This window comes from Pleurodeles waltl, chromosome 9 (genome assembly GCF_031143425.1).
Source record: "Pleurodeles waltl isolate 20211129_DDA chromosome 9, aPleWal1.hap1.20221129, whole genome shotgun sequence".
NCBI lineage: Eukaryota > Metazoa > Chordata > Amphibia > Caudata > Salamandridae > Pleurodeles > Pleurodeles waltl.
Window position 1 is genome coordinate 900,816,793 of NC_090448.1, and position 72,089 is coordinate 900,888,881.

Here is a 72,089-nt window from a genome sequence, read left to right on the forward strand (position 1 = left end):
CCTCTTTATTCGAGATGTGCATGGAGTTCATTTAACCATGCTCCGAATTTCCACTTTCTAAAAGAAAATTTCGAGTTAATTATTGCACCCTGCTTCATGAATCCGAGCCTCCGACAAAAGCCACAATGAAATATCAGCAAAACCTAGAAACAGAGTAAATAATTTACCTTAAACTCATCATTTTGTCCAACCCCAACGTCAGGCTGCACCAAGCAGTATGCGCCTATCTAAATAAAAGCTGCCCCTAAACTGTACTGTCACGGCCAGTTGCTTAATCATTTCCCAGTTTATTTATCAGGACAAATGTGATATAAAAATGTCTTTCAATCGGAAATGGAACCTCATTAGGCAGGAGTTTGGGATTTGAGCGCTTTGGAGCAGCGCTGTTGGTTGCATTAACCGAGAGACTATAAATGTTCTGTCTTGCAGGAGGAAGTGCGGGTTCCCTCTTGTGGTTTGCTGTCCCTGATCCTCGCAGCCTCCGCTTTCCTTAGACACTGTGAGAAAGCTAATTCATCTCTTCGTAGCAGCCTCTGAAGAATATTTGATTTCAGATGGCTCCTCCGCAGGAATGGGCTTGCCAATAATTTGGTCTACCCTTGTATAGTCTATAATTCATGTTTTATATCTTTGTTACTAGCTCGCTTTCATTGCCACCAATCAGTGATTTATGCGCCCGCGTCCAGATTTAATGAAAAAGCATTTGGAAGTGGGCAGCCATTTTTAATTCAGATGTAAAATAACGTCATCACTTTCCTACAGCCTACATGAGTGAAAGAAATACATACGAAATATAGTTTTCTTACCTTCCACGGTATAGGAATTTTGTTAAACCACACAGTGCATTCATTTAAGATGAGTTGGAAGAAACGACAAACTAAAGTATCATTGGACAGATACTGTGGAAGATTATTTGGCCTGTTTCATAAGTTTGAGAAAATATAATAAAGTTGATCTAACTTTAGGCTTATTGGGCTGCTGTACTATATTCTTGGCCGTTAAAGCAAGGGGGAATTCACGGCCAGACAGGCCTTTTAATGGAGCCCTTGGAGTCCATTCCCTAGATTTTGTCAAGTGTGCATCACTTTTGTAGTGCAGATCTGGTGCAAAATCATTTCTCGCATTTACTAAGCCATGCAACACCACTTTACATGGCTTTGTGTGGTTTAGTAAATACAAAGTAACACGACACAAGACACTGTAGCACACATGGAAAAAGGAATATGTCTCTAAAGATTGTTTTGTTCAGGAAGGTGTCCTTTCCTGCACAAATCAATCCAGCCCATAATGCAGGCACCCTTGCACTCAGGTGAAAAGATGCCTGTGTTGGCGCTAGATTGCTGAAAGTATGTCAGCACAGGGAGAGAGCAGAAATGCTCTGTATCATTGCAATTAAGGAGCATTCCTGCTTTCTCCATTTCACACCACACAGTTCAGCAAGTTCCCTTGGTAGGCCACTCTGCGTGAAATAATAGCAACTGTGCAGACAGTTGCAAAAGTCCTGGGACACTCCTCCTTCCTCTGTCACTTTCCCCAGCTCCCTGAGGTTAACTGCAGCAGATGCAAGGAGGTTTGAAGAGCGAGGAAGAAAAAAATAGAAAGTGATCAGAGAGGGAGAAAAGAAAGAGGAGACAAGAGAGACTGAATGGGTAGAAAGAAAGGGCTTACTGGAGGAAACTTGAGTATTTTACCACGGCTGCTTTTGGTTCCACAGTCCATCAGTGGGGAGACAAGATCCTTCTTAAGATGAAACAGCAATGCAGCCAAGGAAAATAAATGGGGCACAAAGGAACCTTGCTACACAATCACCACTGATGGACAGCTTCTGAAGTATGCAACATCTAGCTGGCAGCTCTACATTGTTTCATGCTGAATATGGCTGATCTGTGGACTGTATTGGAGGGAAGGCTTTTTTTGTCTATTTTGACTTGCTCCTTGCTGAATCCTCTTATAAGTAACACAAGGTTGTGTTTGCATAGAATGCCAAGAGGTAGAGTAATTTATGCTCCTAGATGTTACTCTTAAGATTGGTGCTACTTTGCATTTGGTCGTGATGATGACCCTGTCACAAAATAATGTTTATTGGGGTCGAAACACTGACAAATATGCTAGAGGACCGACTTTAATCACGATCCTTCAAATTATATTCTGATTCCGAGTTTGGTTCATTCATGTCAGCCACTAGCTTTGTATATATGCATTGTATATAGGACTTGAACACTTTAATTCACATAGTCACTGTCGCTGTGTTATTTCTTGGAGCACCTTTTGATACACTGTGTCTAAATTTGTATATTACGTTCATAATAAAATTGATTTACCTCTCTTTAACAAGCAATCGCTTAATTGCATTCTCATGATTGCCAAGGAAGGAGAAGCTTACACTTCCCCCAAAGGGACCATTGTTTTGTTGTACTATGACAGAATCACCCTGTGGCCTGACTTCAAAAGTATCGATTTGGACATGTAAACTATGTGCAATTTATGCTTGTGGATGTGTTAAGTTTTCCTCTTTTGATTTATTCACTGAGATTCCCTTACAAGGTAGTGCATAGCAGCCCTCATGTACATGCATGCCACTAGGGTAAGTATGAAGGCTGCTGAAATGCGTCTATTTTCCTGTCTCTGTGGACCCAAGTCATGATGATTTTGCTGTGACTTACTCTATTACTACTCCATAAATTACATGAGGAAGTCAGGAGTAAACCAGGAGTACAGCTGGCCTATTCCTGAAAATCACGAGCAAGTGAAAACTACAAGTTTAAGTTACACTTATACGCCACTTTTTGTGAATCAGGCCACAGTGTATACAATGTGCGCATCACACATAGATAGGTAGGGTTTGAAAAAAAATGGAATTTACTTTTCTTCATCAAACCTTTTTCTATTAAAAACATGTTCGATAATAAATGGCACTTGTTGGAACTGGCCCTTTTTTTTAGGTTCATCCCCAAACTTTTTGTCTCCTTCCTCCTATTTTTTCTGACCTATTTTAGTTGGCTTTAGAACTTTGGGCATTTTACCACTGCTGACCAGTCCTAACGTGCAAGTGCTCTCTACCTAAATTGTGATTATGATTGGTTACTAGTAAGTCCCTAGTAAAGATCACTAGAGGTGCCCAGGGCCTGTAAATCAAATGATGATAGTGGGCCTGCAGCACTGACTGTGCCACCTATATGAGTAGCCCTGTAAACATGTCTCAGACCTGCCACTACAGTGTCTTTGTGGGCAGTTTGGAACTGCCAGTTTGAACTGGCAAGTGACCAGACCTTCCCTTTTATTACATCTAAGTCATCCGTAAGGTAGGCCCTAGGTAGCCCCATGGGCAGGGTGCAGTGTATTTAAAAGGTAGAATATGTACTGGTTTGTTTTACATGTCCTGATAGTGAAATACTGCCAAATTCCTTTTTCACTATTGCAAGGCATATCTCCCATAGGTTAACATGGGGATTGCCTTTAAATATCTTTTAGGTGTCATTTCACAATGGGAGCAGATAAAGATTTGGAATTTGGGGTCTCTGAAATCACAATTTAAAAATACATCTTTTGGTAAAGTTGTTTTTTAGATTGTCTGTTTGAAAATGCTACTTTTAGAAAGTGGGCATTTTCTTTCTTAACCATTTTGCGCCTCTGCTTGGCTGCTGAATCCACGTCTGGGTCAGACTAACAGTTGGGCTGTTTGTGAATTCACTCTAGACAGTAACACAAAGGAATTGAGGTGTGTCTTGCATATCCTAATGGGTCTTCCTCGGCTAGAGTGGGAAGGAGGAGCTGATACCTGCAATTGAAAGGGCTGTGCCAGACCTCACACAATACAGCCTCCATCCCCCTAGAGTGTGGCTGGGGCAGGTCAAGGGAGAGACAGAGGCATGGGCACTACAAAGACTTTCTTTTGAAGTTTGTCTACTTTAAAGGCAGAAATGAGTATAAGTATTGGACTACTGACCCCAGAATTTTAGAACACTTCTGGATCAAGAGGAACCTCTACCAAGAAGAAGAGCTGAAGCGCTGTGAGGAGGAGTACTGTCTCTTTGCTGTGTGTGCTTTGCTGGGTTGGCCTGCAGTTTGCTGCTTCTGCCTTGGAAGGAGAATCTGGTGAAACCTGAGTGAGAATCCACGCACCAGAGTCGAGCGGCAGAAAAATTGACACAGCACCCACACCACAGCTGTAAAACTGCCCAAGCACCCGCATTGTGGCTGTAGAATTGCCGCAACACCTGCCTCGCGGCTGCAGAAATCAGCATGTTGCCAACTCAGTGCAGCTTCATCATTGCTGTGCTTCCGGAATTTCCACACATCGTCCCTCGGTGCCAAAACTTCAACATCACTCCACAGCCCAGAGGCCTCTCGTCTGGAAATCAATGCATCCCTACTCTGTGAGGAAAGAATCAATCCATCGCTTACCCTGCGGGGAAAGAATTGATGCACAGCCTCTTGTGAGTAAGGAATCGACGCATCGATTCCTGTTTTGACACACCCTCGCCCAGCAACTTTATTTTTGTTGCATACCATGTACTTTGTGCTAAATCAACACAACCATTGACTTTTATTGATTAAGACTCTTTTAACTTTAAAAAGTCATGTCTTTTCTTGTGTATGTGGGATTTAGATAAATATTGGCTATTTTTCTAAGCTGTGTGGAGCCCTTTTGTGATATTTTCACTGTGTTACTGTATTTGTTTGTGCAAATACTTTACACATTGCCTCTAAGATAAGCCTGACTGCTTTTGCCAAGCTACCAAGGGTGTGAGCAGGGGTTATCTTAGGTGTGTGACTCCCTTACCCTGACTAGAGTGAGGGTCCCTACAGGGTGTATGTAAATTGACTGCCAACTAGAGACCCCGTTTCTAACACCGCTTTTTCTCATCCTTAAACAAATGAACAGCTATATGTTGCTCATGCCAGATGCATTTGCATGTAAGTTTGAACATAAATAAATGCTGGAAGTGTATGGATGTGATTACCCACACAGTTAATACTTTGTGAGCGAAGCCATAGTTTGCATTGCCTATCTGTGGACTCCTCTGGCATTTCCATACCCATGTTTGCTTTTTCACAACCATTGAAAATGAAGTATGCCTAGAGGACAGTGTTTTTTTTGCAGACCAAAGTTTGTTTTGGTAGTCAGGTTTTATCCAGAGCAAAAGGAAGAAAGGCAGAAAATGGAGAAAGAAGGAGGAAGTGAAAAATAGGAAACAGTGACAAGAATGGAGAAAGAAGCAAGAGAGAGATAAATGGACAATAAGTGTAGAGTGATGAAAGAAAGAGGCATGTGAAAATATATGCATACCATGCACATGCAGAATTAGTTAATGTACATGCCTTGCATCATCGTTATGATCTGCAAATAGGCTGTACATTTGTAAATTGTAGTTTTTTCACGCTCTATGCCAGACTTGCTTAAAAAAATCTTTGTTAATTTGACCCAATTAATACATGTTTCAATAGGCTTAGTTCTTCAGATTTGAACCTGGAATGTGTTGTCTCTCACAGCATTTGACATGGATCACAAAACTGAGATGCCTCAGGATCACCAATAACAATAAAAGACTGCACTAAAATGTACTCATTACACTCAGCTTCCTTTGGAAACTTTCATTGTGAATCGCTGGGTTAAAATCCGGTTACTCGCTGTGAAGTCACACCAGTGAATAACAAAAGTGGTTCCCTTTTGTTCTGCTGCCAGTACTTAATTTGAGATGGTGGTTTCCGGTGTGGGGCACCTGCACTTATTTTTGAGGGCTGGCATTTATTTTTCGCCTCAACCATTTACTGGGAGCAAAAGACACATATGGGAAAGAGGGAGGAAGAGAAAAAAACGAAAAAGCGTCACAAAGAGAGAAAGCAGAACGCTGCAAGAGTGAGCTGAAAGGGCAGGGAGTGGTTGTAAATGGATTAAAGAGACCCAAGATGGAGTTGGGATTACACTGTCCAAGTATTCCATGCTCGCACATTTAAATGCAGCAGCCACGTGTTTCAGAGGAGAGCTTTGGGAACCGGCACATTTTGATTTACAAATTAAGCACTGTCTGCTGCCTTTTCAGGATCGCACGAGAACAGAACAGAGAAGTGCAATGGTGGTTAGTGGTCTCAACTGTCCTCTGATATCCCTCCCCAGGGTATCCATGCACCAGAGGGAGATGGGAGGATGCAAGCATCGTTGTGCTGCACCAACTGCCATCTCCCCTGTCGGATCTCTGCAGATCCTTATTAACAAGACAAAACAACTCATACTGACCATTGACTTTCCAAGATCTGGAAATAGCAGAGCCCAATCCTTTTGGCCGGGAGAGTGTGAGATGGCACATAGGGTGATAGACATTGGTGACAGAAGGCCAGCTCTTCAAATTTGTATTTTGGAGGGGCAGGTGAGTGGCAGGAGGCAGGTATTTATCTTTCAGTGTGGCTGGGGATAGGAATATATGTTGAGGATGGTGGGTGTGAGTTACCAGAGGCCAGATATTTCTATTTAGATGTGGATTTAGGAGGGGGAGAGTTATTCTCAGGAGTGGTGGAGTGGGTAGCAGGATGACAAGTATTTTTTAAAATTTCTGTGAGGGGTGTTGAAGGGTATATGTCAAGGATGGTGTTTGTGTGTGTAGGTGTAGGACGCAGGCCTTTTAGTTGTTTGGAGGACAGAGCATGTTCTATTTGGCTCACCCATTACTTCTCTGCCACTGCATGTATGTTCAAAGGTGGGACAGATGATTTGGAGGGCTGCCTATAACAACATTATAGATGAATAAGCTGTATTTAAGAGTGGCATTTTTCACATTGGAGTTCATCATAGAAAGTTCGAGCTTCACTCTTGTTGTCTATTTGATGTCACTCAGAACCCCTCTGTGGAAAACATCTCTGTTATTCACTGTTACCAATCTATAATTATTTATATTCACATATGTCTAAGCAGTTATCACACAACAAAAATTGTGTCAGCAGCAAGTATATTATTAGTAGAAATGCAAGTAAATCTTGACACAGGGACTTCATTGTTTAGGTTTTGCCTCGTGAAATCGGTTTAATACCTGCTTTATGTACTACCAACACCTTATTGAACATTAATATGCAATCCAAATGTACTGCCATCTTGTATTCCAGTGTTGTTTATTGCATAGTTAGTCTGACTTCTTGAGTAAGAGTAGCCACATTTTTAAGTTGGCATAAACAAGCTTGAAACTGAAAAGTATTCACTATTTCTACAGTATCCATTCTCTGGGTCAAGCTGACTTACCCGATTGCCACCGAAGGTCTGCCACATCCTTCAGGTAAGTGAAGGTCTTCACCAAAGCACAACAGAAGAAATCTGCCTTATCAAGTGCTGCTCATCACAAACAAAGCTGTGAAGTGTTGCTGATTGTGGAAGTGGATCCACTCTTCCCTTTGATAGCATGCAGCAATGCCTCCAGATGTCTGCTTACTGGTGCCCATCTCAGGACCTGCATGTGCCCCCAGACTGGGGTCATCCGCTGAAGCTACTCTTGCCTCTGCACCTTCTTCTCTAACTGAACTGGACATCTGAGGCAGCCAGCTATACTTGCTCTTGAATGGAGTCAGCTCTTCCGTCCTACTCCACTGCAGCCATGGAGAGCAGCTGGCTTCCCAACATCACATCACACTGTGGAGCTTGCTAGCTCTCTTTGTTATTGCCCGAGTGCTCTGTGGGGTACCTCAAATAAACTGAATGAAGCAAAGGTGTAAAGCCAAACTGTACTGTGTCTGCCTAAAGAGGAGCCACCGGTCTTTGTACAACTATTAAATCATAAGACTTTGAACAAGAATACCATTTGGGCTCAACACAGATGAGGAACTTCATGTACATTTATAATCTACACAGGAGATAAACTGAGTAATATTAACCAGATGGAAAAAAAAAATGATGAAAGGAGAAAGACTGAGGAACATCAGCTGGTTAAAAAAAATCATGATCCAATACTTAAGTCAAACAGTGAGCGGAAATACCAAGATATGATACAGAAGTGAAAAGATCGTACAGGCCACTAGGTGCCATGAAAGAAAGAATAAATGTATGAACTTAATAAAAGACACTAATAGAACATTGTCGGGATGAAGATTAATATGTTGCAGAAAATTAGCACTTTACTATTTATAATTTCTTTTTTATAAAAAGCATTGCACATATGGGTTACACTTACAGTCTTCATGTCCAACAATGCCTCATTATGGGCCAGTGGGCTAATGAGTACTTAAGGTGAAAGTGAGAAAGGACCCGCCTGCCGTTATCAAGACTCCTTAGAGTCGAAATGCGTTGGTGTGGAAATGTTCTGTGTGTTTAATAAATAATTAGTGAGAAATTGCTCCCTGGAGTGTGATTTCTTCATTTTTGGAGAGTGAGATATTGCACAGAGCTTGGTTGAGCTCTGGAACCCAGCCCCAGTGAAAGCACACTAAAATTGAGCTGACTGCTGAGGAGATACAATAAATCATTATCAGCGCCGCCTGAGGTACACAAGAAGAGAGAAGCAAGGCAGGCTGGAATGCTTGAAAAACATGTGAAAGGCAATTGAGTAATCTGTATGAAGCAGAGGATTTCGAGCCTACCAGCGACAACAGAGAAATGCTGTAGCGAAGCACTTACACAGAAGAAGGTTGAGCACCAGAGCATCAGAGTCAGAGGACGCTGAGATAAGATGAGTCTCCCCCAGGTAAGATGCCAACACACTAAGCTATAAATTGTATTGATGCTTCAGTCACAGCTTTCAATGTGATACACTGTTTCATGGGTACCGCTGCAGGCCAGGGAGAGTACAAAGCTACATAAAAAAGAAATACAATAGACCACACAGATGTGCTTGTTACAGAGCAACAGGATATAAGTGCTATAAAAATCACAACATGGAAGCGAGAACAGCGAGAAGGACCAAAAAGGCAGAAACATTATTTAATCCACCCATTGCACACCATGGCACACACAGATGCAATAATCATGCCTTTACAACCCTGCAGGACCCCTACCCAACGCCACCGGACAAGAGGTTCCAAACATGTCCACTCCACCCACAGAAGAGGCCCACAGTGATGATAGCAGCTCTGTCCAACTGGATCTAGATGACCAGCCCGGCCCATCTGGGACCTCGGGACAGTCGGTTCCCCTCACACAGTCACAGGCCACCACAGAGCCTCCCACCTCAGTAAACACCAACACAGCACCCAGCGGGCCGATACCTCTGTCCCCAGGACACTTCAAGCAGCAGTGTATCCACCACTACAGAGAACCCAGGCTAACCCACCACTCCAAGAACAGCAGGAACCTGGGGGCAGTGGTAGTGGGCACACGGTTCAGGAGACAGAGGCCCAGGAAAACCGGGGAACTGGGAGGGCTGCTGTGTGACAATGGGAGGAAAGGCCCAGGGAACCCACTCTCCACGAGGCCCTCTCCAACATCATGGGAGCCTACCACCATTCCCAGGAGACGATGGCAGCGGTACTGGCCAAGTTTCAGGAGACCCAGCAGCTGCAGGAGGAACAGTATTTGGGGTTCAGGGAGGAACTCAAATCCATCAATACCACCCTACGCACCATTGTAGGGGTGCTGAAGGACCTCGTGAACACCAGGAGGGACACTGTGGCACAACAAGGGATCCCTGACACTAGCATGGACGATAACTGCCCACCACCTCCGCTGGCGCTATTGGACAGGAGGCACCACCACAGGACCACGACACCAGCACCCCACCCCCTGCAGATGGAGAACCACCCCGCAAGCGGTCCCTGAGATCCAGGACAAAGACAGAGAACAATGCCAAGACCCCCGCAAAGAAATGAGACCACCCTGATTGTCATCCTTCTGTCCCACTTTGTCACCCTGTTCATCCTTAAAAGGCCCTAGCTCCACTTCCTATGCCCCTTTGGACAATGCACCTGTGAGACTAATAGACTGGACTCTGCCATGGACATTCCTCCACCATCACCCCTGACCATTTTACAACCCCCTCCACTATTTAGCACTTAAATAAACACCCTTAAATCACAAAACAATCTGGAGTCAGTCTGTGCTTTCACAATTGTGTATTTGCAATAAATGAGGGAAATAGCAATGTCCGTTGTACTGTCAACATACCTATGTCACACAGCTCTAGTCTATGAGGTAACATAGCAGAGGTCACACAGTGAGACCCACATCTGTGAAATGGAAAGGCAAAGTGACAAATCAGGGTCCATACACTGGGTGAAAGTGATAGACAGATGAGAGGTAGAACAATTTTATCAGTTGTAGGAGGCAGTGATGTCTTCTTACCTGTGTCTCAATGGAAGTATTGATGGATCACTGTGTTTCAGTTGTCTATGTCCTCTTCTTCTGCCTCCTCTTCTTCTCTGTCCACAGGCTCCACAGCTGCCACAACACCTCCTTCAGGACCATCCTCCTGCAGAAAAGGCACCTGTCGTCGCAAAGCCAAGTTGTGCAGCATACAGCAGGCCACAATGATCTGGCACACCTTCTTTGGTGAGTAGTATAGGGACCCACCTGTCATATAGAGGCACCTGAACTTGGCCTTCAGGAGGCCGAAGGTCCTCTCTATAACCCTCCTAGTTTGCACATGTGTCTCATTGTAGCATTCCTCTGCCCTTGTCCTGGGATTCCTCACTGGGGTCAGTAGCCATGACAGGTTGGGGTAGCCAGAGTCACCTGCAAATGTCGAGGGGCAACTGTTCGACATACACTAACCCTTCGGGACAACCCCAGACAACTATCCACACTGTATAGGGTCCATGTCCTCACCTAATAGCCCCACACAGTGCCTCTGGAGTTGCCCCATCACATAAGGGATGCTGCTATTCCTCCGAATGCAACCGTCATGCACTGAGCCAGGAAATTTGGCGTTCACAAGGGAGATGTACTGCTCAGCCAAACACACCTTCTGCACATTCCCCGAATGGTAACTCGTCTTGTTTCTGTACACCGGTTCACTCCTGTGGGAGGGAACCAAGGCCACATGTGTCCCATCAATGGCACCTATGATGTTGGGGATATGTCCCAGGGCATAGAAGTCACCTTTCACTGTAGGCAAATCCTCCACCTGATGGAAAACGATGTAGCTGCGCATGTGTTTCAGCAGGGCAGACAACACTGTGGACAACACGTTAGAGAACATTGGCTGGGACATGCCTGATGCAATGGTCACTGTTGTTTGAAAGGAACCACTCGCAAGGAAATGGAGTACTGACAGGACCTGCACTAGAGGGGGGATTCCTGTGGGATGGCGGATAGCTGACATCAGGTCTGGCTCCAACTGGGCACACAGTTCCTGGATTGTGGCACGATCAAGTCTGTAGGTGACTATTACATGTCGCTCTTCCATTGTCGACAGGTCCACCAGTGGTCTGTACACCAGAGGATGCCGCCATCTCCTCACCTGCCCCAGTGGACGTGCTCTATGGATGAGAACAGCGATCAGAGGGTCAGCCTACACTAAGGTACGAAATAAACAACTTTATTGCACACATTTGTCAATCTGCTGTGTGCCTGTCTTAGTGTGTATGCAATGCCTAGATATGTGTGACGCATTTAAAATTAATGCCATGCGGCCCCCTGAAATGGTGGCTGCCTGACCTGTAATGTGGGACAAGGGGATATGAGGTAACTGCGCTGGTGTTGTACACCGTCGCGGTAGGCGGTTGAAGACCGCTGGGCAATCCTGCATTGGTTAACATTGGACCCTATGGGTCCCAGGAGTCAATGACGATGTACGCCGGCGGTGACGGTACGCACCACCGTGGACGTGACCCCCATTTTCTCTCTGTTCCCTCACTTGATACCTGATCTTCGACAAGAGAGGACCTACAATGCAAGTGCTGCTTTGACCTCAGTCTGGAAGCTCAAGTGTCTGGGGAAAGGGTCCCTGCCTTCACTGCGGAGGAGTTGGAGAAACTAGTCCTTCCCCAGTACACGCTACTCTACGGTCCTCCAGACAAACGGGTGAGTACACTGTGAGTATGCTGTATGGGCAATGCCTGTTTGGAGTGGTGTGGATGGGAGATGGGGGGAATGAGGCGTGCATGAAACGACGGAGAGTGGATGTCCGTCATGGCAAGGGTGAGAACGTGGGCCAATGACTGTGACGGTCCGGACGGTTATAGTTTTTCCTTTTCCCCTGTATTATTCCTGTAGGTCAGCGCCCACCAGAAGAAGGTTATTTGGCGTGCCATTGCCAAGGACGTCGGGGCCCTGGGGGCCCACCACAGACGGAGCACCCAATGCCGGAAAAGATGGGAGGACATTCACCGCTGGAGCAAGAAGACGGCGGAGGCCCAGCTGGGGATGGCCTCCCGTCGCACCATGACCCCCCTGATGTTCCGGATCATGACGGTGGCGTATCCGGAGTTGGATGGGTGCTTGAGGGCATCACAGAAGCCACAAGGGGTTGTGTACACGCACATCCATCTGATTCAGCGCGCATTAGAGGTGTCTGTGTAGGGGAGGTGAGCTGTGGGTTCCCCTAGGCTAGGGCAAGCCTTGCAGGCAAAGACCCTTTGTGAGGCAGGCTCAGTGGCACCCCATCCCTACCAGTGGTAAGAGGCATCTACACCTAGTCAGGCTCCTGTGACTTGCATGTGTGCAGCAATCAGGCATAGGCCTTGTACCCGATGTCCCTGTGATCAATTAGGGAACTCAAAGTGCATGGCGTACTGCAGAGGGCTGCTGTGCCTGTAGTGTCGACCAACGCTAGAGGTATTGCATGCACTGAACATGTCTTTCTACTTTCTTTCCCCCCCTCTTTGTGCTCTCCCTGTTCTTGTGTGCATTAGCATCATCAGGCGAAGGAGCTGTGCCACCGGAGCAGGAGGGAGCTGCATCCCACATGGCCCTGGAGGGCGAGACTACGGACTCAGAATTCACCAGTGGGACGGAGGGGGAGTGGAGCTCCACGGCAGGGACAGGAGCTGAGACCAGCAACACCGACTCCTCCTCTGAATGGAGCTCCCTTGCGGTGGCGGGCCCCTCTGTGCCCACCGCATCTACAGATACAGCCGCCACCCCCCCTACCAGCACCACCCTCCCAGCAGCCCCTCAGCATGTGCCCCGTGGCCGCTCACCCAGGAGGGTGGGCATCTCCTTCGCCCCAGGCACCTCAGCCCCTGCCCCAGTCAGCCCTGCTGCCCTCAGTGAGGAGGCCATTGACCTCCTCAGATCCCTCACTGTTGGGCAGTCTACCATTCTGAATGCCATCCAGGGTGTAGAGAGGCAGTTGCAACAGACAAATGCATACCTGGAGGGCATTCATTCTGGACAGGCAGCCCAACAGAGAGCATTTCAGACTCTGGCCTCAGCACTGAAAGCATCCATTGTCCCTGTGTCCAACCTGCCCCCTCCAACTTCCTCCACCCAGACCCAATCCACGTGTCCCTCAGCCTATCCCAAGCACACCATCAGACCAGCATGCACACACATCAACACACAAGGGTAGCTCTGGCAAACATAAAAACCACACATCCCACAAGCACTCACACAAGCATCACACACATGCACACATACCAACATCCACTGCCTCAACTGTGTCCCCCTCCTCCACGTCTCCCTTCTCCCTCCCTGTCACGTCTCCACTCACACCTGCATGCCCTACATCCTCAGCCACTATGTCCATCACCAGCTCACCCATCACCACACACCGCTCACGTGCACTCATCACCCCCATTACCATTCACACATCCCCTGTGTCCTCTCCCAGTGTGTCTGTGAGCCCTCCTCCCAAAGTACACAAGCACAGTCCCACACCCACCCAACAGCCATCCACCTCACGACAGCCTCCAGCCCATGCACCTTCACCCAAAGTCAGCAAACGAACACCTCCTACAACCACTACCTCTTCCTCCACTCCCAAACCCCCTCCATCTACCCGTCCCAGTGTGTCTAAAAAAAACTTTTCCTGTCAAACCTTGACCGCTTCCCTTCACCTCCCCCACCCCTTCCGTCCCCTAGGGCCCGCCTTTCCAGGTCCCAACCCAGCACCTCAGCCACCACATCACCGGGAACAGTGGTGCCAGCAGTAACCGGCTTCTGGAATGCACCAAGCAGCAGGGCAGTCATTGTCCCAAGGAGCAAGGCCAAGGCCATTCCCCCACCTCCAAAACAAAAGAAGTTGCCCACAGCCCGGAGGGAGAAGGCCAAAACACCTGCCACCAAGGGCTCAGCCAGGACAACAGTTGGGAGTGGCAAGACAGCTGGCCACCATCCAAGGTGGGTAAGGGCCAGAGAAAGAAAGGGAAGTCGCCGCCAACCTGCATGGCAGACAAGACCGCCACTGGCACCGCCACATGCACCACCGCTCAGGACACCGCCGCCAGCAGCACGCTCAGTGAGCCCCCAACCAGCACCACTGCTCAGGACACCGCCGGCAGCAGCAAGCTCAGTGAGCCCCCCACCAGCACCGCTGCTCAGGACACCGCCACCAGCAGCAAGCTCAGTGAACCCCCCACCAGCACCGCCGCTCAGGACACCACCGCCAGCTGCACGCTCAGTGAGCCTCCCACCAGCACCCCAGCACCGCCGGTCAGGACACCGCAACCAGCAGCAAGCTCAGTGAGCCCCCCACCAGCACCGCTGTCCAATGAGCGCCGCAAGCACCACCACTACTGAGCCCGCAACCAGCACCGCCAGCGGCCACGCCACATCCTGTGCCAGTGGCACCACTGCAGACATGGCTGCCATCCCCAGTGATCAGTCGTACGAGGCTGGTGGTCAGTTCCAGGGGCCTGGACAGCTTCCATGTTACCCCACCGTCAGTGGAGTGTCAGATCCACTACCTCTGTCCTTGGAAGGATGAAGCACTCTGGGCACAAAGCCCCCTCCAGAACCAGTGGAGTATCACATCCACTAACTCAGTCCTTGTCAGGATGAAGCACTTTGGGCACAAAGCCCCCTCCAGAACCAGTGGAGAAAGGCATCCACTACCTCTGTCCTTGGCAGGATGAAGCTCTCTGGGCACAAAGCCCCCTCCAGAACCAGTGGAGTATCACATCCACTGCCTCAGTCCTTGGCAGGACGAAGCACTCTGGGCACAAAGCCCCCTCCAGAACCAGTGGAGAAAGGCATCCACTACCTCCGTCCTTGGCAGCATGAAGCACTCTGGGCACAAAGCCCCCTCCAGAACCAGTGGAGTATCACATCCACTACCTCAGTCCTTGGCAGGATGAAGCACTCTGGGCACAAAGCCCCCTCCAGAACCAGTGGAGTATCACATCCACTACCTCTGTCCATGGCAGGATGAATCACTCTGGGCAAAAAGCCCCCTCCAGAACCAGTGGAGTACCACATCCACTACCTCAGTCCTTGGCAGGATGAAGCACTCTGGGCACAAAGCCCCCTCCAGAACCAGTGTAGAAAGGCATCCACTACCTCTGCCCTTGGCAGGATGAAGCACTCTGGACACAAAGCCCCCTCCAGAACCAGTGGAGTATCACATCCACTACCTCAGTCCTTGGCAGGATGAAGCACTCTGGGCACAAAGCCCCCTCCAGAACCAGTGGAGAAAGGCATCCACTACCTCTGCCCTTGGCAGGATGAAGCACCCTGGGCACAAAGCCCCCTCCAGAACCAGTGGAGTATCACATCCACTACCTCAGTCCTTGGCAGGATGAAGCACTCTGGGCACAAAGCCCCCTCCAGAACCAGTGGATAAAGCAGTGGGCAACCCACCCACTGGAGAGACTTGAGAGACTGTGGCTTTGTACTCCCCAGGATGCAGCAATGGGCAAACTACCCGCTGGAGAGACTTGAGAGACTGTGGCTTTGCACTCCCCATAATAAAGCAGTGGGCAAACCACCCACTGGAGAGACTTGAGAGACTGTGGCTTTGCACTCCCCAAGATAAAGCAGTGGGCAACCCACCCACTGGAGAGACTTGAGAGATTGTGGCTTTGCACTCCCCAGGATGCAGCAGTGGGCAAACTACCCGCTGGAGAGACTTGAGAGACTGTGGCTTTGCACTCCCCAGGATAAAGCAGTGGGGAAACCACCCACTGGAGAGACTTGAGAGACTGTGGCTTTGCACTCCTCAGGATAAAGCAGTGGGCAAACCACCCACCGGAGAGACTTGAGAGACTGTGGCTTTGCACTCCCCAGGATGCAGCAGTGGGCAAACCACCCACTGGATAGACTTGAGAGACTGTGGCTTTGCACTCCCCAGGATGCACAGTGGGCAAACCACCCACTGGAGAGTCTTGAGAGGCTGTGCCTTTGCACTCCCCAGGATAAAGAAGTGGGCAACCCACCCACTGGAGAGACTTGAGAGACTGTGGCTTTGCACTCCCCAGGATACCTCAGTGGGCATGGAGTCCCCTCATGGAGCTGGTGTCGTGCACTCGTCTGATGAGGTGCCCCCCCCTTCCCTTCCCCCTGAGGTGCCTGTTTTATTTCGATCTGATGCCCCTGCATTGTTCTCTCCGTTTGGATCGGGTATTGAGTGTGGGCCTTGCCCATGCATTTTGGGCCCAGTGGTCCACGGACTATGTAAGTGCAGTACATGGACTTGAATTCTTGGTGTACATATTTGTTAATAGTGTATATATATTTTTGAGTAATGGATTTTTCCTGATTACAATCGTTCAACTCATTTCCTTTTGTCCTTGCGTTCTTCCAGGGGGGGTTTGGGGGAACTGTAATGTTTCAACATGTATTTGTGTGTGTGTTGTGTGTGAGGGTGGGGGTGTTGCGTGTGTGTGTCACTCTCTTTTCCCTCCCCCCTCCCCTCTGTCGTAGGTGCAGTACTCACCGTGGTCTTAGCCGCCGTAGGTCGTGCTCCTGGTAGAGGAGCAGGGAGACAATCGCAGGGAGAATTTGGAGTTCTGGCTCCATGGCGTCCTGGTTCCTCGTGGGTTGTGTAGAGGTGAGTGTTTTCCCTTCCAAGTCCTGTTTACGGTGTGTTTTTGTTTGAGTTGAATCCGCCCCGGAAAAGGTGGCGGATTGGCCTCTCATAATGGTGTTGGCGGTACATTGTCTTCCGCCTGTCTGTCGGCTGTGACCGCCATGCTGTTTGTTTGTACCGCCGTGGCGGTCAGAGTGTTAAAGTGGCTGTCTATGTTGGCGGTTTCCGCCGCGGTCATAATTCCCTTTTTTTTACCGCCGGCCTGTTGGCGGTCTTACCGCCGCTTTAACACCGACCGCCAGGTTTGTAATGAGGGCCTATGTCTTGTTCAAGAAATATGACATTAATAATAATAAAATATGCAAAGATGGACGTTGAAAATTTACATAAACAAATAGCAGAAATAGAGAAAAAAATAAATGCCATGAAACGGGGATGAAACTAAAAGATTGCGAAACACTATGAAGAAAAAGATCGATAAATATGAGACAGAAATTGAGGCATGAAAACAAAGAAAGTTCCACAGAGATGAACTTGATTAAACAAATGGAAGGATTCTAACTTTTGCAAAAAGATTCATTGACATAAAAAGACAATATTATAAAGGTCAAAAGAAAATTGCAATATCCCCAAATGACACAATGAGTAAATCAGACAATGAAACCAGTGAAGGGGAGAATGTAACACTAGGTACAATAAAACCAACTTTTTTAGAAGAAATGCAGATCACGTATATAGACCAGAAAACACCATGGGGAAATGGGCGGAGGCAAGACTAAAGAAGAGAGTGATGAAGAAGCAGAAAACAGGAAGATGAAAGACAAGAAGTAGGAAGAAAAAGATATCAACTAAGGCACCACAAGTAAAATCTGGTGACAATAAAAAAGCAGAATCTACGATTATAAGTCTAGTAGTCAATCGATCATGATGTAATCTAAGTAAGGAAGAAGAGGAAATACTAAACAAAGGATTGAGGTTCTGCCCAGAAAAACACTTTGATCTTGTACGAACAAAAATTGACATATACAAATTTGTACGCAAAGTGAAACTAAGCAAATACTTTGCAAGCAAGAAAATGAAAGAACAAAGGGAAATTCAAAGACACAGAACTAGCACATAAAAACATAAAATAGCTCAAAAATGTGATCTTAAAACAATGTACGATCTAATGCACAATCTGGAAGATGAATGCATGAGTGAAACACAGATTCTAAAAGATCTAGATATAAAAACAGACATGCATAAGAGTAGTAATATAAAACCCAAATCCAGATTCTGCCCAATACTCGCCCCAGAAAATAAAATAAATACATTTTATGACTTAGTAATGCAAGATCTGGAAAAGTTTGAAAAAACTAAAACTTTCAAGAAGAAGAAAAATATAACAGTTGAAGAAAGAAAAGTCCTAAGCAGATTAATGCAAAACAATCAAGTGGAAATAAAACCAACCAGCTGCAAAGGGGGAAACGGAGTCATCTTAAATAAAAAAGGACTATATGGAGGAAGCAGATCGACAATTAAATGATATAACGAACTATGAGAAGTGCAAGAGAATCCTATAAATGAGTTATTTATGGAACTGAATGAAAAATGTAATATATAGGTCATGAAAGATTTACTTCATGATGATGAAGTTAAAATTCTGAAAAATGAAACACCTACAATTCCAACAATATACTTTCTTCCAAAGATACACAAAAGTCTCAAGGAACCACCATGGAGACCCATAACATCTAGTTGTGAGTCATTATATGAGAATCTATCCATATATGTGTATAACTCTTTGGCCCCCCTGGTCCCCACCTTGAGTTCATTCTTAAAAGATACAGGGGACTTTTTGAAAATATTAGCAGACACGAATTGGCAAGATGAATACATGATGATAACTGTAGATGCTGTCTCATTATATATATACTTAAAGCATAAAGAGTACTACAGGTGATAAAATATGTTTTGTTTAAAAAAAATAACAAAGAACTGGAGCATTCAGAGATGCCATTACAAATGACTGAGGTGTGCTCGTTGAATAATGTGTTTATATTTATCCATCAGGTGTCTATACAATAACGTGGGACAGCCATGGGAATTTCCTTCTCTCCAATCTACGCAAATCTTACCATGGGATGGTGGGAAAGAGAGATAGCTTGGAGAAAGAGGAATTATGTAAATATGGAGAAAGTAGTCCTGTGCCTAAAATTTATTGATGCTTTATTGCTAATATGGACACGTGCTGAGAACGAATTCTAAGCAATATTTTGAGATTTTGAATCAAAATGAACAAGGATTGAATTTTACATACAATATGAGCAAGACTGAAATTGATTTTCTGGATGTAAAAGTGTATGTGAAAGAAGGTAAACTGGAGACTACCTGTTTCCAGAAAGCAACTGCAACACATAGTATATTGCATGGAAAAAGTTTCCATTCTAAATATCTAATAAAGAATATACCATTTGGTGAATTTCTTAGATTATGGAGAAATTGTTCAAATGATGAACAAATGCTACATCAATACAGCATAATAAAACAGAGGTTCCCACAAAGAGGATACAGACACAGGGAAATAAATCAAGGAATGCAAAGCTAAACAGTTTAAAAGAGAATCACTCTTAATACAAAATAGAAAGGAAAAGAAAGGGGTAAATTCACAAATAACAGTAATATGGAACACAGCACGGATAATTTTGCAATTCATAAAATCCTCACCAAATATTGGAACCTATTACATTAGGAACAAGACATCATGGCGAAAGTTGGTCTAAACCCCTCCAAAACATATAAAAATGTCCCCTCATTGAAAGATATGCTTGTGAAAAGTCACTTCTCCATGCCTTCAACACAGATGTGGTTGAACAAGAGTGAAGGTTTCTTAAAGTGTAAGAAATGTAAAGCTTGCAAAATTGGAATAAATAAAACCCACTTTGAAGAATACACAGGCAGACAAACAAAGATAAACCAGCAAATCACATGTGAAACTAAATATGTAGTACATGTCATAGAATGCACATGTGGAAAAAAGTATGCAGGAAGTACAATATGCAATCTAAAGAAACAGATACAGGAGCATGTAAGGGGCAGTACAAAAAATAATGCAAGCTATCCTGTAGCAAAACATTACATACACATTCAGATGAAAATTGGACAAGCATGGGATACTATGGCATAGCACATGTGAATAAAAATGAGAGAGCAGGAAACAGAGAACAAAACAATCCAGAGGTTAGAATCATAATACATCATAAGGCTTCGAACAAGAGTACCATTTGGGCTCAACACAGACAAGGAACTTCATAGGCATTTATAATCCATTCAGGTGAAAAACTGAGTAATATTACCCAGATGGAAATAAAAAATGATGAATGGAGAAAGACTGAGGAACATCAACTGGTTAAAAAAATCATGATCCATCCCACTGGGAATACTGGTAGCACTACATAAGAAGAGACAAGAAAATAACTGTTATAGAAGGCCACTGAGAGCTGAGATAAATATTACCTAGGTATCATTGAAAACAACTTAAACTCAAATACTTTAAATAAAACAGTGAGCTGAAATAGCAAGATATGATCCGGAAGTGAAACGATCTTACAGGCCACTAAGTGTGATGAAAGAAAGAATAAATGTATGAAGTTAATAAAAGACACTAATGGAACAATGTGGGATAAAGAATAATATGTTGCCGAAAATTAGCACTTTACTATTTGTAATTTCCTACTTATAAAAAGCATTGCATATTTAGGTTACACTTAGACTTCATATCACACAGTGCCTCATTATGGGCTAGTGGGCTTCTGAGTACTTAAGGTGAAAGCAAGATAGGACTTGCATGCTGTGAACTCCTTAGAGTGAAAATGCATTGGTGTGAAAACGTTCTGTGTGGTTAATGAAAAAATGGGGAGAAATTGCTCCCTGGAGTGTGACTTCTTAATTTGTGGAGACTGATATATATATATATATATATATATATATATATATATATGGTAGTTATAGTTAGGCTCATGTTTCCATAGGAAAAGCATTTTATGACTTGTCTTTATCTTTGGCATCATTTGACTAATCCTCACAAAATTTTCCCCCTAAAAAGTGTGCCAGTGATTCTTGTTGTACATGGGAAATTTTAGGGTGATCTGTCAAGAAGGGGCTGATAAAAAAGGGGGGGGTCAAAAAAAGTGAGTTTCCCATGTTAATTCCCATAAAAGTTTTGAACACGACTACAGCCCAAGCCACTGGACAGAATTACACCAAATTTGTCAGAAAGCTATATTTTATTCCGCAGATTGTGATTTATGTTATTTGGTTTGAATTTGTTCAATATTTTCTGAGATATTAAAGGAAAAAGAAATTTGTATATCTAGGACCACAGATCTTTCGCAATGAATTTGCAATTCTTGCGATGAATTCATGAATACGCACACCAATACGAATGCCACGATTGGCTAGTCACTACCTGAGCAGAGAGTTGCGGCCTCCATTTTATGTCATTGGAACAGTCCCCGGAGCTCAAACCAAATGGCAGAAAGTGGCATAAGGGGGTAGGGTTGGATGTGTCTTGACCCCATGAGAGAAAAATAGGAATGTTTGAGGAACCACTTATAATTAAAATATGTCAAAGAACAGTTTTTTTCCCAATCACGATATTCATGAATTTGCAGTGACTGTCAACGCAGCCCCCATGTAACATTGTGACGATTTCGCAAATAACACCAAATAAAAAAATTAAAAAAATTCACAGACTAATTCAGACACTAATTTATGCACTCATAGATGCACTTAGAGACTCATGCACCCACTCACACACCCATTCAGAGACTCATGCCCTTTCTCACAGACCCACTCAGAGACTTACGCATGCAGGGTTGGGTAGTTATTGGGGGCGGCCACAGGCCCTGGGGCAAAACCAAACCGCACACAGCCGAACACCATGCACAGCATGGGGTTTGGTGGTTATAGGGGGTTGGCCTCAGGGCTGTGGCCAACCCCAACTGTTGTGGAGTTTGGTGGTTATAGGGGACTGGCCAGGCCCTCCATTAAGATCCAATTTTTTTTTTTTTTATCCGTGCCGAGGCATCACAATGATGAAAGATATACCATTAGTCAACTTTAGATGATGACTCGTTTCACTTTGATGCTTTGGGGCATTCCCAGAATGGCTGCTCTGGGAAGTGAACAGTGTTCCCTTTCCATCCTAACTCTCCCTTGCAGATTCCTGCTTGGTCCCCCCAGACCTCGGTCCCCAAGAGGGATACACCCATTGAACACCAGTGAAAAGGTTTTGTAAGGTGACCCCCTGGGCTTGGGCTTGGGCCAGTGCTCACCAGAATTAAAAACATCATTCTTGAGGAAAAGAATTAAAACAATAAAGAAGGGGAAAGGCCTGTCCAGGTATTTGACTGTTCTCCCACTCTAGAATTGGCCCAGCAATGTTTCTTCCCTGCCCCCCCGCCCCCCCTCCCCCCTCCGGGGATGTACCACCAATCTCACAATTTTAGGACTGCATTTGAGACGTGAAAGCATCTCAGACATGGATATTGTGGACTACAAGCAGTGTAAGCAACATCAAGACAGAACCAGAGGAGAAAAAACCCAGTCAGTTTCCGACAGAAGAGAGTGCCTGAGAGTCTGAAGGGTTTCAGATGGAGCAACATGTTTGGTGGCAAATAATAGGTATGGCCGACCCACCTGATTCCCCGCTTTTGCCCCACTAGAATAAACGAGGTCATGGAATCCTCAGATGGGTGTTAAAGCCCGGGTAAGGGGTCAGTTGCGTATGGGGCATGAGGACTGGGGCCAACTGAGGTTGTGAGCATTGAAGTGGTGGGGAAAGTAACGGGGAGGGCGAACACAAAGTTTTCCCTGGTCTTGTTTAAAATGCCCAGTTGCCTAGGAAGTTCCCCTGCCTATGACTTTCCCGACCTATATACTTACGATCGGTAAATACAAAGAGAGAACTCAGCTTAGAAACATCATTGGGGTAAAGGGAATTCCGAAGACTCTTCATAAGGAGGGTGCAAGTTTTTTTTTTTCTACAAAACAAAAGAAGGGAAACAAATCAAAAGAAAGAAAATAGGAACACGCTTTAAAATCTTACTTACCTGAGATTTTTATTTTATTTGAAGGGCTGCCTCGGAACCAGTTGTGTCGAGTGCGGTCCTGGGCAAGTCCAAATCCTGCAAGGAAGAGGAAGAGGAGTTTAGTCTAAATAAGGTCCAAAAGAATGACAAGATCATAGGCATACTTAAAGACGGATCTAACTTTATGTACGTATTGCTGTGACGATGAATAGACGAGGGGAAAACAGTCAAGTCTTAATGAACCAGACCTTCTGTACACGGACAACACTATTTAAGTGTCACAAATGAAATGCAAGTAATCGGCCTTTAATTAAAAACCACACGCCATCATGTTTCAAACTAGGCATTAGTGCCGATATCTGCACCTCTCCATTCATAATACCCCAAACATTTAGAGTATCATCAAGCACAGGGGAGCAGCTATCAATAGTGCACCAGATGCGGTGGCACTGGGCCCAAGTGTGTGGGGGAGGCACTACACCCCACTGATTATGTTTTTTTGCTAATAGAACTAGAGAAGAAGACCACTTTGAATGTTTGAATTAGGGCACCCTTTCTCCGCCACTGATCATACAATTTCTCATGATAACTGATTTTTTTTCTGAAGGTGATGGAAGGTATCTACGTACTAGCCAGTGATTATTCTCTTCAGAATAGATCATTTTAGCCATTTATAAAAGGTCATTGGTGTGTCTTTCATTGTAGCTTCACACATCGGATGATTTCTGATTGTGGTGTTTCAAGGACTGTATTGCATACCCAGACATAATCACTTTCTCACTGGTGGCACTGCAAGCTTCCATGCATTTTCACCACTAAAACATGCACTTACTCTAAATCTCTGCCTGTACTGTCATTATAGTCCCTAAAAGGTCAAGTCTTCATGTGCTGCATTTGGGTTTTTATACCATATATATCTTGAGGTGTCCAGAAAGCTGTATCCTTTTCACGTTTATTTAAAATATTTGGTGACCTCTTCTTGGAGAGAAGCCTGGATCCTGACGCATACCTGGGATCCTGTAGTATAGAAACCATGCTGAACCACGAAAACCCCATAATGCAGTGAAACACGTGACTGTTTTATTTCTATTTTGCAGGGAGAGTGGTTTATGGCTGCTAGTGGATACAATGTCCACTGTTTCTTGAAATAATACCCCTAACCCTCGCCCCCTTGTTGCCCTGCCACCCAGGATTAGCCACTTCTTTTCCTGATTAAATTCACTTGAAGGGGAAAATAAAGTTGACTAAAGATTATTTAAAAAAATAGTCAAGATGGTGTTTAATCAAATTTAAGTTGAAGAAAAAGCAAATGGTCGAAATATTTTTCAATGGCCCATTATCAAACAGCAGGTCAAAAGGCAAAAAAGGTCAAACTTCTTACAAATCACAAACAATAGGAAAGAAAAAATAATAATAATGAGGTATTAAGACAAAAACCTGAGAAGGTGGTTTGGCCATCACCAAAGCCCATGCAGAATGCAGAAAGAGAGAAGAAGGAGTAGAGATAGGAAACAGGAAAGAAATGAAAAGGGGGTTAAGGAGGGGAACAACCGATTTGCAATAAAGAGAATAGGAGAAAAGAGGCCGAGGAACTTTCAGGGCTTTGGGAAAGTGAGAAACAGTTAATACTGTGCGGTACCTTGGCAGATAACGGTGGAGGATGGGAGAAAGATAAAACAGATGAGAGAGTCGAAGATAGAACTGTACGAAAAAATTCGACAATAAGGAGAGGAGTAGGAGGGCGAGTCGTACATGGAGGAATGGATGCTGCATTTAAAGGCATAAAATCCTAGAGAAAAAAAACTGAGTAGAACCAAATCTCGAATACCCAACACACACACATTTCTTCGCCCATGAAAGCAAATATTGAATATATGCAGCAAATATTGGGAGAACAAAAGGTCAAAGCCAAAATTATTTGTTAATGTTGGAGTGTAATGAAACTAGCCTGACAGTGCAAAAATAACGTTAGGTTGCATTTGTCATGAGTTTGTAATTTCGAATTACAGAAAAGAGTAGTTATTTATGGTCATGTTTGTCAGCATGAAATCTAAACAGGCCTTAGAACAGAGACCTCTGTGACAGATTCCGGAAGGACATCTAAAACATGTAGTCAAGAGGAAAGATGTCGGAAATTGACTTATAAGCACATCATCTCATTTGAGAATGGCTTGGAGATTGTAGCTGGTAGGATAGTTCAAAAAGGCAGAGGAATAAGGCAATAAATAAAGACTTTCAGAAAATGATAGGACAATTGGTCACTTGAATGCCTTGCTAACAGATCAGAGAGAGACCTCTACTGGTCAAGCAAATGCTTCACAACAACGTGAATAAGGGTCCTGAAGTGCCATAAGAAACGCTTCACTCCATCACAGCCGAATGTAGTAGAGAATATCGAACCCAAAGTATCAACAGGACAGGAAATCGTTCACACAATATCGAGGGACAAAATATCGAAAGGTAAGTACACAGAGGGAGGTAAGGATTTACTACACTTAAGTCCACATCTAGTACCTTGAATTTATATACATCTCTAAGGTACGCATATGTGGAGTTGGGTATATACAATATTTAGAAACTTACCTTTTGACATTTTGTCCCTCGCTATTGTGGTAACAATGCTCTGCTCGATATTTGGGATTCAATATTCCCAGACAACACCACCACGGCCTGATAGATGTGAGAAAATATACACAACCCTATCAAAGTATGTGGTTACCTTCTTTTCCTTCGTATTCCATATTATCACTGTCAAGGCTTTTTCAGACCACTTATGTAGATTTTATCTACATAAGTGGCCAGGAAAGCCTTCACAGTGAAGTGTTCAAAGATAAGTAAGGAATACATGGTGGCTGTTCATAAAAGTAGTAAGGAATCTGCGTGACAGGAGGAATACTAAATGGTAGAAGTATTCCAGCCCTATAAGCAACATTGTATGCAAAGTGTCTTCATCCCTTCTCATTATGAGAGCTACTTCTGATCACTGAATACCATCCTGAGCTACGGCCTAGTACATGGTTCAATAGCTATACGGAATGCTAACAGGTCGATCATAAGCTCGCACGTGATTAATTCCCTGTCAGCTGGTTTGAGAATATGGAGCTGTCCACGAGCTAAGGAAACATTCTAAAACAATGCATCCGTTTCCGTTAAGCCCTGAAAGCTGATAGGGTACCTTCCTCTGAAAAAATATTTTTCTTTCTTTCCTTCTCTTGTTTCTTGATTTATTTTTCGCACCTCTTCTCACCTACTTTCATTCTCCTCCTTTCACCCTGCCTCTTTCATTCACTAATTGTTTCTTCTTCTACTTCCTTCTTTCTAGATGTCTTTCTTTCTCTTTTTATTCGTATGCATTTCGTGTTTCTCTCTTGCTGTGATTGTATCTCTACGTTTTATTTCTTTTCTAATTTCTTTCTCTACTTCGCTCCTTTTTGTCCTTTTATCTATCCTCTTTCTTTCTTCTCTATTGTTCTTTCCCTTTCTTTCTTTTTCTCTCCTTCCCTTCTTTCGCTGATTCTTTCTTCTCCTTTTTTAATCTTATTTCTGTCAGTCTCTCCTTTTTGTTTTCTCTCCTTCCTCTCTTTCTTTCACTACTTATTTATTTAACTGATTCTTTCTCTTCTTTCTCTTGTTTCCTTATTCATCTCCATTCTTTTAGTTTTGACTTCATCCTCAACGTCTCTTTTTCTGTATGTCATCCTTTCTATCTCTCATGTTTTCTTTCTTTCCATTTCTTTTTTCTTTCTCTCCTTTCTTCCACTACCTCCTTGCTTTTCTCTTCTCTTCTGTTTTTATGTTTTCCTTACTGTCTTTCTTTCCTTTTCTCTCCTTCCATTCTCCCCTCCTTCTTTCTCTGTTCTTCTGCATTGCCTTCTTTGATTTTTCTTAACACTTTATTAAGCTTGAAAAAACGAGTCTTAATTCTCCTTGTCGTTTCCTCTCTCTAAGTGTAATGCATTCTGCAACACACTTAGAAAGAGGAAATCCATCTGAGGATTGTTTTTGTGCAGGTAGGTGGTTCTTCCGGCACAAAAACAATTCTGCATACAGCCAGGGTGCAAGGGTGCCTGCATTGGCACTAGGCAGTCAAAAGGGCACCAGCACAAGGGAAGTACAGGAATGTGCTGTATCATGTTAAATACTCTGCATTCCTGCAGTTTCCCTTTCACACAGTGAAACAACGTTTTTGCTGCACTGCGTGAAAGTTTGAAAAATCTGTCCCAAGGTGTTTTAATGGACCATGCATCTAATATTTGCTGATTTTGTGCCAATTACCTTTTCAATTGTTTCCTAAGGTCAGCTACCTTTCTGTCTCCAGTTAGTGCCCCTGCTTCCAGACTTCATCTATTCTGCAAGTCCCAGCTATGCACACCCATATATTTGCTACAAGTCTCACACACGCTTTACAACTAGCATTAACTGAAATTATTTTAACAATGTATGTTTTATTATGCTTTTTGATTTTATGTTTTTAGGACTTGCTGATGTCTGTTTTAAAGATGTATTGTTACGAGTACTTTTGCATATACTTAGAGTGGGCTTTCAGTGTGCAACTTGCTCATGGTGCAATTGGTCTCTTGTCTATTTCAGATCCCTGCTCCTGATTCAATAGCTTCCCTCTTCATCCTGCGTCTAGAGCATTGGGTCTTACAATCTTTTGGTTGAATTAAGCTATATTCTTCAACTGCTCATATCAAGGAACTATTTTTCCTTTGTATGTTTTTAAATTATTTACCACTCAACAGGTGCACATGTTCTGCCACCTTCTCTTTGCCCTCTTGTGTCCATATCTTGTTGCATGCTCCTGCACCTTCCCCTTGCCTCTCTGTCATCGGTGATTGTGCTCTCTATTCACCTGCCCTCCTTTCCTCATTTGTGCAAAGTTACTTCAACTCGTCCTTCTTTTCCCCATGCTCTCACTTATATGGCCTTGTTCCCACCCGTTCCTATTCCTGTATCACTCCCATTGTTCCTGCTTCTCTGTGTTACAACTTTTGTGTTCCATCAGTTCACCCTCTCCCCCCTTTTACTCGTCTCTCCCATTGGCCGTGCTCCTGCACATCACCTGCACCCCTCTTTCTCATCCCCCATCTCTCCTGGAACAAGCTGGTCTACTGCTGCATGTACCCCAAGATCAGAAGTCCAGACTGTATTCCTGCATCACGATTGAGAACATCAGTGCTGTGTTGTGTGAGTTTGCAGCAGAAGCCCATGAGTATGTTCATGGAGGTGGTAGCGTGTTTTCCTCACCCTTCGCAGGGTTCGAAAAGCTCTTCCTTTCCTTCTTCCTTCAGGTCGATGGATCTTTTCACTCACCGAAGAGTGTTGGAACCATGTACAAAAAATTAAAACCAAACAACAATTTAAAAAACAATGTGATCACCGAAGAATACTCCAACCATTCAACATTCAAGAACAATAAATCTCAATAAAGCAATAACTTGTGAGACAGAGACATGTTTCAGGTAATACAGTGAATTAATTAGTGAAGACAATTTGCAAAGATTCAGAATTCAGGATTTGGGACATAGGTTCTACCTACAACTAACCAAATCAGGACAAGCATGTGTGGGAGCAGGCTACACAAGCAAGCAAAAGTAAAAAAAAAAAAAAAAGAGACACAAATAATTTGGAAAACATCTATCTCAGGCTAGGCTAAGCTAAACTAACTAAGAAAAAATAAAAGACAGGTGTCAGCACGCTAACTCTACTCAAGAAAAGCAGGTCAGGGAAAAATAACATTTGCATTACAATATACCTTTCCTAGGTTCAGCATTCAATTCAGATTTGTCAGCAAAGCATGTAGATCATTAGCAAAGTCTATTAGAAGCACCATTGGAGGAAATGTGCAGAACATGACTGCACTTGAAAATCAAGAATTTCCAAGGGGCCAACTCAACAGAACAAGATTATAAAGGGGGCTGCCACTAAAACTTGCAAGTCCTTCTCAAAACAGTTCTAGTGGTTCATTCGATGAGTCCACATTAAGCAAAATGGGCACTGTCCAATAGGACTTATAACACAAGTCACGTTTGAAACATCGGGAAACTCTCCCAGGGTTGGTGTGAAGTCATCTCTCCTTTCTGTGTGACTCCAGTAGTTTAATAAATTGTACTTCACTTGCTGCAATCAATGTTCCTTCCCATGGCACATGACTGTTTTCTCCTTTCTCATGGGAACAGTTCTTTTAAACAACAGTACTACTCTCCTTTCAGCCATCATGTTCCAGTGTTGAAACGTTCAAGGACACAGCAGTGTAAAACTTACACATCATTTCTGCCGCAAATGTGAAGCCTTCAGGCCTAGTTATGCTAACACAAGAAATACAATGCATTAATATCATCATTAATAAAACACACATAATATGTAAACATATGAATTCAACATTAATAATATATCATCAAAATATGCAAAAGCATTTCAATAGTAATTGCAAACTTTGTTAAGGCATCACATTGAGTAGGACAGGGATGTGCATTTATTTTTCTGCACACGTAACTTTAAACTAATTAATTTTAAATTATTATAAATCATATTCATTTCTACTAATAAAAATGCATCCTAATGATTAAAATATATTTCAACATTGTTAAATCATGTTGGTACATTGTCAGTTCTGGTAGGCACAACATCTGTCATGGTAGGCAAAAGGTCTGTCATAAATATAAACGTGAACACTTTTAAAAGTCAGTGTAGTGCTCTCTCTCTAGGTTAGGCTTTTAAACATGAATTTAAATGTTACCAAATGCTGACTCCTGGTGCACTAAAAGCATTACTAAAATGTACACTCCAACAGAGGTTTTGACCGAGCAGATTCAGCACCATACAGTCCCTGCTGCATTTCCTCATCAGGGACCCTTTCTGATTCTCATGTTTGGCCAATTTCTGCATATTTACAGTGTCATCTTTCTTGCCTCTTGTAACATGAAGGATCTCACAGCGCATGATATTGTCTTTCTGACTAAAAGGAGGAATTGAGTGGTGTCATTAACAGTAGGGGAATATCTATCAAGATTCTGTGTCGCCCATGTGCTACACAAGGGGGCAGAAAGGCGATGTAAAACCTAAGTGGGATTTATCAAGCCAAGCAAGGCCACCTCGTGTGGCCCTGCATGGCTTGATAAATCTAGAGTAAAAGAAGGCAGTGCTAATCATTACACTGTGGCTGGGAGGTGTTCTATGGGTGGAGCGTGGGTTTTCCCTCGCATTCATGCATGGATTTTGGCGCATTTCCGGATATACCATTAGTGGTAGACCCGGGTATGTGTCCAAATGCTATGCCTACCTAGGGGAGAAATATCTTTATTTCACCTTGTTTTTCCGCTTTCGACATGTGCTGCATTCTGCACAAAAACCATCCTGCCTACAATGCAGCACCCTTACAACATGATGCAAAGGTACCTGCATTGGAGCTAGGCAGCCAAAAGTGTGCAAGCACTAGGAAAGGACATAAATGCACCATATAATGTTAAATGTGGTGCATTCGTGCACTTTCCTTTTCACGGAGCACAGCAAGTTGGTGTTTTGCACTGTGTGAAAGATTGATAAATATGCCCCACTGTGTCGGTACAAATATGCAGCAAGCAAAAGAGAATGGTGAGAAATAAGGGTGGGGTGAAAATACATACAAAATGTGTTAATATTGCCAGTGTTAGATGGTTTTAATTCAAGGGCTTACTTGTAGTTTAAGTGTATGTGTTCTTAGCCCCCGAAGGTACAAGATGCACTGTACTGAGAGTCTGACGTTTTTTGTAACATAAGTCCATTTAGGAAAAATAGGGAATCTTCGAGGGTTCCTCACCATGATGCACGAAGATGAGGGCATGACATTCTCTCTGTGATGTTTTATAGGCGGTTTTGAATTTATATGTAAATGCCAATGAAATAAAGGTTTCACTATGTGTACTCATTTCAAATGGCATGTGACTGCACACCTTCCTTATCAGCCATACATTTCTTTCTGAAGCTCTTTAGCCACCTTACAGGTGTCCTTTATGCACTCTTTAGCTACTAGTTCATGCTTTACCTAGCTCGCAAGAATGTTATTTCTAAAATAATCTCATTGTGGCTCTACCTTTGTCCATCCAAAGTTATTTTCTTAATACCCCTTTCACACGTCATGTTTATGCCCACCGCACAGAAGTTCTATCTCACTGAAGTTCTATTTGTGTCCACCTCAGAACTGTTTTGTCTGTAGTTATCTCACAATGTAGATGCTAAAAATCTTTTATAACTTTTGAACCAATATCATTGCAATTCTCTTTGTATGCATCTCACAGTTGTTCCCAATGTCTGTCCCATTAACACAGGGGCAATGTCCAGGCCTATCTCATGGTGTCTGTCTGTACCTATTACCGAGAAATTAAATCTCAGCAATTTTCTCCATTTACAACCATGCCTCTGTAATTCCCTTTGTACCCATTACTTAGTGAGTCTGTCTGTACCCAACTCAAAGTGGTTCTCACCGCATACACCTTCCTCATATTGGTCTGTAAACATTGGTAAATTGTCATATGTCTATCCATCTCAGCTCCTATCACTGCCTGCACCTCTAACATGGTCCAATATGTATGCTTCCAGCAAATTAGCCTTTGCTGCAATGTCACTCGAGATATATTACCTTTTATTCTACCATGCGTCTGCTAGTATTAGGAATCAGTGCACTCTGACACTTCAAAGTTATTGACTACATTTCAAAATCTGATTTAATAGTGAAGTCAGATTTTTGATAATTTAAGTGGAAAAGTAACTTTATACAAATTTACTTTAGGCAGCCTGAGGCACAACTGGCTTACAACCAATTCTGCCACTCATCACACCATCAAAGCTGGAATACATATCCTTGGCAGGGGCAATAACAACCTTGGCTCACTAAACATTGCCCTGCTTTTGAACCTAAGATGGACAGGGGGTATTAACTACTGACTAGTTAGCAGGGATTATCGATCTCGGAATGGCCAGACAGCATTGGCAAAACAAAGAACACCCTTGACACTATCTCTTTTCACATGTCAGGGTGGGGTGCATGGGGCTGCAAACTGTAAAGAATAGGACAGTAGAAACTAAAAAGACTGGGAAGACTAGATTGCTGACTAACAGATTCTTAGTCACAATGTATTCCTGGTTGGTGGTCACTTCCAGAGCATCTGATATCTTTATGACCATTCATGGCATGCAGCATCCACCTAGAAATGAGTCATGAGTTGTTGTGGCTTTATGCTGCGATACCGGTTTGCCCCTATTTTCCATCCGTCACATGTAATCTTGTATCCCCTCTTGGTTCTCTCATGGTAGACTTCTTATTAGGATTCCTGTACTGTGATAGCTAGATGCCCTCAGTTCCTTTACTCACTTTACTTCGCTGCTTGTGACCTGCTTATTTTATGGTGGCATCATGAGCCCCTCAGCTTGTATCAAGGCTTAACACATCCATACCTTTCCCCTTGACCCGAAACGTTTTCCACTGGGGATTATGGATGGCTGGGATGGTGTACGGAGTAAAGGCCTGATGGCCTAACTAGGACCATCAGGTACAACTACTCGCCAAACAAGACTTTGCCAGAATGTGGAAGAGTGTCACTCCCATTCTCACTCAACCGCAAGGGAGTATTAATAGATGAGCTGTAGCAGAAGAAAATGTCTAAAAAAACAGAGGCTGCCCTGGCAAACACCAATGGATCAGACCCAGATGGAAATAATAAAGAAACTCATCCTGATTGCTGAAGCAATGGTTAGCATAAATATTTGTTTTTTATTCATTACAGCATTACAGGCACATTCATTGTCAGGTTAATCTTCTTATGCACCTGGTTTGTTTATGTAAAGGAGGGACTAGGTTGATATCACTTGTGCTGAAACAACTTGTTAAATACTTATGTCCGCTATAGAATGCAAATTAAATGTTTTACATAAAAAAAACGACTTAACATATCAACACCTGCTACCGAAACCAGTAATCTTCTCAAAGCATGTATGTATATGAGTTTGCTCCAGTTAGTATTCCTTACTCAACTGTTGTCCTCTGTCTTCCCTACAACCAGTTCTGTGGGCTTCTGTCCCTTCAACACTGAAGTAGTTCTGCGCCACTGCTTGGCTGGGATTAGTCTGTAGAATAAGATCCAGTCCATTTTCTATTGCTCTCTCTCTCTCGCACTCACTTCCTTTCCCCCGTTTTCCCAGATTTCTATAGCATGTGGTGGAAACATTTTGTGCATGTGCCTATGTCTTCAGGAACAACAGATGTTTTCAGTGAATCTGAACATCAGAAACCTGAGGCACCATGGGTAAGGGACCTGTGTTGTCATAATGAAACAAGGGTTCATGGGTAGTTGTACAGTAAGGCAAAGAGGAAATGCTGCAAAGGGAGTGGAGGGACTATGGGAACATAGTAAGGATCAGGTAGTAGAATGTATGCAGTCACTGGCTAGGGCACAGGATAAATCTGGCCTCTCATCCATCATCTTCTCAGAATTATTATGAACCTGAGACCTCTACCCGAAAAAGGATATGCTGGAAGCAGACTTCAGATTGCACCCAGAGACTGGAACTGCTCTCTAAAGGTCAGTTGGTTGGCCTCCAGTTTGCCTGCTTCAGGGACTAAAAAAGCAGGAGGACTATTGACTCCATGAGGGTCCATCAGAGTACAGATGGCTGGGCCCTGTAAGATACCTGGTGGGAAAAATGCCTTGTGCCTAGAAGCTGTCTGAGTAGCTAGAGTCTGCAGGGCTGGCCAGAATTAAAATTCACAGAAGCTGGAGAAAAGTGGGACTTTGTGATTTTTCCAGCTCTAAAACACAAGGGCAAGTTAAGACTGGCCCGGGAAGGTTGCACCCACAACGGGCAAAAAAACAGGTTTGTCCTACTCTGAGTTTTTTTGCCACAATGACAATAGGTTCAGGGGGTCAATGGAGTAAAGACATCCAGCCTCAGGAAACCCTGACTGACTACAGCTTTCAGCCTTTCACCACTAGAAAAGCCCAAAACAGTGACTAGCGGCCAGATTTACAAAGGGCTTGCTTTGGTGATGCAAGGCAATGCAAGCCTTTAAATGGGGTTTACTAAGCCATGCAAATCCACCTTGAGTGGCTCTGTGTGGCTTAGTAAATCCGAGGTAACCCAAGGTAGTGCATTTCTCTGCCTTGCATTACTTTGTGGCAGTGAAGGATTCTATGGATGACTTGTGAGCATTCCCACACATCCACCCATGGATTTTGGCATTACCATGTTTACAAAGAGTTATCTACCTGGGAAAGCACCAAAATGGTAGGCCTCCTTAAGCCAGGCGTAACAAGGAGAAATATCTTTACTTATCCTCGAAACTTCCTTTTTCTATGTGTGATGCATTCTACATCACTCAAAGAAAAATGAAAATGGTATCCCTTCCTACACAAAAACTATCCTGTCCCACTTACAGCTTTTGGTAGGATAGAAGATACTTCAGTTGGAGCTCAACAATCATGTATTAGAGACTAACTCTGAAAATCTGAGGGCCTGATTTAAAGTTTTTGCGGATGAGCATTCCATTATAAAGACTACGGATGCCATGCCAGTATTATATCCTAACACACTTGTAATAAGGTGGATGAGATATCCATCTGCCAACCTCTAAATCAGGCCTTCTCTCTGGGACAACCCACTTGGTGTATACAACCTCCGCTCTGTCGTGGCTGCCTGGCACAATAAAAATAAAAATATTATTTTTCTAAATTGGTTCTAAATTGGTTTGTGAATTTTATTGTGGTCTGTACTTTTAAATTGTTGGTACTGCTTGAAATGAAACCGGACTCTCTAGGGATTACCTGCATCTTATTCCATAAGTGCCAAGGTGTCAGCATACGTTATCTCAGAATTGTGTCTTGATCTAATCAGTTTGGGTTTGTCAAGCAGTTAGTGGTCATCCCCTTGCAAACTACTAGCCACATTTCTGACAACAGACTAGCTCTTCGTGCTCTTGAATTCTCGTAATCAGCATCCCCTCTCTGTCACCCCATCTCTCCCACAGCATGTTTTCAGTTCCATGAGATCGAGAAGCATGGTTAAGCTCTAACTAGCACTGGAAGCATCAGCACTGTACAGTGTGAGTTCGCTTCTATAGCCTATGTGTGTGTTCCTGTAGGCTTCAGCTGTGCCAAGCAGATTCACCACCAGGATCCTATCAATCCTATGGTGCTGCTAGTATACAGCCACTTAGATGAAATAACTCTAGATCTCACTTTTAATCATCAAAAAGACTATCATATAAGTTTAGAGTACTTAAAGAGAAGAAGTGTGAAATTAACTGCTGTATAAAAACACGCTATAATGTAAATACACGGTATTATTCATCTATTTGAATGCACTTCAAATAAAAATATTACTGTGATTGAAATGATTTTTACCTTAAAAATCCAGCTTGTGGATTATCCTTTCACTGACTGATGGCATTATTCACAAGACTGCCTGTTGTAGGGGTATGCGCTGCATGACCACTTCAACTCTGGCTCATCTGACATTCCCAGTAGTCCTATTTTTTGCATTCAAAAATGGAGATTGTTCAAGGAATTCAGACTTGACTGGAGCATTATGCTTGCATTTGTTATTTAAAAAAAAAACACATCTTGGTCAGATTTTCCACCACTGATTCTGCAACACTCATTTACCATGAGTCATAGCAAAATGCATGAGAGCTTTGCCTTTTTTCACCTAAAGTTTCCAATGAAAGTGACCACACTTGTTTATTTAGACGAGTGAACGACGCAGTTTTTTGTTTCACTTACAAGCGATCCTTTAATATTTATATTAGTTTTGTATATAAATATAGGATAGCTTTGTAGGTTTTCCTTTCTGTGAGCATTCCTTGATGGGCACTTCCTTTTCCACTGGCTGAACACCATACCATTGCATCAAATGCTTCATCCTATCAGGCAAACCAGGTGGCCTTGGAGTTGTGACCATACCATAGCCATGTGTGGTATCCTGGGCTGCTCAAAGGAATGTGGAATGTGCAGTGAGGAGTGTTCTGGTGGTGGTTATGTATGAGTGCAGAATGTTGTGAAGACAGTTGGATCTAGGGAGCTGTCAAGGAATGTAAAGCCCTGTGGAAAGAGCCTTTTATTGAGAAAACAAACTTGGTGTAATGCTTCAAGTCCCTGTCTCATTGCATTGGAATTATAGACACCACTACATTTTGACAACACAGGAAACGTTTTGAGTTTTTTTAAGGCCCTAATTTTATTACTGTTCTTTTTGTTATAGTGCTTAGTTGAGGGTTTAATCTTTGTTATGTAAGAAGGGAGATGTGTGGTATCCTGGGCTGGTCAAAGGAATGTGGAATGTGCAGCGAGGAGTGTTCTGGTCGTGGTTATATATGAGTGCTGATTGTTGTGTTGACAGCCGGATCTAGGGAACTGTCAATGAATGTGAAGTCCTGTGGATAGAGCCTTTCATTGAGAAAATAAACTTGGTGAAATGCTTCAAGTTCCTGCCTCCTTGCATTGGATTTATAGACACCACTGCATTTTGGTGACACAGGAAAAGTTTTGAGATTTTTTTTTAGGTCTCTAATTTTATTACTGTTCTTTTTGTTATAGTGTTTAGTTTAAGTATTAATCTGTATTATGTAAAAAGGGAGATGTGTGGTATACTGGGCTGCTTGAAGAAATGTGGAGTGAGGGGTGTTCTCGTGGTGTTTATATATAAGTGCAGAATGTGGTGAAGACAGTTGGATCTAGGGGGCTGTCAAGGAATGAGAAGTCATGTGTATAGAGCCTTTCATTGAGAAATTAATCTTGATGGAATGCTTCAAGTTCCTGCCTCCTTGCATTGGATTTATATACACCACTACACCATGCTTAACCCCTTCGCTGCCAGGCCTTTTCCCTCTCCTGTGCCAGGCCTTTGTTTGCCTATTTGGAATAGTTCTCGCTTAGGCCCTCATAACTTTTTGTCCACATAAGCTACCCACGCCAAATTTGCGTCCTTTTTTTCCAACATCCTAGCGATTCCACAAGTACCCAGACTTTGTGGGTTCCCCTGAAGGAGGCCAAGAAATTAGCCAAAATACTGTGAATATTACGTTTTTGTCAAAAAAATTGGAAAAAGGGGCTGCAGAAGAAGGCTTGTGTTTTTTTCCCCTGAAAATGGCATCAACAAAGGGTTTGCCGTGCTAAAATCACCAGCTTCCCAGCTTTCCGGAACAGGCAGACTTGAATCAGAAAACCCAATTTTTCAACACAATTTTGTCATTTTACTCAGATATACCCTATTTTAACGATTTTTTGTGCTTTCAACCTCCTTCCAGTCAGTGACGGAAATGGGCATGAAACCATTGCTGGCTCCCAGAAACCTAAACATTTCTGAAAAGTAGGCAAAATTCTGAATTTAGCAAGGGGTGATTTGTGTAGATCCTACAAGGGTTTCCTACAGAAAATAACAACTGAAAAAAAGAAAATTGAAATTGAGGTAAAAAAACAGCAATTTTTCTCTACGTTTTACTCTGTAACTTTTTCCTGCAATGTCGGATTTTTTAAAGCAATATACCGTTACGTCTGCTGGACTCTTCTGGTTGCGGGGATATATAGGGCTTGTAGGTTCATCAAAAACCCTAGGTACCCAGAGCCAATAAATGAGCTGCAGCCTGCAGTGGGTTTTCATTCTATACCGGGTATACAGCAATTCATTTGCTGAAATATAAAGAGTGAAAAATAGCTATCAAGAAAAACTTTGGATTTCCAAAATGGGCACAAGATAAGGTGTTGAGGAGCAGTGGTTATTTGCACATCTCTGAATTCCGGGGTGCCCATATTAGCATGTGAATTACAGGGCATTTCTCAAAGAGACGTCTTTTTTACACACTCTCTTATATTTGGAAGGAAACAATGTAGAGAAAGACAAGGGGGAATAACACTTGTTTTGCTATTCTATATTCCCCCAAGTCTCCCGATAAAAATTATACCTCACTTGTGTGGGTAGGCCTAGCGCCCGCGACAGGAGATGCCCCAAAACACAACGTGGACACATCCCATTTTTTGGCCGAAAACAGAGGTGTTTTTTGCAAAGTGCCTACCTGTAGATTTTGGCCTCTAGCTCAGCCGGCACCTAGGGAAACCTACCAAACCTGTGCATTTTTTAAAGCTAGAGACCTAGGGGAATCCAAGATGGGGTGACTTGTGGGGCTCTGAGCAGGTTCTGTTACCCAGAATCCTTTGCAAACCTCAACATTTGGCCAAAAAAACAAGTTTTCCTCACATTTCGGTGACAGAAAGTTCTGGAATCAGAGAGGAGCCACAAATTTCCTTCCACCCAGCGTTCCCCCAAGTCTCCCGATAAAAATAATACCTCACTTGTGTGGGTAGGACTAGCGCCTGCGACAGGAAATGCCCCAAAACACAACGTGGACACATCCCATTTTTTGACAGAAAACAGAGGTGTTTTTTGCAAAGTGCCTACCTGTAGATTTTGGCCTGTAGCTCAGCCGGCACCTAGAGAAACCTACCAAACCTGTGCATTTTTTAAAACTAGAGACCTAGGGGAATCCAAGATGGGGTGACTTGTGGGGCTCTGACCAGGTTCTGTTACCCAGAATCCTTTGCAAACCTCAAAATTTGGCCAAAAAAACACATTTTCCTCACATTTCGGTGACAGAAAGTTCTGGAATCTGAGAGGAGCCACAAATTTCCTTCCACCCAGCGTTCCCCCAAGTCTCCCGATAACAATGATACCTCACTTGTGTGGGTAGGCCTAGCGCCTGTGACAGGAAATGCCCCAAAACACAACGTGGACAGATCTAATTTTTTGACAGAAAACAGAGGTGTTTTTTGCAAAGTGCCTACCTGGTGATTTTGGCCTCTAGCTCAGCCGGCACCTAGAGAAACCTACCAAACCTGTGTATTTTTGAAAACTAGAGACCTAGGGGAATCCAAGATGGGGTGACTTGTGGGGCTCTGAGCAGGTTCTGTTACCCAGAATCCTTTGCAAACCTCAACATTTGGCCAAAAAAACAAGTTTTCCTCACATTTCGGTGACAGAAAGTCCTGGAATCAGAGAGTAGCCACAAATTTCCTTCCACCCAGCGTTCCCCCAAGTCTCCCGATAAAAATGGTACCGCACATGTATGGGTAGGCGTAGCGCCCACGAAAGGAAATGGCTCAAAACACAATGTGGACACATCAAAATTATCAAATACAAAACTACCTCTTTTTGCAGGGAGGCGCCTGCGTTTTTGGTCCTGGGCTCAGCAGCCTTCTAGGGAAACCTACCAAACCCAGACATTTCTGAAAACTAGACACCCGAGGGAGTCCAGTGAGGTGTGACTTGCATGGATCCCACAATGTTTTCTTACCCAGAATCCTCAGCAAACCTCAAATTTAGCTAAAAAATCACAGTTTTCCCACATTTCTGTGTGGGATCACCGCACTGGGACACATTTCATACCTCCCAATGTTCCCCTCAGTCTCTCGGTAAAAATGATACCTCATTTGTGTAGATGGGCCAAGTGCTTGTGAAAGGAGACGAGCCAAAAACATGTCGATATTGAGGGGGAACAAAGGGGGTCCAAAAGGGCAGTTTGCAAAAAAATATTTTTAAGCTGACAAGTGCAGCAGAATTTTTATCGGTATACATGAGACAATGCTAGGTGGTAGGAATTTTGTGGATTTCTGCAGATCCCGGAAGGTTCCATCACAAAAACGTGGGAAAAATGTGTGATTTCCAGCAAAGTTGGAAGTTTGCAGGGGATTGTGGGTACAAAAATGGTGCAGGGTGCATGTGAAACACACCAGTCTGGAATCACCCAGATGTTCAGTTTTCAGATGTGTCTAGGTCTTGTGGATTTTTCTACTTGGCAGCATCCCAAAGTCCATAAAGTGCAGCCCTCACCATTCCAAGTGGGACGATTTTGAGAGTAAGCCAAGTTCTCATGGCCCAAATGTAAAACTAAAACCCAAAATAATCAAATGCCTTCTTGCTTGCTGTGGGATAAGATGTTTTAGAGTGCAGGGGAGAGCTGAAAGACTGTTACCCCCTTCAGTTGAGGTGGGGGCGTAACCAGGCCCATACTGATTGGCAGCCACAACCCCAATATTTTTTGTTTTTTTTAAATTCCCTGGCATCTAGTAGACTTTCTGCCCCCGGGGTGTGGATCAGGGCTTTTTGCCCCATCTGCCCACTAGTGAGAAGAACAACTTTGGCCCCATTTATTTGGGGTGGGGGTATGGCCATACCCCCACCCTCTTATTTTTGGGAAAAAACTTCCCTGGACTCTGGTGGGCTTTCTGCCCCCCCCCCCCCCCTTGGGACAGATGGGCCTTCCAAAAATAGGCTGATCTGCCTCCGGGGGGGGGGCAGAAATGGCCTAAAATAAATTTGCCCCCCATCTCCCCCAAGCCCCCCCTCCGGGAGCGACCCTTGCCTACGGGGTCGCTCCCCTTGCGTGACATTGGCACAACAAAACAAATCCCCGGTGCCTAGTTGTTTCTGACGCCTTGGGGGCAGATTGACCTAAAATCGGCCGATCTGCCCCCAACGGGGGCATAAATGGTCTAAATGCAATTTACCCCCCCCCCCCCAGGGGAGCGACCCTTGCTTAATGGGTCGTTCCCCATCGCTAAAAAAACAAACAAACCAAAAAAAAACACCCAACAAAAATTAGCCCTGGCGCCTAGAGGTTTCTGCCCCCCCGGTGGCAGATCGTCCTAATAACAATAGGCTAATCTGCCTCCGTGGGCAGCAGAAAGGTCCTAAAATAAATTTGCCCCACCAACCCCCCAACCCCCCCCCTCGGGAGCGACCCTCGCCTACAGGGCCGCTCCCCTTGCGTGACATTGGCGCAAAAAATAAAGATCCCCAGTGCCTAGTGGTTTCTGCTATCTTTGGGGGCAGATTAACCTAAAATCGGCCAATCTGCCCCCAAAGGCGGCAGAAATGGCCTAAGTACAATTTTCCCCTCCAGGGGAGCGACCCTTGCCTAAGGGGTCGCTCACCATCTGTAAAACAACAACAACAAAAATCCCCGGTGCCTAGTGGTTTCTGCCCCCCTTGGGGGCAGATCCGCCTAATTAAAATAGGCTGATCTGCCCCCAAAGGGGGGCATAAATCGGCTAAAATAGATTTGCTCCCCTGGAAAACGACCCTTGCCTAAGGGGTCGCTCCCCTTGCATGAAATTCACGAAGAAAAAAAAACTTCCTGGTGTTTAGTGGTTTCTGTCCCCCTTGGGGGCAGATTGGCCTATTTTAATTAGGCGGATCTTCCCCCAAGGGGGGGCAGAAACCCCCTAGGGGGGGCAGAAAAGGTGTACAAAAAAATGGCCCCCCTGGGGGCGACCCTTGCCCAAGGGGTCGCTCCCTTATGCCAATTTCCAATTTGAAAATAAATCCCTGGTGTCTAGTGGGCGTTTCAAAAGCCGGATTGCTTTACAATCCGGCTTTTGAAACGCTGAGAGAGACTTCAAAGGGAAGGAAATTAATTTCCTTCCCTTTGAAGCCTCTCCGGCCTCCTCCATGTGATCGGAAGAGAAATGCTTCACATTTCTCTTCCGATCGCACTGGAAGCTGAGCTTCCAGCGCGATGGAGTACGGCTCTGTGATTGTCAGCGCGCGATGCACGCTGACGTCACGGGGTTGGGGTGGAAGAGGAAGGGATTCCCCTTCCATCCACGACCGGGGGGTGTGGGTGGGGGGCCATGGGGGGAGCGCTAGCACTCCCCCCGGTTCCCGGGTGCAGGACGAGGTGATCTCATCCAATGCATCCGGGAACCGGTGCCTTGGACGAGATCACCTCGTCCAATGCACAGAAGTGGTTAATCATTCATTACAAACTATGCAAAAAATGCAGCAATCATAGTTTACACACGGACACATTTCATATGCTTTCAGTCACTCAGGCATGCTGGCTGGTTTTCCTTTCCTTTATCTTTATTGTTGTCAGCCTGTCCCGCCATAACAATTTCAAAATTACAAATTAAAAGCATTTAAACACAATAATTTAAAATTGGTGATAGAATATCCAATATATCTAATAACGTCAATGGTTAGTTATAGTTCACTTATGTTTAGACAGCCCTTACAGCACCATGTACAGCTGAAGCTTTTGCAGAAAATGGCTACTAATACTCGTAACCTACCCTTATCGCTCATATGAATGTTAACCTAATGGATCTAGTTGTCCTAATGCTTACATCCTGCAAATACTTCTTCTATTTGAACTACTTTGGCCCAGTCTACAGTAGATACTTCATTGGTAAGGAACAAAAGTGACCCCAACCTTCTCTCTGCTAAAATCTGCTTGCCCAGCTATACTAACGATCTGTGGTCATAAAAGGTGGTAAAACTATACGTAATTTAAGGCTCTTATATTCCAAGAGTTGTGAATGTATACTATGCTGGTTTGCCACTTCTGGTAGCCATGCCTCACTCAGTCAGCCATGCTGTGTGTCCTTTTACTTCTGATGTCTGCATTTCAATGGTCACAACTGTATGCCAGACATGCTTATCTAACTTCAGTCTATCCACTTCTAGTAGCCATGCTTCTGTCAGACAGGCACATTGGTTGAGATTTTCCTTCTGGTGGCCTTGCTTCAGTAGTCACTATCAAGCTTACTCCTTGTTTCATTTGCCTTTAGCCAATCAGGCATGTCGGGTGGCCGCTCACCATGGGTAGCACTTCTTCAGACAGTCAGGCTTTCTTGGTTGCCTTTCACTTCCAGTGGGCATGCTTAGTTTACCTTCACTTTGAGCAGGGCTAACCTATGGCTTTATAACTCCCTATCCACACCTTCTCGTACAAGTGAACATTCACTGCCCAAATAACATATCTTGCCCCATTTGGGAAGCTGCTTGTTCTGACTGGCTGAGGCAAGGCCCTAGCCAAGCAGATTGTACCACTCCCGTCAGCGGTGGGTGATTACACTAATTGTATAACCTGTGCTCACCCTTGAGTAACTTGGCACAGAGCAGTCAGGCTTATCACAGGGGCAATGTGTAAAGCAATGGCACAGCACTTCCACACAAAAATTACACTGAGTGTCACAAAAGAGACTTCACGCAAGATGTATGTGTTAGAAATGGGGTCTATGGTTGGCTGTCAGGTTAACCCATGTACAAGCAAGGACACTCTAGTCAGGGTAAAGAAGAATCACCCTCAGTTAACCCCCGCTAACCTCCTTGGTAGCTTGGCACGAGCAGGGAGGCTTCACTTCAGAGACCAGGTGAAAGTATTTGTACCAACACACACAGTAATATAGTATAAACACCACAAAATGACTCTACACAGGTTTAGAAAAATAGCCAATATTTATCTAAACAAAACAAGAACAAAATGAGTCAAGTTAAGAATTTTTAAAGAATAAACCCAAAAATATCACTTAGAAACACAAAATGCTTCGATGAGGTGATAATACGGCATCGTGACAGAGTCGTTCCCAACAATCCGACACCAATGGCACCGGGTACGGAGTCACGCAGACCCCCAGATACAGTAACTTAGGAAAATGTGAAAAAAAGTCGTTGCGCGAAGTCGGAGTTTGTGGTGTCGCTGAATCCGAGGTGTCGTCGGTTCAGGTGCTGCACAGCGAAGGAGCGGAGGCATCCTGAACAAGCGTCAGGTCCTTGCTGCAGAGCGGTGAAGGTGAGGCAGCATCGTTGCAAAGCGCTGAATCAGCCGAGTCGGTCACAGCGTGGTGCGGCGACTTCCACGAAGTCACGGACTTCGGTGGGGCTGCAGCAGTGCCAGGCCAGCAAGGGTCATCGCACTCCAGCGAGGACCACGGAGTCAGTTGCAGACAGCGTTACGGAATCAGCAGCAGTGTCGGTCCAGAGTCGTCCGAAGTCCATTTTCTTGGATTTTCACCAGCTTCTCCTCTCAAGGGCCCAGGAACTGGATAGGGCACCACTTGTCAAGGCAGGAGTCTCAGCAGAGAGTCCAGGTGCTGGCAGGGGGAGCTTTTGATGGCCCTGAGACTTCATAACAGGGGACAAGCTCAGTCCAAGCCCTTGGAGAATCTTCTCAAGCAGGAAGGCACAACAAAGTCCAGTCTTTGTCCCCTTTCACAGGCAGAAGCAGCAACTTCAGGGTAGCCCAACAAAGCACAGTCACAGGCAGGGGCAGGGGCAGCACTTCTCCTCAGCTCTTCTCCTTGGCAGAGGCTCCTCTTGATTCCCGAAGTGATCTAATTTTCAGGGGTTTTGGGTCCTCTTCTTATACTCTTCTCTGCCTTTGAAGTAGGCCTACTTCAAAGAGACGTCTCTGTTGTTTTCAAGATCCTGCCTTGCCCAAGCCAGCAGGCAAGCTCTAAATCAAGCCCTTGGAGATTTCTTCACAAGATGGAAGGCACTCAAAGTCCAGTCTTTGCCCTCTTACTCTGGCAGAAGCAGAAACTGCAGGATAGCTCCACAAAGCACAGTCACAGACAGGGCAGCACTTCTCCTCAGCTCTTCAGCTCTTCTCCAGGCAGAGGTTCCTCTTGTTTCCAGAAGTGTTCTAAAGTCTGTGGTTTTGGGTGCCCTTCCTATACTCAGTTTCTCCTTTGAAGTAGGCCTACTTCAAAGTAAAGTCTCTTTGGAATGTGAAATCCTGCCTTGCCCAGGCCAGGCTCAGACACACACCAGGGGGTTGGAGACTGCATTGTGTGAGGGTAGGCACAGCCCTTTCAGGTGTAAGTGACACTCCTCCCCTCCCCTAAGCCCAGATGGCGCATCAGGATATGTAGGCTGCACCCCAGCTCCCTTTGTGTCACTGTCTAGAGGAGAGGTGCAAACAGCCCATCTGTTAAACTGACCCAGACAGGGAATCCACAAACAAGAGTCACAAAATGGTTTAAGCAAGAAAGTGACTACTTTCTAAAAGCGGCATTTTCAAACACACAATCTAAAAACCAACTTCACTAAAAGATGTATTTTTAAATTGTGAGTTCAGAGACGTGAAGCTCCACAGGCCTATCCGCTCCCAAAAGGAATCTACGCTTTAATCATATTTAAAGGTAGCCCCCATGTTAACCTATGAGAGAGATAGGCCTTGCAACAGTGAAAATCAAATTTGGCAGTATTTCACTGTTAGGACATGTAAAACACATCAGTACATGTCCCACCTTTAACATACACTGCACCCTGCCCATGGGGCTACCTAGGACCTACCTTAGGGGTGCCTTCGAATTGGCAGTTTAAAACTGCACGCCCAGACACTGCAGTGGCAGATCCAAGACATGTTTACGGGGCTACTAATGCGGGTTGCACAACCAGTGCTGCAGTCCCACTAGTAGCATTTGATTTCCAACCCTAGGTACCTCTAGTGCACCTTATTAGAGACTTACTAGTAAATCAAATATGCCAATCAGGGATACGCCAATTTACACATAGAATTTATTCAGGGAACACTTACAATTTAGCACTGGTCAGCAGTGGTAAAGTGTCCAGAGCAAACAGAACACAAAAAAAGAGTCCAGCACACAGAAACAACCTGGGGAGCAGAGGCAAAAAGTTAGGGAAGTTCACGTCAAGGATGCCAAGTCTAACAGTTATCATCAAGAGGCTGCTCCACTGCAATTCACTATTGCAGCCAGGGATAATTATAAATTCCCTCCCAGGTTAACCTATGGGCAGAGCAGCTCTCATGGGCAATGAGTACACATGTGTATGCAGCACTCCCCAGGGACATATGTCCTGGGGCCCACACAAGCCTGCAGGCTGGACCCAAGTTTAGGTTCACCAAAAAGGTGCAAGTGTACCCACACAGGCCTGCTGTGACAGGCTCAGTATATATAAAAACATCAGTGTGCAAGTGAGCACATATTGGCTAGCTGAGCCAGGCTCAGTAGATACGGAATTACCTTTGTGCAAGTGTGCATATATTGGCTAGCTGTGCCAGGCTCAGTCTAATGGTCAAAATGCAATGGTGCAATTGTGCACACATAGGCAATGGATGCCAGGCTCAGCATATACGAGAACACCATTGTGAAAGTGTGCACAATTTGGCCAGCTAAGCCAGGCTCAATAGATATGAGAACCCTGTTGTGCAAGTGTGCACAACTGGGACAGTGTCAGGCTCAGTACCTTATTGAACATCCTTGTGCAAATCCACACACCGTGGTCAGCAATGACAGATTCAGCACATAGTAAAACACTATTGTGCAAGTGCACACACACTGGCCTGCTGCAGCAGGTCCCGCACCCACTGGTTAGTGCCACTTCCTAACTGGTAGAGGAAGGACATGCAACCGTACACACAGGGGAATAGTGCTCAGGGACCTAAGGCCACTACCAGAGAATCAGTCCACCCCATGGGAAAGGCTGACTCCCTTGGTAGGGAAAACCCATGAGAGGGTTCTTCAGGGCATGGCACACTTTAGTGCACCTGCTCAGGGGAAGCGTATTGCCTGTTCAGGGTTGTCCACAGCATGAGAGACGTCACCCTGAGCACAGGCACACATGCACCCCCACAGACCTGCACTGTCAGGCCTAAGACATGGTTGGCAGTCTCTTCTAGTGGGTGGCACACTCAGTGAAGCATCACACTAATAGCCAGGGCTGTACCCACCCCGGGTATGTGGTGTACCTTTTGACAGAGCACTCCTGGATACAGCACCACAGCCATGCCCATGAACACCTCTTCCTACCATGTGTAGGAAGGGTGCATGCACTGTCCCACTGCAGTACTGTGGGAGAGTGCCCACAATTCTAATGCCACACAAACAGAATCAGCAAGAAACTGGGAAAAAAAGCAATTTGTTTCAGGAAAATTCCCTAAAAGGCCATGTCCAACACCATCACAATCATTTCTATAACTCTCCACTTGGCTGTATAACAGTGACTCCTTTTACAGCTCGGGTTCATTGGTGCCACCTTGGAGAGTTGACTTCCATCAGGGCCATAGTTTGAAAGGGGCCTCTGGTTAAGTAGACTATGTCACATGTAACCCATACCCACACTGTTAATGAATTTAAACATCACCCTATTTCATTTTGTCATGGACTCCTCAACTTTGTTATTGTGTTTTTGCCCCGTGCCACTACTGCCTTAGGATAATCTCAAACCATAATATTTCTATGGCCCCAGTGTCATCTGTCCATAACCACCAGGGAGCATCTCATCTTCTGCAACAGTGTACCCATGCCTTCAGCAGTAACTTCATTGCCACCCACGGGTAGCACTAAAATGACAGATGCAAGGGAGAGTCCTAAGTGTAATTTGATGAATTCCTCCAACAGGTCCCGCAACATGCACGGCCTGCTAATCCATCCTACTTATGTCTAGACTAAATCACCAGGAGTAGTTTGAAAGGGCCCTCTGGTTAATTAGACTGTGCCGCAAGTAACCCATACCTACACTGTTGATGAATTTAAACATCACCCTATTCAATTTTCTCATGGACTCCTCAACCTTTTTCTTGTGTTTTTGCCCCATCCCAACACTGCCTAAGGATCATCTCGGACCATAATATTTTGATGGCCCCAGTGTAATTTGTTCATAACCACCAGGGAGCATCTCATCTTCTGCAACAGTGTACCCAGAGCCTTCAGCAGTGATATCATTGCCACCCAGGTGTTGTACTAAAATGTCAGATGCCGGGGAGAGTCCTAAGTGTAATTTGATTAATTCCTCCAAAATGTCCCACAACATGCCTGGCCTGCTTATTCACACTACTTCTGTCTAGACTAAATCATGTTCTCCATGGCTATTGATCTTCAGGGCTTGCTGAGCTGCTCACTATACACAAGCAAGTGCCAGTGACCCATACTCTCTTGGAGACTGCAAACAAAAAATAAACTTGCATAATTAAAGTGCAGCCATTTGTTTGTTTGTTTGTTTGTTTTTTGTTCTAGTATTACCAATATAACCCACAGCAAAGATCAATTTTAAGGTACTGCCCCAAGGAACTTTAACAATTAAAACAAACAACATTCTACATCTACATCCTGCTATGTTACAAACCTACCAAAGTCACACATCAGATCAATTAAAACACATGCATGATAGAGTACCAGATGAAAACTTTAGCTACTGTGATCACAAACAGCTTACCCATATAGCTTATAAAGCATACAGATTTCCACCTCCTAATTTTCTTATATTGTCCTCTGATAGGCCTCCTCTGAACGCTGTGTTTGCTGCCCCAATCTGGAAGGAGGCAAAGGATAATTATCCTAATGTCATTGGTACCCAAGGCCCTGAAACTGCTGTTCTCCCCTGAGTGAGCCACCAGTTTTCACACCTAGAAGACCCCCAAAATTGCAAGCATAAATGCCGCCCTGAAGAATATGATCTCATATTGTGGCCTGCATGTCACCAATAAATTATCTAAAATGTACTGTAGTGTGGCAAAGTATTTACGGAGCTCGGCTGTCACCAACCTGGGGATCAGTTCTAGTCTAGCCTTTTCAATGCTTGGCATAGTAGAACATGTTTAATGAGATCTGGCATTCCATGGTGTCTATGGTGGTAAGCTATGTGTTGGACCTGGCTTTTTGACAGGGACATCCCCAAACTTTTTTTTGCCTCCTTCCTCCTATTTTTTTCTGACCTGTTGTTGTTGGCTTTTGACCTCTGAGCACTTTACCCCTGCTAACCAGTGCTAAAGTGCATATGCTCTCTGTGTAAATTGTACTATTGATTGGTTTATCCATGATTGACTATTTAATTTACCTATAAGTCCCTATTAGAGTGCACTACATGTGCCTAGGGCATGTAGATTAAATGCTACTAGTGGGCCTGCAGCACTGGTTGTGCCACCCACCTCAGTAGCCCCTTAACCTTGTCTCAGGCCTGCCATTGCCAGGCCTGTGTGTGCAGTTTCACTGCCACTTCGACTTGGCATTTAAAAGTACTTGCCAAGCCTAGAAATCCCCTTTTTCTACATATAAGTCATCCCTAATGTGTGCCCTAGGTAACCCCTAGAGCAGGGTGCTGTGTAGGTAAAAGGCAGGACATGTACCTGTGTAGTTATATGTCCTGGTAGTGTAAAACTCCTAAATTCGTTTTTACACTACTGTGAGGCCTGCTCCCTTCATAGGCTAACATTGGGGCTGCCCTCATACACTGTTGAAGTGGCAGCTGCTGATCTGAAAGGAGCAGGAAGGTCATATTTGGTATGGCCAGAATGGTAATATAAAATCCTGCTGACTGGTGAAGTCGGATTTAATATTACTATTCTAGAAATGCCACTTTTAGAAAGTGAGCATTTCTTTGCACTAAAAACTTGTTGTGCCCTTCAATCCACGTCTGGCTAGGTTTAGTTGACAGCTCCTTGTGCATTCACTCAGACACACCCCAAACACAGGGTACTCAGCCTCACTTGCATACATCTGCATTTTGAATGGGTCTTCCTGGGCTGGGAGGGTGGAGGGCCTGCCCTCACACAAAGGACTGCCACACCCCCTACTGGGACTCTGGCAGACAGGATTGAGCTGAAAGGGAACTTGGTGCATTTCTTAGAGACTCTTTGAAGTCACCCCCACTTCAAAGGCACAACTTAGTATAAAACAGGGCCTCTGCCCTACCTCACTAGACACTTGCTGGAGAAGAAACCTGAACCAGAAACTACATCCTGCCAAGAAGAACTGCCTGGCTGCTCAAAGGACTCACCTGTCTGCTTTCTCCAAAGGACTGCTGTCTTGCTGTTGCCCTGCTGCCTTGCTGAACTCTTGTCTGGCTGTGAAAGTGCTCTCCAAGGGCTTGGATAGAGCTTGCCTCCTGTTCCTTGAAGTCTCAGGACCAAAAAGACTTCTTCCTTTCACGTGGACGCTCCGTGCGCCGAAAATTTCGACGCACAGCTTGTTTCGCGGCGAGAAAAACGCCGCACACCGACGCTGATCAACGCGACGCCCTCGGGACGATCGAGACATCGACCCACAACCTCGCAAGGACAAAGCCGCCCGACTTCCAAGGAGAAATCGACGCGACGCCTACCGTGAGTGCGAAACTTTGACGCACGGCCTCGCAAGGACAACGCCGCCCGACTTCCAAGGAGAAATCGACGCGACGCCTGCCGTGAGACCAAAATTTCGACGCACGGCCTCGCAAGGACAACGCCGCCCGACTTCCAAGGAGAAATCGACGCGACGCCTACCGTGAGATCGAAACTTCGACGCGCAGCCCCGCAGAACGACGCGCAGCCGGAAAATAAGCAGGAGAATCCACGCACAGACCCGGGACATCTGGTAATCCTCGCGATCCACAAAAAGAGACTGTCTGCGCGCCAGAAAACGACGCCCGACTTCCCCGCGTGGAAAAGAACGACGCAAGTCTGTGTGTGCTGAGCGGAAAACGACGCACACACCCCCTTTTTCCACGCATCTCTTCTCCTGTGGCCCTCTGAGGAGATTTCCCACCAGAAACCAGGTACTCTGTGCTTGAAAGACACTTGATTGCTTTTTAAAGACTTAAAGACTCTTAATATCACTTTTCAGTGATATCTTTACAAATTCGTATTGCAACTTTGATCGTTTTGACCTACAATTATCCAGATAAATATTCTATATTTTTCTAAACACTGTGTGGTGTATTTTTGTGGTGTTATACTATGGTGTTGTATGATTTATTGCACAAATGCTTTACACATTGCCTTCTAAGTTAAGCCTGACTGCTCGTGCCAAGCTACCGGAGGGTGAGCACAGGCTGATTTTGGATTGTGTGTGACTTACCCTGACTAGAGTGAGGGTTCTTGCTTGGACAGAGTGCAACCTATCTGCCAACCAAAAACCCCATTTCTAACATTGGTGATCAGCGGTGAGGATAGGACTTGTGTTTGTGCAGTGACATACAGTAGCTAAGTATTTCACTACCTACCCACAGTTGAAGGTCAACTTGATTTTTCATCTCTTTTGACTTTTGGTCTCTGATGTCCTCCTGGATATACTATTGATATTTTGGACTTTGGATTTTGGTTTTTGCTGGTAAGATCCTATCAGAATGGGATCGCTTACCTACTTATTCTTTTTGCCTACTGACCACCTCACTAAGGCTGACCTAAGGAAGCTTTGCAGAGAATGTGGCCTTCCTGTAGCAAAGAGATCTACTAAAGCAGAGATGCTACATGCCTACATAGTCTGGGAGGAAGACAGATGGGCAGAGAGAGAGGCAGCAAGAAACCAAATGACTAAGTACCCCTCAGAGGAGGAGGAGGACTACTCACATGAGGAGGAAGACGACTCAGATGAGGAAAGAGACCCAGTGAAAAAAGAATGGCTCATGGCTCAAGCACGGTGGATGGAAGAGCTAGATGAGTTTCTTGAAAAGGCTGAGGCAGCAAGTCTCTTAGCCCTGGAAGAAGAAAAGATTGCAGCTCAAGAGCTGAGCTGTAAAGAGCTGAAACTGGAGGCCGGAAGGGCTGAGTCCAGTTCAGATGGTGGCAGCAAAAATCTTGCATCTAGTACTGCTGAAGAAGGGCACAAGCCCAGAGATGTGGTGCCCAACTTGAAGAAGGGAGTTGACACACCCCAGGCAGTTCAAGGGTATGAGGTAGTTCCCGTTATGCACAGGGTCCCTGAGAAGAATTGGGGAACTGGCACAGGGAGTCATATTCCTACTGGGGGGAGGGACACTTTACTGACTCTAGCAGAGAGTGACAGAGAAAAGGGTTCCCCCCTGGTGGACGTCCTGGATATAGAGTGTAGAGACATCCCAGAAGAGTTTGGGTTGAGTGTCAGGGACAGACAGAAACTGTCTCACCAGTCTCAAGAGGGTGATGTAGAGTGCTTTTCCAAGGCTGAGTTACTAGGTGGTTGGGTGAAGGGTACTGTGGTTAATACATGTGAAGGGCAGAGTGATGTAATTGCTGGAGAGCATATGTCTGGTCCTTATTTTCCAGAGCTACGCCAACACCAGGTGGAGTGTGAGTTCTCTGACCCCAGGGAACTTACAGTGGAGGCAGACTTTTGGGTGAGTACCAGAGAGTCTGAAGAGGCATTTGGGGGTGCTCCTGAAGGGAGTGGTCTAGGTGGTTCCCGACCAAGTGAGGTGGGAGAGGATGGTAGTGTCCCAGGTAGGTCTCAGAGCCTAACCTGTACCGTAGGGCCACCTTTGGAGGGAAGCCCCGCAGTGTCAGAAGAACTTGGGGGGATGACTGTAGACAGCATCCCAACAGTTCTGGTGTCTGGCAGTACCACTCCTAGTGAGGGGGTGCAGAAGTCCAGACATAGGGTTGAGAGGGGGTGGCAGACCCCAGTGGAGGATCTTGAAAGTCAGGGGTCAGCTCTGAGAGCAGAGCCCCCCAGGAATGACCCAGGTGAGACCGTTTCTGGTTTGGGGGAAACCCAGACTCTGCCGGATGGGCAGAGGTCGGGAGACCTGCGCCAACCAGACTCTTGTGTGGCCCTTGGGGACGGCGTGTCCCTTGTGGGGGGTGAGAGTGCCCCCCAGGAAGTCCTGGCATGCCAGGCAAAGATTCAACCTCAGGGTGGTGACTCTGGGTTGGCTAACCCGGTTCAGAGGTCAAACTCTGACCTGGTGGGGGGTAGGTGTGCCCCCCAGAAAGTCCTGGTATACCAGGCAATGGTTCAACCTCAGGGTGGTGACCCTGGGTTGGAGAACCCGGCTCAGAGGTTAACCTCTGACCTGGTGGGGGGTAGGTGTGCCCCCCAGAAAGCCCTGGTGTACCAGGCAGTTGTCCAACCTCAGGATGGTGACCCTAGGTTGGAGAACCAGGTTCAGAGGTTAAACTCTGACCTGGTGGAGGGTCAGTGTGCCCTCCAGGAAGTCCTGGCGTGCCAGGCGATTGTTCTACTTCAGGGTGGTAACTCTGAGTTGAATGGCCCAGTTCAGAGGTTAAACTCTGACCTGGTGGAGGGTCAGTGTGCCCTCCAGAAAGTCCTGGCGTGCCAGGCAATTGTTCAACCTCAGAGTGTTGACTCTGGGTTGGATACCCAGGTTCAGAGGTTAAACTCTGACCTGGTGGGAGGTAGGTGTGCCTCCCAAGAAGCCCTGCTGTGCCAGGCAATTGTCCAACCTCAGGGTGTTGACTCTGGGTTGGATGACCAGGTTCAGAGGTTAAACTCTGACCTGGTGGGGGGTAGGTGTGCCCCCCAGAAAGTCCTGGCGTGCCAGGCAATTGCCCAACCTCAGGGTGGTGACCCTGGGTTGGGGAACCAGGCTCAGAGGTTAAACTCTGACCTGGTGGGAGGTAGGTGTGCCTCCCAGAAAGTCCTGGTGCGCCAGGCAATTGTTCAACTTCAGGGTGGTGACTCTGAGTTGAATGGTCAGGTGCAGAGGTTAAACTCTGACCTGGTGGAGGGTCAGTGTGCCCTCCAGGAAGTCCTGGCGTGCCAGGCAATTGTTCAACTTCAGGGTGGTGACTCTGAGTTGAATGGGCAGGTGCAGAGGTTAAACTCTGACCTGGTGGGGGGTAGGTGTGCCTCCCAGGAAGTCCTGGTTTGCCAGGCGGTGATCCAGTCTGAGGGTACAGACCCTGGGCTGGAAGACCAGGTTCAGGGTGTCCCCCCGGACCTGGAGGGAGGGGCTACTGATAACAGTGCCCCTACCATGTTGTCTTCTGAGGAGGCCACTCCTAGTTGGAGGGTGCTGGACCCCAGAAGGGAGGGCAGGGGGAGGGAAGCCTCACCCCGGGCCCTAGTCCAACCTGAAGGTACAGACCCCAGGTTGGAGGGCCAGTGGCAGGTTAACAGCCCTGCACTGGTGGAGGAATGGTACAGGGCGACTTCTGTAAGCCCCCTGGCCATGTTGGACTCTGGGGGTACCGCTCCAGGAGGGAGGGTACAAAGCCCCAGAGGGGAGGACCAGGTTCAGGCTGTCATCCCTGACCTGGTGGAAGGGAGAGTGGTTAAAGGGTGCCCAGCACCTGGGGCTACCGCCCCCCACTCTCCACAGCCACAGCCACAGTGGTTGGAGAGCTTTGAGAGGCCTGGGGCCTGGCTCTCATCCCTGGCAGCTGTCATTAATCACTGTAGCTTGCTGTCCGGGTGGACAGAGTTATCCCTGGGGAGGGGACAAGTGTCACACCCCAGGGGTAGAGTGGGCAACACCACTATGTTGGTCATGGGGGTACTATCCTGCTCCTGGGATACATCTGTGAGCAAAGTAAGGTTAGGTGCTGCACAGATGGGATCCGCAGGAAAGGAGAAAGGTTCCCCATGGATGGGCTTAGTGGACCCTGAGAGTATGGACAGAGGGATCCAATGGGAGTCAGGAAGGCGAAGAACTGGAGCATGCCCCTGCTGTTGTGGGCCTGGGTCCTTGTTCTGTCGCCTCAAACAGGGAAGTACATCAGGATAGTGATTGTTCTCCCCTGGCTTTAGGCTGGTGGGGGGTCATGTTGGACCTGGCTTTTTGACAGGGACATCCCCAAACTTTTTTTGCCTCCTTCCTCCTATTTTTTTCTGACCTGTTGTTGTTGGCTTTTGACCTCTGAGCACTTTACCCCTGCTAACCAGTGCTAAAGTGCATATGCTCTCTGTGTAAATTGTACTATTGATTGGTTTATCCATGATTGACTATTTAATTTACCTATAAGTCCCTATTAGAGTGCACTACATGTGCCTAGGGCATGTAGATTAAATGCTACTAGTGGGCCTGCAGCACTGGTTGTGCCACCCACCTCAGTAGCCCCTTAACCTTGTCTCAGGCCTGCCATTGCCAGGCCTGTGTGTGCAGTTTCACTGCCACTTCGACTTGGCATTTAAAAGTACTTGCCAAGCCTAGAAATCCCCTTTTTCTACATATAAGTCATCCCTAATGTGTGCCCTAGGTAACCCCTAGAGCAGGGTGCTGTGTAGGTAAAAGGCAGGACATGTACCTGTGTAGTTATATGTCCTGGTAGTGTAAAACTCCTAAATTCGTTTTTACACTACTGTGAGGCCTGCTCCCTTCATAGGCTAACATTGGGGCTGCCCTCATACACTGTTGAAGTGGCAGCTGCTGATCTGAAAGGAGCAGGAAGGTCATATTTGGTATGGCCAGAATGGTAATATAAAATCCTGCTGACTGGTGAAGTCGGATTTAATATTACTATTCTAGAAATGCCACTTTTAGAAAGTGAGCATTTCTTTGCACTAAAAACTTGTTGTGCCCTTCAATCCACGTCTGGCTAGGTTTAGTTGACAGCTCCTTGTGCATTCACTCAGACACACCCCAAACACAGGGTACTCAGCCTCACTTGCATACATCTGCATTTTGAATGGGTCTTCCTGGGCTGGGAGGGTGGAGGGCCTGCCCTCACACAAAGGACTGCCACACCCCCTACTGGGACTCTGGCAGACAGGATTGAGCTGAAAGGGAACTTGGTGCATTTCTTAGAGACTCTTTGAAGTCACCCCCACTTCAAAGGCACAACTTAGTATAAAACAGGGCCTCTGCCCTACCTCACTAGACACTTGCTGGAGAAGAAACCTGAACCAGAAACTACATCCTGCCAAGAAGAACTGCCTGGCTGCTCAAAGGACTCACCTGTCTGCTTTCTCCAAAGGACTGCTGTCTTGCTGTTGCCCTGCTGCCTTGCTGAACTCTTGTCTGGCTGTGAAAGTGCTCTCCAAGGGCTTGGATAGAGCTTGCCTCCTGTTCCTTGAAGTCTCAGGACCAAAAAGACTTCTTCCTTTCACGTGGACGCTCCGTGCGCCGAAAATTTCGACGCACAGCTTGTTTCGCGGCGAGAAAAACGCCGCACACCGACGCTGATCAACGCGACGCCCTCGGGACGATCGAGACATCGACGCACAACCTCGCAAGGACAAAGCCGCCCGACTTCCAAGGAGAAATCGACGCGACGCCTACCGTGAGTGCGAAACTTTGACGCACGGCCTCGCAAGGACAACGCCGCCCGACTTCCAAGGAGAAATCGACGCGACGCCTGCCGTGAGACCAAAATTTCGACGCACGGCCTCGCAAGGACAACGCCGCCCGACTTCCAAGGAGAAATCGACGCGACGCCTACCGTGAGATCGAAACTTCGACGCGCAGCCCCGCAGAACGACGCGCAGCCGGAAAATAAGCAGGAGAATCCACGCACAGACCCGGGACACCTGGTAATCCTCGCGATCCACAAAAAGAGACTGTCTGCGCGCCGGAAAACGACGCCCGACTTCCCCGCGTGGAAAAGAACGTCGCAAGTCTGTGTGTGCTGAGCGGAAAACGACGCACACACCCCCTTTTTCCACGCATCTCTTCTCCTGTGGCCCTCTGAGGAGATTTCCCACCAGAAACCAGGTACTCTGTGCTTGAAAGACACTTGATTGCTTTTTAAAGACTTAAAGACTCTTAATATCACTTTTCAGTGATATCTTTACAAATTCGTATTGCAACTTTGATCGTTTTGACCTACAATTATCCAGATAAATATTCTATATTTTTCTAAACACTGTGTGGTGTATTTTTGTGGTGTTATACTATGGTGTTGTATGATTTATTGCACAAATGCTTTACACATTGCCTTCTAAGTTAAGCCTGACTGCTCGTGCCAAGCTACCGGAGGGTGAGCACAGGCTGATTTTGGATTGTGTGTGACTTACCCTGACTAGAGTGAGGGTTCTTGCTTGGACAGAGTGCAACCTATCTGCCAACCAAAAACCCCATTTCTAACACTATGGCTGTCTTAAATTCTGTAACCCATAAACTGGATTTGGATCATGTAATCAGCCTAAAGTGTGAACAACTTTATCCTGCCCTCACCAGAGCTGAAGGGCTTAGGCGTTATCTCTGTAACCAATGAAACAAACTTTCTATAACCCCGCTGTTAACAACAGTGTGTGATTGGAGCCAGAGCCATCTCTTCTTTGTCCTTAAGTCCCTCCAATATTGCACCAACCTCTACTGCTCCGAGCCGAACAGCGTCAATGAAGTTTCTGCCTTGGGCTTCTCTGTTCTGAACCTGTCCTTCTGAATATGAGATAGCAGCCTAGTTTCTAACCCCCTTCAAATGCTGAGCCTTTATGTAAGGTTTCAACTGTATTCTACGCAGGGTTATATTCCTCAGTAAACCCAGTAAAAAGGAAAACAATGTAGATTGCAAATGTACTGTTTTATTGCAAGTTGATTGCCATGTTATCAGACCAAATGATGAGCCTTTGCTTAGACAATCGGTCGGGCCACATGTACATGGCATCTGAGGTGGAGAAGAGTTACAGGACTGTTATGCTGTTGCTCCTGTCGTGTGAATGTCAGGAAGTCAGCCATTTGCAGCACACTAAGCAGCTCCCAGCAGGGCTTCCAATTGTTGTTTGCCCAGGGCATCCTTAAACAGCTGTGCTTGTTAGTTGGACATCCAGGGGGACTGACATAAACGGGTTCCATTGAAAGTCACTAAGAGTGCCATCCACATGTGCAATTCCTTAGGCAACACATAGCCTGATGAAATGGTGTTTGTGTTGTGTCTACAGTTGCTCATGAGCTGCGCCTCCCAACCACTTTATCCTCTCTTCCCATTAACAAAACAAAGTTTCCCTATTAGTTCCTTCAGTGTAATCTTTTCCATCAACAGGACTACCCCAGTCGCCTTGGGGAATGATGCTACTTTGTCCTGTCGCAGCAGATAGAGGCCTTTTTTGATATGCAGCTTGATTCCTAACAATGTCAACCAGGTAGGGGGACTTTTGCCTTTCCTGGGGAGGTGTGGGGGGGGGCAAAGGACAACCCAGGGTCAATGCCAAGCCCTAAAATAAAGCAAGTGTGGCACTACAGCTGCTAGTACCACTTTTGCCCACTGAAAGAAAATCATCCTAGTAGAGGATGTTTTCTTCTGCAGGCTTGCTTGATCCATGGCCCATTCCAAAAATAAACTAATCTTTTCAAATATGATGCTTGATATTGAGCAAGGCATAGACATGCATCTGTCATAATTAATTAATATAAGGATGTTACCCACTGAGTTCTGGAGTATGTTCTTCTAAATGTCATGTACAAAAAATGTTTGCACTAGGTATTGTCTGATTGCTTGTTCCTAAAGTATATAGGGCCAGATGTATGAAAATATTTTGCACTCGCAAACGGTAAAATCGGCCATTTGCAAGTGCAAAATAGTGGTCTGCAATGCATGAAAGGCATTTGCAGACCACAAAGTAGAAATCGAAAAAATTTCGATTTTTTGCGTTGCGACCTGGGTTTTGCGAATCGCAATTTGCAATTCCCAAAATCCAGGTCGCAAGGCAATGCTGCAAAAAATCACAAATTGCGATTTTTCGCAGAATGGTATTTTGCACATGCAAAATACCATGATCTGCAACCAGGTGGTAACCTGGTGCAAAATTTAAAAATGCAGTAAAACTGAATTTTTAAATTTAACATGTAAAGCACACATGCCCTTTGGCATGTGTGTACCTCACAAGTTTAAAAATAAAAAAATTGGGGTGCAGGAGAGGAGGCCTTAGGCCCCCAGCACCCTGGCCTTTTGCATTTCCAAAATTGCGATTTCTGGTTCAGAAATCGCAATTTTGGAAATGCAAAAAATTCACAGCTATGGGCCAACAGGCCCATAGCTGCAAATGGGGCCGGTATCACAATTTGCGATTCGGTAATAGCATTTGCGATTTTTAAGAAATCACTATTACCAATTCGCAAATGTGATACATGGCCCTTTGCGAGTCAGTAATAGAGATTTCTTAAAAATCGCTATTACCGAATCGCAATGGGCCGTGATCATACATCTGGCCCATAGTTTGAAACCAACTGTTTTATCTTAAACACTTACAACACCATTTAACTTGTAAATACCACGCACCCTGCCTCATGGGCATCTAAGGCCTACTTAGGGGTGACATAAATATTTCAGAGTAAGATTTTGACCTATCTAAAGGGATTATTTTGACAGGTCGAATTTGCAATTGAAAATTGCAACAACCAGGCTATAAATGGCAGGTGTGCTATCATATCTACACTGTCACTGTAATGAGTGGCACAAAGGATGCTGCAGTACACTAGTGACATTGAACTTACAGGTCCTAGATACACTGTGTGCCATATATTAGGGAGTTATAGGTAAGTTAAATATGCCAAATGTGAGACTAGCTAATTTCGTCATATTTTAGGGACCTGTTTTTCAGAGTCTCGTGCACAGAGTAAAAAAAAGCAGAAGCATCAGTTCCACAAATGGGGGTGACCATGCACAAAGAAGCATTTTCCTCTATACTATGTGTAATAAAAAATTTAAATGATGACCTAGATATTTTCAGTGCTTTCTGTCACAAGCTAGGACCTTGTAGCACTACAAATACTTAAGTCACTATTCCCCAATGCACCAACCAGGATTAAATTCCGTGACTGTCTGGTTTCAAACACATTTTTGAAGAGATCTCTTTCATCAATTGTGGTTTGATAACTTAAAAAAATACATTCTCCCCCAGTATAGTGTGTGCATTTAATCGGAAGTCACCTTCAGATCAAAGGTCAACAAAATAGTTACAGAATGTTTTGGTCTATTTAGCAATGTCTCTGACCCTACCTCCAAGTTCACTAACCCCGTCCCCATCGCACCCAGGATCACTGTTCCCATACTTTTTATGCACTTCAACTGATGTGTGCGCATATTCTAATTCTATCTCCAGAGCCAATGATATTCTCCTAGCTCAATCAATCACCAACACTGTATGCTGCACTACAATACAATTAAGTAATCTCTGACTGCACCAATGTTGTAATATCATTAACTCCAGATTTTGTCCACTTTCTGGAGTATACTTTTAAACATATTTCTGCTGTGGATACATTCATATATACATTGTCAATGGGCAAATCAAAGGTCAATGACAACGTATATCATGCCTTCACACCTCTGTCTTACTAAATGGAGATTCACCGGCCCACCACGTTACTTTAATAGTTATCACTATAACATAACTGTGTAAACAAATTATAAAAGCTTGAATGAGGAAAGGACAAATGGAGGCAAGGATCAGTGACGCTTGTGGCACAGATCTGCATTACAAATTACTCTGCTGTAGGCTTAGTTTCTTCATTTGTGATCTTACTCCAGTTTCTGAAGCTTGATAAAACACATTTTGCTTCTTTTGGGAAACTTAAAATAATTTACAAATTTAAAGTACCATTTTGAGGTCTTCTACATCAAAGAAGATGAAATGCATGCTATTTGGGAATGCATATCATTACGACAGGGTTGTTTCATGGGATCTCGTTTGCAATTGGAGATTAAAGAAAGGATCTACTTTGTCCCATTGGCGGTTTCATCGGGAACCCTAATAGCAACCTTCCATTCTGTATTGTTAAGTAGCGTCTGTAAACAGCAACATTTCCTAGTGCCTTAACTTCTTCAAGGTGGTACAACACAAAACATAAAGCAAACAATGTTCTATTATGAGCAGGTTATGAGCAGGTTAATTAGTCACAATTTTGCTAGAATAGGCCTGCAATCAATTGCACCTCCGCCTACCTTTCTGGCTACCACTGGTGAACCAATTATTTTGTGGCAGGACTTGGTGTGAAGCCTTTGAAACATATTTGAGGCTGTGGAGGAATGAAATGTTTGTGTCAAAAAGAAAATTAAAGTGGCATTGCTGAAGCTTTATTGGCGGGAGGGAGAGCAATAAAGTATCAAAAACTTTGCCAATGTCGACAAAGATTGGGATGGAAGGGACAATGACTTGGATTTAGATGAACTGGAGGATGATGAACGTATCACTGCTAAGAGAGCAAAAGAAGAGAACCATGGAAAGAAAAATAGTGTTGTCAGAACACAAATGCCTGATCAGACTATTAATCAGTATGCTAGTTCTGCAAACCCTGGCTGCAACATGCAAATTAAAGAAATTGCATGAGGAGATCATTCGTGATCAGTTAATCAACCACACCTCAAAATTGAAAATATAAGAAAATAGTTGGATTTAAAAGAACCTTTTTAAAAAAAGGCGATAGTGGTTGTCAAACGTATAGAAAACGCCTCTCGCGATGTGGAAGAACTGAAAGGGTGGGAGGAAGTGTATAAAACTAAACTTGAATACATTGGAATCTATACTACATGTGACAGAAAAGGCAAATGAGAAAAAAAAAGGGCAGAGTAAAGAATGGACATGACTGTGGCAAAACCTCATGTTACAGGTGTGGTACTGTGTACCATATTGCCTCTTTTGGAGATTGTTCCATTGTAAAAGCAAATGTTTAATTGCCAGAGATGTGAACATTTTTCTAAGGTATGTTTCCAACGGGACTGTTACTATGGCAAATGAATATATGATGAATCACAAGGAGGATCAAAAGGAAGTGGAGTGAGGGGATGAAGTAGAAGTGTTAGTAGTGTGTAACATATCTAAGAAAACTGTGCTTAAGGCAGGTACTGGAGGTGAGCTCTATCATCCACCAAAATGCATGGTAAAGATGTGTGAGAGAGAACTTGCCATGTCGGCAGATTGTTGCTCTCCATACACTGTAGTGGATGAGGAAATGTGGAGCAAATTGGGGGTGTGAGGATCTATTGAAGGCAGATGTTGAGCCGGAAGGTTATTTTAGGGTGAAGTTGCCTATTATTAGTTATTTTGAGACAGATCTGAGTTTAAAGGGAAGATCAGCATGGGGTTAAGTGTATGGTGTCAAAAAAGGCAGAACACTGATGGGGTGGTGTGAGCAGAAGACTTTGGGAATACTTTTAAATCCCAATACAGAAGAGAAAGTGTTGATTTAGGATTAGGATGAGGTTCAGGGATGGAAATGTCAATTTCCTACGTTGTTTGGAAGTGACTTGGGATGCATAAAAAGATTTGTGCATTGGATTGCATTGGTGCTATACCTACTGTGTACAAGGTGTGTGGTGTACCACTAGCTTTGAAAGTTCCACTGAAAGAGGAATAATATAGATTAACTAAATGCAACATCATTGAACAAATAGAAGCCTCAGAGTGGTTAAATCCGGTTGGGATCTCATGCAAACCCAATGGGAATATTTGGATGTGTGTGGATTTAAGAGACCTTAACAAAAATATATGGGTGGGCCTTCATCCTCTCCCAACATTAATGAAATGCTGGCTGGTGTATCAGGCGCAGTATTATTCTACCTTGGATTTATCTGTTGCATACAATCAGATACAGTTTTATCCTGACAGCAAACACTTGACTTCATTTATCACACCTGAGGGGACATTTTGTTTTGTGCATATGCCCTTCGGATTAGCCTCTGCATTTGTAGTATTCCAAAGATTTATGCAGCAATTGTTGGGTGATCTTGAAAGTGTGATACTTTTTCAGGGTGGCAAGTAAAGAAAGTCATGATAAATTATTGAGGGAAGGGATAGGTATTTTGGAAGCAGCAGGACTCTGTGGAGGTTGAAAAATGTAAATTTATTGTCAAAGAAGTAGAGTATTTAGGACATTAATATTTCCAAATCTGACATAAAACCTAAGATTACATTTATGGAGGTGAGTGCTCCAAAGATAAGAATCAGTTGATATTCTTTTTAGGTCTGACAAAGTATTATGCAAAATTATTTGTGGATAGTTTTATTGATAATGAAAAGAGGTTAGAAGTGCGAGCCGATACAAGAAAGTCAGAGTGCATTTGATACAGTCAAGAAATGTGTAATGAATGATGTGGAACTTAAGCCATTTGATGTATGGGTCATACCACTGTGGCCACAGATGCCAGCATGCATGGTTTGGGTGCTGTGTTAATGCAGACGAACCAGAGACATGAGAGAGCAGTAACTTCTGCTTCTTCAACTTTGAAGGATGCAGAAATAAGTTATTCTACCATCAAAAAAGAAGCATTGACCTGCTGGTATAGTGTGGATCATTTTAGGAACTATGACCCTCATTATGACATTGGCAGTAAATCCCATTTACCACAATGGTGACGGCCGCCAACATACTGCAGCAGTGGCGGATGTCTGTTCACCATATTATGACACACACTCACCAAACCGACAGAATACAGCCACATACACAAATCTGCCGGCCCTAAAGTCAATTGCAAAGTGTTGGTACCAACACCCATACCATTACGCCAACAAAAAAACACCCACCACATTATGACCCACAAATCACCATGGCAGACATTCAACTGCGCCAAACCATTGGTGGCACACACCGCCACGCTCTCATAATGGACACCCAAATACTAAACTACACAACATTGGGCAATTAAAAAAACACACACCTGACACCCATACACACACCGCACCCACCCACCCACACCACTATAAAACACCCCCCCACATCCCCTTACGAATACAAATCATTGCCACCAGACAGACATCAAGACCACTGCGACAACCACACACACACACACCCATATATCCCTCACGCAGACGCACACCCAACCACAGTACCCAACACCCATACACTTACACACAACACCCATGGCCCCACAAAGACACCCCTGGTTCACAGATGAGGAGTTGCGGGTCATGGTGGAGGTAATAGTCAGGGTAGAGCCACAGCTCTTTGGAGCACAGGTCCAGCAGATACCCATTGCAAGGAAGATGGAGCTATGGAGGAGAATCGTGAACAGAGTGAACGCCGTGGGACAACATCCAAGAACAAGGGTCGACATCAGGAAGAGGTGGAACGACCTATGGGGGAAGGTACGTTCCATGGCAGCAAGGCAGCAGCTCGCCATACAGAGGACTGGCAGTGGACCCCCACCACCTCCCCCACATCTCACAGCATGGGAGGAGCAAGTCTTGGCAATACTGCATCCAGAGGGACTCATTGGAGTAGCCAGAGGACTGGACATTGGTAAGTCAAAATTTACCACTTATCACCCCCCCATACCTGCATGCCATCTCACCCTCACTCACATCACTCCACTCCATCCCACACTGTACCAACGCAGATGACTAACCCCAATGCCAAGCCCTGCATGCCATACCAATGCATGGACAGCCCTCCCAGCCTTTCATGGACACCCATCACCAAAGCACACACAGCCTAAGGGAACTAACAATCCCACAATACATCACCATACACATTCAAAGGTGGCAGGGCAACAGCAACGAAAGAAGGGAAGCTAGGGATGTACAATATGTCACAGGCATGAAGCATAATACATCACTTACATCCCCACAGGTGCCTCAGCCAATCTCAGCGGAGAGGAGGTGCCACGACTATCCAGTCCCCCAACAGAGATGCCCCCAGTGATGACAGTAACCCTGGACTTCTGGATTTGGATGAACTACCTGGCCCATCAGGGGCCACTGGACAGTCGGTCACTCCAGCCCACTCACAGTCCATCACAGAGCCTCCCCCATCAGTATCCAACACCACAGCACCCACCCAGCATCCCCATACCTCTGTCTCCAGGACTCATCAATCAGCAGTGTGCCCACCTGTACCGGGACCCCAGTCCACACCTCGCACCCAAGACAATCAGGGACCTGGGGTCAGTGGCAGTGGGCACACCATTCAGGAAACAGAGGCACAGGGCAACAGGGACACTGGGAGGACCGCTGTACACCAGGGGGAGGAGAGGCCCATGGAACCGACTCTCCAGGAGGCACTCACTAATGTCCTGGGGGCTTACCAACAATCCCAGGACACAATGGGCCAGATCCTTGACAACATGCAGGAAAACAAGCAGCTGCAGGAGGAACACCATCAGGAGATCAGGGAGGACTTGCAGGCCCTCAACACCACCATGCTCTCCATAGCAGGGGTGATGGCAGACATGGCCAACATCATGAGGGAATGGACAGCACAGCAGCGGGCCCCTACCACTGGGCAGTCTATTGACCACCCCACCACTTCCACTGCAGCTACTGGACAGGAGGCCCCGCCACAGGACCCACAGGTCACCAGTACCCCCCCCCTGCAGAAGGTGAACCACCCCACACACGTTCCCTACGACCCAGACAGAAGCCAGAGACACTTGCCAAGACCAAGACCACCGGAAATTAGACTCTCCTGATTGCCCCCCTTTGTGTCCCACCCTGTCACCTTGTCCACTTTGAAATACCTTTGCTCCCCTTTCAATGGCCCCTTGGACACTGGACCGGTGCTATAAACAGACTGGAACAATACCCTGGACTTTCCTCTACCATCACCCCATTCAATAGCACTTTTCTGTCAATTATTGCACTACAATAAAAGCCCTTGAACACAATTTGAGTGACACTGTTTAATGTGCTGAAAATGTGCATTTTTGGGAACAGTCACATCTAGTGCAAATGATCTCAACAGTGTGATAGCATACAATTAATTACCTGTAACTGTCTGTAGTGATCACATCAGGACATTGATGTCACATCACCAACATCTGGATAATTAGAAGCCATAGGTCACAGTAAGTTGAGATGCAAAGGAAGTGAATGCCATCATGCTGCAGTCACCCAGATGAAATCAATAGTCAGAGCAATGATCAGCTCCACTGTCTCACCTGTGTGTCATTGGAAGTATTGACGTATAACTGATGTTCTGTTGTCCCATCCTCATCCTCCGCCTCCACCTGCTCACTGTCCTCAGGGCCACTGCTGCCACAGGGGTATCTTCAGTCTCTTCCTCCTGCAGAAAAGGCACATGTCTTCTGAGGGCCAGGTTGTGCAACATGGAGCATGCCACTACTATCTGGCACACCTTTCCAGGTGAGTAGCACAGGGATCAACCTGTCAGATGGAGGGACATGAACCTGGCCTTCATGAGGCCGAAGGGCAGTTTGATTATTCTTCTGATTCACCCATGTGCCTCATTATAACGGTCCTCAGCCCCTGTCCTGGCATTCCTCCCAGGGGTCAGGAGCCACGATAGGTTTGGGTAGCCAGAGTCACCTGCAAGCATTGAGGGACAACATTTAGCCTTACACAATGCTATGGGGATAACACTGAAGGCATACACTGACATACAGTGGGTGGGGACTCCGGCTCACCTATTAGCCACACCCTGTGCCTCTGTAGTTGGGCCATCACATTTGGGATGCTGCTATTCCTCAGGACAAAGGCGTCATGCACTGGCCCAGGATACTTGTCAGTGACGTGTGAGATGTGCTGGTCCGCCAGGCACACCAATTGCACATTCAGTGAGTGGAAACTCTTACAATTCCTGAACACTTGTTCATTCTGGCGGGGGGGACAAATGCAATATGTGTACCGTCAATCACCCCAATAATATTGGGGATATGCCCCATTGCATAGAATCCTGCCTTCACAGTGGCCAAATGTTCAAACTGGGGGAAAGCAATGTAGCTGCACATGTGTTTCACCAAGGTAGACAAAAAACCCTTGCCAGCACGATTGAGAACATTGGCTATGACATTCCTGCTGCCAAGCCCACTGTCACTTGGAAAGAACCAGTTGCCAGGAAATGGAGCACTGATAGCACTTGCACAAGAGAGGGGATGTCAGTGGGATGACTGATAGCTGATATCAGGTCAGGTTCCAATTGGGCACACCGCTCTGTGATTGTGGCCCTGTCCAGTCTATAAGTCAGTATAATGTGCCTGTCCTCCAGAGTAGCCAAGTCCACAAGTGGTCTGTGCATGGGGGGTTGTCATCTCCTCCCATTCATCCACAGCGGTAGCTATATAAGGGACACAAGAGTGAGTAGGCTGTCACAATTTGAACAATGGAACCCCCACCTCAGTGTATATAGTGCATTTATGTGATGGGACAGTGGGAATGGCAAGGTATGTGCAAATCTAGGCAGCATGAAATGGGGAACGCCTGTCCTGTATGTAGGAACAGGTGTAAGTGAGGTAACTCTGCCGACGTTGGGCGTCATGGTGGAAGGAGGTCTTGCACCGACGTGCAATACCTCATTGGATAATATGGGGATCTATGGAGTACAGTGGCCAATGGGGATCAGCGCTGGCGCTGACGGTGTTCACTGCCGCAGACGTGACCGACATTTTCTATCTGAATACTCATTTGTTTCCTGACCTTCAACAGGAGAACACCTATACTGCACGTACTGCTGTGATCTGTGTCTGGAACCTACCATGGCCCCTGTGACTTCGGAAAGGGCCCATGCCTTCACTGCAGAGGAGTTGGAGCGATTGGTGGATGGCGTCCTAACCCAGTACGGACTGCTGTATGGACCTCCAGACCAACAGGTGAGTACACCTTGGTCACGATGCATGTGGGAAGGATGCATGGAGGTGTGTGTGCAATTATCACGTCATTGGGGGGAATGTCTTGTGGTGGTGTACATGGTGGGCGCCGGGTGATGTGCGTGGAAATGGTGATGGAAACAGGATTGGTGGGTCATATGTGTGACAGGCTGGATTGTATGTGTAATGGTGTCCTCCCGTGTGTATCACCTCTGCAGGCCAGCACCCATCAGAAAAAGGGATTATGGCATGCCATTGCCAAGGACGTGCAGACCCTGGGGATCTATGGCAGGCGGAGCACCCACTGTCGGAAACGGTGGGAGGACCTGAGACTCTGGGCACAGAAGACCGTGGAGGCCCAACTAGGGATGGCCTCCCAACGAGGAAGGGGTGCCCGTCGGAACCTGACCCCCCTGATGGCCCGCATACTGGCGGTGTCCTACCCAGAGCTGGATGGGCACTTGAAGGCATTACAGCAGCCACAAGGGGGTGAGTACGGTGGCAGTTACAACAATAGCTGGTAGGTGGTATGGGATCCACGTGGTGGGTGACAGTGGGTGTCTGCCCCTTAATGCCAGGCTAGACATTGCAGCGTGAACCAGCTCAAGGGTAAGGGTTGAAATGGAAATCCAGGTAACCAAGCTAGGTTGCATTCCATGTCAGACAGGGCTTAGTGGGTCCCATGAGGGGTGCAGGTGGCGGTGGTTGGCCCTCATCTTGTTGTGGCATCTAGCCAATTGATTGGCAGTGCAATACATAGTGCTCAATCCTGATCCCTGTGTGTGACAATACTGTGCATGGCTTCTATAGTGTTGGTGCAGTAATTGACCAAGTGCTCCCTTTCTCTCTCCCTCCCCTTTTTCTTCTGTCCTCCTATCCATGTGTGCATTAGCATCATCTGGCAGAGGAGCAGGGGTACTGGCGACAGAGGGAGCTGCATCCCACAGGACCCAGGAGGCAGAGTCCACCAACACCGAGGAAACCAGTGGAATGGAGGGCAAGGGGAGCACCACGGCAAAGACAGGAGGTGACAACACAGACTCAGATACCTCATCCAATGGAAGCTCCCTGGTGGTGGAGGGCACCTCTGTGACCGCCCTAACTGCAGGTACAGCCGCCACCCCCGTACCAGCACCTCTCTCCCACTAGCACATCAGCGAGATGCCCGTGCCCGCTCACCCAGGATGGTGGGCATCTTCTTCGCCCCAGGCCCTGCCCCAGTGGGCCCTGCTGCCCTGATTGAGGAGGCTATTGACCTCCTGAGATCCATCTCTGTAGGGCAGTCAACCATTGTGAATGCCATCCAGGGGCTTGCATCACAGATGCAGCAATGCAATGCATTCCTGGAGGGCATCCACAGTGGATTGGCGGCCCAACAGAAATCGATTCAGGCTCTGGCCTCCTCTCTGATGTCAGCCATTGTCCCTGTTCCTACCGTCCCCCTCCAACTACCACTTCCCAGTCCCAGTCTCCTCAACCCCAACCCATCCCATGCACACATACAGGTGAGTATGCACACAAGACATCACACAAGAGTGGCACAGTGAAACACAGGCACCGCGCTTCAGCCCACAAGCACTCACACAAACACCAGACAGTTGCAGACACAACCACATCCACTGCCTCCACTGTCTCCTCCTCCACCTCCCTCACAGTCACGTCCACTCTCACACCTGCATGCACTGCATCAACTTCCACCACCAGCATCACCACACCAAGCAGCACACACACCTCACTAGGAGACACCTCCACAACATCCATCCACACGTCCCCTGTGTCCTCTCCCACCATGCCTGTCCCCCCTCCCAAAGGACACAAACGCAAGCCCTCAGACACCCAACATCCATCCACCTCACACACGCACACAGCCCATGCACCTGCACCCAAGTCCAGCAGACATACACCTTCAACAACCACTCCCTCAAACTCCACTCCCATTCCTCCTCCCTCTTTCCGCCCCACCCTCCCTAAGAAGCTTTTCCTTGCCCAACTTGACCTCTTCCCTCCCCCTCCCACCCCGTCCTGCCTTTAAGAGCAGGGTCCCAATGACCCAGCCCAGTACCTCAGCCAAACAATCCATGGAGACAGTGGAGGCACCTCCTAGTCATGGAGGCAAGAAAGTGAAGGATCCCACTCCACCAGCCAGGAAGGGTAAGGATCCCACACCTCCTGCCATGAATGGGAAGAAGCCCTCAACTCCTGCCATGAAGGGGAAGAAGCCCTCAACCCCTGCCATGAAGGGGAGGGAGCTCTCAACTCCTACCATAAAAAGGAAGAAGCCCTCACCTCCTGCCATGAAGGGGAAGAAGCCCTCACCACCTGCCATGAAGAGGAAGAAGCCCTCGACTCCTGCCAGAAAAGGGAAGAAGCCCTGGACTCCTGCCATGAAAAGGAAGGAGCCCTTAACCTCCAGCAGAGACTGGCAGGGTACCACCACCACCACCAGTGGTCATGGAGCCCTCACCTCTAGCAGAGGCTGCCCAGGAGGCACCTTCCCCAGCTGAGGCAGTGCAGCCCTCTCCTCCTGCCGAGGCTGCACCTTCACCTGCTGAGACAGTGCAGCCCTTACCTCTGGCAAAGGCTGGCAGGGCATGTAGGCCGCCCTCCAGGGACTACTGTACAAGGAGCTCCCTCCAGAACCAGTGGGCAAGCCACCCACCTGAGAGACTGTGACCTTGCACTGCCCAGCAAAGATAATGGGCATGGAGCCCCCTCCAGAACTAGTGGGCAAGTCTCCCACCTGAGAGACCGTGACCTTGCACTCCCCAGCAAAGATCCCGACTTCAGCTGAGGTTCCCCCCACCCCCCTGGGGTGCCTGCCCACTTGCAAAATGATGCCCCTTCAGAGTTCAGCGTGGATGATGTCAGGAAACAAGTTGGGCCTTGGACTGTGCCCTGTGGCCATGTGGGCCCTTAGTACTTTGGACTGGGCATTGACCCTTTGTGAACATTTGTACACCTCTCTTTGTTATCCAATTGGTTCATTTGGTGGCAGTTCCCATTCAATACATTCTCATTACTGCCTTCTTCTTGTCCTTGCATTATTCTGCCGTGTGCCATTGTTTATCGTCTGCAGCTGGTTGTGTGTATGGTGTGTGTGTTGTGCGTGTATGTGTCACTCTCCTTTTCCTCCCTCCCTCCCTTGTGTGCTAGGTGGCTATCCTCACCATCATCGTCTTCATCGGTGTTGGTGTTCCAGATGAAGCATGGCGTAGAATAGCATCGGGAAGACTTGCAGTTCCTGTTCCATGGCAGCGTTGTCCTTCTCTGTGTCTCTGATGGTGAGTCTTTCATCTTCTGTGCAGTGTTTCCGCCAGGCTTTTGATGGCGTTGCTTCCGCCAGGGAAATTGTGGCGGTGTGCTGTGTCATGATACGGTGAGCGGTACTTTGTCGTTCGCCTAGCTGTTGATGGCTACCACCATCATGCATGGTGTTAATGCCATGGAGGTTGGTGTGGTACATTGGCTGTCTATGGGAGGGATCACCGTCATGGTCATAATTTGGCAGTAATTACCGCCGGCCTGTTGGCAGTATTTCTGACACTTTATCACTCACTGCCAATGTCATAATGACCACCTATGTTTGGGGAACAGAATTTGAGTTAATAACAGATAATACAACTCTGATACATTTCGTCGAGATGGGGCCACTCACCTGAAAACCAGGATGTCTGCAGGGGAGATGGTATGCCTTCCGACCACCTGGAATACCTCTTGGCACTTCCAGGTGGACACAGAAACCCCGGCAGGTGTCCCAAAAGGAAAGGGGGAGTGGAAGAGAAAGAGACAAAACACTGCCACGTGTTGCCGGTCCAGCCAGGCACCCTGTATCTTCAGGGGGGCAGGTCGCTGTTGACAGAGTGATAGTAGATTTAGTGCACTCAACTTCCTTGAAACTGAATCTCTCTTTCTGATATGGGCACGGGAGCGGTAGAAGAACACCAGGATGCTCCAGCACTTTTCTTGGATAATAATAATTGTTGGCACAATTACTAACACTGCATTACTAAAAACCCAAACAGAGTACCATAACAATAAGTACTGAGACAGTAGGGATGGCTTCATAGAGATTCACTGTTGCACACTACAATTAGAACTGTGGTTGCACTTTTCATGCACAAGAAAGACAAACAAGGGCATTAATTATATCACATATAACTTTCCTGCATGCATAGGGTTAAACTAAAAGGAACAAAAACAATCCAAGAAATACAAATGTCCACTCTGGGTTTAAACAGTTAGGGTGGCACAGTTTGGTTTGGTTTCACTGTGTGTGTGAAAAATCCTTCAAAAAGCAAATTCCTCAAACCTGAAACACAGGCCTGAATGACACAATTTAAATCCAAGAGTTATGCTATTAGAGAAAGAAAAGTCCCGTAAATGCTCCTTTAAAATTGCACTGTCACTTTTTGCAGTACTTGAGCTCAAGCAGATTTCCTGAGGCACATTTAGGCAATAAACTACAATAATAATTTAGAATATTCAGAAATGTATTTGTCTCTTCAAGATAAGCACTCTGCCAAAATACAAGGTCTGAAATACACCAGCTGTTCTAGGAAAGCGTGGTGCTCAAAGAAAAAACTCCCTGGAGAATACTAGTCACTTAGCAGCAGTCTTTTACGGAGTGCTGGAGGAATGCCTGCTCTCAGCTGGTACGAGAATGAAGAAAAGAATTGCCTCAAAAGTCCTGAATATGAGGATGGCAGCACGGGCTGGACTGCCAAGTCAGATGCTGAGATCAGGAAGCAAAACAAAGCAAAGCAGGGAGGCATGCTTCACTCTACTATTTATATCGGGAAAGCAGTTGAGTTTCCACATGTGGATGAGTCACCATACCCAATTAGAAGCACAGGTCTACACCACACCCAATTAGAAGCACATGTCTACACCTGCTCACATTAGCAAACAAGCATTGGTAAAACAATCATTGATAAAACCAATTGTGTTACACAGCACATTATGTTTACTTAGAAACATGAAGTTTAACCAAGAACAAAGATATGATTTAACCCTAATCCCTGGGGATGCTGACAGATAACGCAGGAGGCACCTTGGGGATGACACAAGGTAGCAAGCAAACAAGGCAACTCCATCCATTACAAAGTGGTTGTACTGCCTTCAGGAATTTTCTTTTGTACCCAAATATATTCCAGGGGTTAGTAATGCTAATGCTGACCACCTTTCCCATTTGCCAGTTCAAGCAAAGGATGTTGAACTGGAGGATGACTGGGTGGTAGCTGTGGTGGAGTGTGATTGTTTGATAGCCATATCAGAGGATGAATGGTAATAGACTTTATCCACTGATGTTATTTCGCA